The sequence below is a fragment of the Camellia sinensis genome, chromosome 9 (genome assembly GCF_055761805.1).
Source record: "Camellia sinensis isolate YWXY chromosome 9, ASM5576180v1, whole genome shotgun sequence".
NCBI classification, from domain to species: Eukaryota; Viridiplantae; Streptophyta; class Magnoliopsida; order Ericales; family Theaceae; genus Camellia; species Camellia sinensis.
In genome coordinates, this window is record NC_138969.1 from 46,967,091 (window position 1) to 47,022,275 (window position 55,185).

Consider the following 55,185-nt stretch of genomic DNA (forward strand, 5'->3'; position numbering starts at 1 on the left):
GGTCTCTCATCTTCATCTCCGACTCATATTCCAGTCTCTTATTTAATTTTTTTTCATGGGGTTCCAGATTTCTCCCTCTCTTACTTGCTTTTGCAAAGGTGGATCTTATTCTTCATTTTTTCAGATCTGGAGATTTGGAACTCCAAATATCTCTCTCTCTCTCTTGTACTTGCTTTCGCAGTGGAGAAAGGCGATGCCGGTCGCGATTGATATGGGTTTGAAAGCGCGACGGGAGAAGGGATGGGGAGCATGGTTGGGTTGAAAATGGAGAAGAGAGAAGAGAGAGCGATGATAGGAGATGATTTGGGAACTTTGAATCAGGTTTAATTTTATTTTATTTTTTTTTTTTTTGAAATTACTAACCAAAACGACGTCGTTTTGGTTAGTTAGATTCTCAGCCATTGGATCAATACACTTCAGGGATCACTTCAGGCCAATTACTTCAGAGGATCCTGATACCTGCAAGAACAGACGCAAGTACGAAAGTCGCAAGGAGAGTATTCTCACTCCTAATAAATTATTGAATCAATTATTGAATCATAAAGGACAAACCTGCCGTCCCTGACGTCAGAATCTCTCTCTCTCTCTCTCTCACTCTCACTCTCTTTCTCTCACTATCCGTCTCTACTCAATCCTCTCTCTCTCTTTGTAACTTTGTAAAACCCAATGGATGATGAGATTTAACGACTGAAGAACTACTATTTGAGGCACACTCTCTCTCTCTCTCTTTCTAAGACTGAAAAATGGATGAGATTGAGCACAGGTACGTTGAAGTGAAAGGTCTGAAGCTCCATGTAGCTGAGATCGGATCGGGCCAATCGGTTGTGGTCTTTCTCCATGGGTTTCCTGAGATATGGTACTCCTGGCGCCACCAGATGATTGCCGTCTCCAACGCCGGTTACCGTGCGATCGCGCCCGATTTCAGAGGGTACGGGCTGTCCGACCCACCACCCGAACCCGAAAATGCCGCCTTCGGTGACCTTGTCACTGACCTCCTCGCTATTCTTGATGCCCTCAGCATTCCTAAGGTAGAGTCCCGAACTCTTCTTCGTTGTCAGTTATTTTGTGTTTGTTTGGTTGCAGAGAAAATAGAGGAAAGGAAAAGAAAGTAAATTTTGGGCCAAATTATAGTCGTGGTTCCTGTACCTTTAATGTCAATTGGGTCTAGTTTCAATTTTGTTAATTTTGTCATTTGAATTTTTACATTATATCAATTGATAACTCCAGTTCCTTCGGAAATGGTAAGATCTTTGGCGCAAGAGGAGGGGGTTGATCTGTATCATCTTGACTTGGTTGTGCTTCCTCTATTTTTGTAAGAATACCGATTCGGGTTCTTCTCCTACCTATATCGAATAGAACATGTAAGACCTGCTTAATTTAGATCGGAAAATCGTGTGCTTTTATGAAATCATGTCCTATGGCTTGAATCCATAGTCTGATTCTCGGTTAAGAAATTAGATGAAAATTAAGTATAAAATCATTCATTCAAGTTAGTCGTCAACTGCTCAAGGGAAATTTTGTTTTTGCATGTACCAATTGCTCGGCTCACACCACACAATTTAGATTTTCTGAATTTTTTCCCCTCAATTTTTGGATCTTCTCTATGTTGCAAACCCTAACCCTAACCACCGCTGGCGATGGCCGCCGCCCCTCCTCATTGCAATCCCTCTCCCTCCCTGTTGCTGCCTCCCCACCCCATCGTGGTCCCCTAGATCTTGAGTTCTCTCTCTGTCTCTACGGGTATGGGGTTGCAAGGGTGGGGGCTTCAGCAGTGGTGCGTCGCAGGGTGGGGGGCTTAGTGGGAGGGGCTGCGATGGTAGTGGTAGTGGGGGCGAGGGGCAGTGGGCAGCGGGGTTGGACGGCCTGCAATGGGGGCTGTGATGGTGGGTAGGGAGGAGGAATTTGGAGCTGGTGGTGGAGGCTGGTGACAGCAACCAGAGGTGGGGAGTGGGCGGCAGAGGAGGGATGGCGGTGGCTGGTTGTGTAGGGTGTCTGAACTAGTAATTTGATTAAGGGAAACAAATGTAATAAATAAAAAATTAGGGAGATGGTGTATATTGAGTAAGATGGTGGTGTATAAATAGAATTACTTACCACTATCAGTACAATTTTTAAATGACGTTTTTAATTTGATTAAATTAACACAATGTGAAAAATCAAGAATAAAATTGATGTAATTAGAACTACAATGATCAAATTGACACATAATACAAATTACAGCACTATGAATTTTATTTGCCCTAAATTTAGCGTCAAAAAGTTACAAATTTTTGATGGCTCTGTGTCCAGTCTTCCTTAGATGTAATTGTGACATTATTTGTAGTTGAGCATTGCACAAGGGATATGGGTTTTGACTGTGTTTGCAGAGTATTTTTTGTTGCATCCATAATAGGAATGGCCGGGGCCGGGGCCAGGGATTACACTCCCTATCCCCGATCCCCGATGGCAAAAAAATCCCTGTCCCTGCACCCGATCCCCGGCCAGGACGCCATGACCCCCCCGCCCCCGCCCCCGCCCCCGCCCCCGCTCTCTAACGAGGATTGGGTTTTTCCGACCCCGAAAAATTCCTAACCTGTTTGTTTGTTTGTTTGTTTGTTTTTTTTTAGTTTTGTTCAACACAAAAATAAATAAATAAATAAAAATAAAAAATAATCTGTTTCATCATCATTAATATATATTAATCTGTTTCATCATCCAAAAAAATTAATCTGTTTCATTACACACACACACATATATATATGTGTGTATTTATCATCGTCATCGTCATCGTCATCGTCATCGTCATCGTCATCGTCATCAACAACTTTAAAAAAAAAAAGAAACTGAAATTGTTCAACACACGCACACACCAGACAGAAGCGGTGTTGCGACGGAGGAGGGAGTGATGTTGGCGGATCTGTTTAGATTTGTTCTGGATGATGATGATGATAAGAAGTGAGACACAGAGAGAGTGAAATCTGAGTGAGGGAGAGAGAGAGATGAGAGACGCAGTAGATGGAAAGGGGTAAAATATAGAGGGGTTTGGTTTTTACATATATATATAGAGGGGTAAAATAGTAATTTTACTTCGGGGACAAACGGGGCCGGGTACGGGGCTGGAACACTTATCCTCGTCGCTGGCCCGAAACTGATCGGGGATTGATTTTTTAATACCATTCCTGCCCCATTGGGAATATTTTTCGGGAAAAAACCGTTCAAATCGGGGTCAGGGGGTCGGGTCTCTGTCGGGCCGGGTTTAAATTGCCATCCCTAATCCAGAATAGTTTTGGTGAATTATATGATTAGGTGCTGTAAATTCAAGCTCTTCAATTTGCAAACAGATGAAATTTTTTGGAGATGTTTTGGATTTTCTTCTTCTTCTTCTATGACATCTAAAAATTGGGGAAAAAGAAATTGGGAAACAATTAAAAACATGTCAATAAATTTGTTTATATAGAAAACTAGTAGCAATTTTACTTAACTTTGTGTTTAATTGTAGCGACAACAAAAAAAGACAAAAAATAAAGGAAATGGTTATTAGAATTTTGTGGGTTTCTTTCACAATTGTTTGGATATACATCTTGTCATAGTAACTTGAATATTTTCTTCAATTATAATTGGTTTTCCAAGTCATTTTTATAATTGGACTCAAACATTAAGAAACTAGAGGCAATCTCAAACTCATAAGAAAATGTTTCGAGGCTGGAAATCTTTTGCATTCTTCTAAACATCATGGGAAACAGTTGGAGAGTTGGTTGATTTTTAACCAAAGGTTGATTATCAAAAGTTAATTCCACATCAAGTGTAACCTGTGTTATATGTCCGCTTCTACTTCCCTAGTGTACCCATGTCTATCAGAGTAAAGGTGTGTGTGCAATTTAGATACTTGGATCTTCTAATTTTTTATGATTTTTGAAGAAGAATACGCTCATATTTCTTGGTAAATTAACATTTCTAGCCTTCCACACAAACTAGAGATATAAATTCCATTTTTTCCTAAATCTTATTTTGAAATACATTTTTTAATAATTTACATTTAAAAACATTATACATATGCAATATATGTAAATGTTTAAGACGTGTTTGCATAGCCATATTTAACTTTTTGATGTATATCTCACAATTCTAAGCTTTAGATTTAGGAAGAATTGATGTTTGAAAACGCATTTGCACTCGATACTCATACCCGAGTCCATGTAACATAATATTTAATCCATGTTCGCTCTCTCTCTCTTTCACGCATTTTATTCACAGGTTTTTCTCATTGCTAAAGATTTTGGGGCTCTTCCTGCGTACTATTTTGCCTTTCACTACCCAGAGAGGGTCTCAGGAATCATTACTATGGGTGTGCCGTTTTTGCCCCCAGGTTCCACTACATTCCACGAACAACTTCCTGAAGGTTTCTACATGTCAAGGTGGAGGGTACGTAGTAACTTCATCAGTTTGCTTGCTTAGAATTGAAGAAACAATCCTTCTATTTTATTTTATATTTATGACTGAGAACTTGGCCTAGGCAAGGTCTTTTGGACCCAACCCAGGTGTGTAAACTCGAGGTTCAAAGGCCATGCCCTACCTAAGCCTATGAACCGGGCAAACGGGAAGGGACTTGAACCTCAGAGCTTGTGGATGGGAACCTGGGCAACGGACCATCTGAACTACCCCTCTGGCTTATTGAAGAAACAAACTTAACTGCTTGCAATTTGATGTTTGTAATCTCAATATTAGTAGGAACCTGGACGAGCTGAATTTGATTTTGGCCGTCTTGATGCCAAAACGGTTGTGCGGAACGTCTACATTCTCTTCTCCAAAAGTGAAATACCAATAGCTGGAGAAAATCAAGAAATCATGGATTTGGTGGAACCGCCTACTCCTCTTCCCCCATGGTTCACAGAGGAAGATCTTGAAGCCTATGGAGCTTTGTATACGAAATCTGGATTTCGCACTGCCCTGAAAGTTCCTTACAGGTAAATTGGTTTTGTCCTGTGTTCACATTAGTCAAAGAAAATATAGGCCCCTGCCATCTTCCTTGACTGCCCTTTCGTCTACAATGCGTGCTAAAGCTAATGGTTGTACCAACAGGCATCGACCAGACTGGGATGCCACACCTTCCACTCACAAGAGCATGAAACCAGTCTATGAAGCACGGATACTTCTAAGAGGGTTCTGTGTCTAACATTGACACCTGTCCAAAACATTCATATTTTTAAAAAAAAAAATTAGATCCGAACACTCTTTAGACACTTGGAGGAGGGCACACATGTACATCATTTGAACACACATAAAACTAATTATAAGTTTGAACAAAATACCTAGGAGATAGAACACAGAAAAAATAAAGCAATGTAGATTTCTAAAACTTAATGTTATGTTGCATTTTTTTTATTATCTTTGAAAGATATATTCGTAAATATGATATATGATAAATATATAAAATTATATATTTTGTATCCCTCACATGCTGTGTCCTACATTTTTTTTGAGAATTGTTGTGTCGTGTGTGTATGTCCATGCTCCTTAGCCTGAATGTAGACAGGCAGTTATCAAAGATCACCGCACTAATTGACAACAGGGTACACTCAAATTGAAGTTCAAAATATTCATTCTTCATCCCCTTCATAGTATCAACATACTGAAAATAAAAAATTTTCTAGGTCATACCCTGATAACTACCCAAACCAATCAACACTACACGTCACAAGGTTTACACACTATGATGTATTGACAAGCCATGAATCTATTGAGCACCAAAGACCTTCAACTTAACTATTTATACTTTAGTGTTAAAATCATGGTATATAGATAACTTATATGATCGAACAAAAGGCTGACTATTTAGAACTTTTGAACCAGTTTGGCTGACTGATTTCCAACCAGCTACCATCTAATAATATAGGTTTGCTGATATGTTCTTTTACAGGTCTTTTGGTGAAGAGTTCAAGTTACCAAATACAAAAGTTGAATGTCCGGCATTGCTGATCATGGGTGAGAAGGATTATGTTTTCAAATTTCCAGGAATTGAGGACTACATAAGGAGCGGACAGGTGAAAACGTTTGTCCCTGATTTGGAGATAATGTACTTGCCTGAAGGAACCCATTTCGTTCAAGAGCAATTACCTGATCAGGTGAACCAACTAATCCTCACATTCCTCAGTAAGCATAGTTGATTTCAAACATTCAATGGTTGGTTTGTTGTTGTCATTTGAAGTGTGTTGAAAGGTTTGGTTGGAGCTCAAGAGTACATTTGAGAAGTTTGAAGTCACAGTATTAGCATGCTAATTGTGACATGAATAATGATTAACTACTTTGGGCATTGTCATAGGAAGACTAATTTTGCAGTTTTTCTGCAAGTCTTTTAATTTATTTGCAAGATGTTTGGTTATGGAGCTGCTTATAGCTCTTTTTTGTTTTGAAAATTTGTGTAGTGTTTGTTACAGTTTTTGTTTACAGCTTATAAGATAAAAATAATTTAAATAAATTTAAAAAGAAAAGAGAACAGATTATTGAAAAGCACAGAGAGATGACTGTAACTTCTACACTTGACTACAAAACAAGTGAAGCTCATCGGTCACACAGATCAATCAGTTGCTGGAAAAGCTATTTCAGTGGAATCAAATTTGAACCATAGCAATCTGCAATCATAAACTAGCTTTTAGCAAACTCTTCAAAACTTTCATTTTTGGTGTCAAATTACTATTTACCCATAAAGTAGGAAAATTACATTGACTTCTTTCCGTAAGGTTTAGAAAATTGATAGTTTCATAATTTTAACATAATTACACAAATCATCCTCTAATAATGATGTTGAATTATGAGTGTTGCTATTAACACTCTAATCAATATTTTCGACTCCTACTTACAAAATTCAAAATCCTAAAAATGTATAAGAAACACTCAAATAATACCAACTCTTTTTTAAAAACACCACAATCACCAAAATGCACACTCCTTAGCACCCCTTAAAAATCCTTCATCTCCCAAAACCCTTAATAATTGAACTCACCAATCTTTTTCTCACGGTTGGGAGAGTTGCATTGTTGGGAGAGCTACCTCGTTGATCTCTCCACAATCGATCTTTGTTGCATCCGATCTCTCACCGTCCACTTCTCTCCATCAGCAATCTCTCCCCACCATGGTAGGAGCTGTGTTGCCAAACAAATTACCCATGTTCGGATCTGTGTTATCGAACATTATAAAAATGTAAACTTGTGTATATGAATAAGTTTGACCCATTAAAATTTAACAAACAAAGATAAGTATGCATCAACCAATTTGATTAACAAATAAAATTAAAGTTTATTGCATAACCAAAACATAAGTATGCATTAAAGTTACCTCCAAAGTGCCGAATTTATGAATTAGAAATTCCGAATCCAAAGTGTCACATATATGAATAATGTTCGGTTAGATGTTGCCAAACTAATGCCTTTAGTTTGGCCCCTTTTTTTTTCTTTTTTTTTTTTACATGTGTTCGAAAGTTCAGTATCGAAAAAAATTCAAACTGTATTTATCATTTTTTTGTTCGTGTTTTTAAAATAAAACGTATCATTACAAGGTCAACCTCCTCTTAATTGTGAACATAATCTAAGTTATAAACTTTCTCTGAATTTACATTGTAATGCTACATTTGTCTCATAGTTGGGGTTGCTGCAAAAACTCTCATTGCCATTATCGGAGAAGTATGTACTATTAAATAGTTGCTACCGAAAGACTAGTTGCGAGAGGATTTTCAAGGTTTTGAGAGTGTATAAGTTTTGAGAGTTTTGAAGTGTGTAAATGGTAGGGGAGGTATCTACTCTCATAAACTCGATATTATGATTTAGTGGGTGAGTGAGTTTAATTGTGGATGGGGTGTCCTTTTAAGTCATTTTATTTGAGATTATTATTATGATTATAATGAAAAATAAATAAATAAATGAAAAGTTCAAAGATTAATTATGGTGTTAATAGCAACACTCTAGATTATTTTTTCACTTTTTTATATTTGTGTCAAATAACTTTTTTATTGTTCACATCTTTTTTTAATTTTTTCTTCTCTCCACACCACCACCACCACCACTTCACCATCGACCACACGCCCTACCTATCTTTCCTTCAACACTACACAACACCTACACCCCCATCTTCCCTATTTAAGAAGAAATTCAAAAAAAAATAATAAATAAATAACTAAACACAAAAAATATTTTTTAAAAATTAAACCAAACATTGGTTTTGACTTATCTTCACATTGGAGCATCCACAATAAAATAACTAAAAATATAGTGTGCTGGGAAATTCTACTATACACATCATTTAAAGGAAATGTACTATATGTACTTATAATTATGTCATTTTTTTCTTTAGTTATGAATAATTTTCTTATTTTAGTTATAACTCGTGAGATCTTTAGTTATGTCTCATATGATTTTGGTATAATTTTTTTTTTTTATAGTTATAATTCAAAAAGTATGAATTTATGCCATTTTCTTTTTAGTTATAAGATCTATATGGTATACACTATTTGAAGGATATGTATGGTCTTATATAACAAATAGTCATAAAAGTAGAATCTATTTTTGTGTGTTAAGATTTGTTCGTTTATGCTATATTTGGTTGGGGAATTTGAGGAGAGATTTAGAAAGGGAAAGAGAAAAGTTAGGTGAAATGTGAATAAAATATACCTACATTTCATCTAGTTTCACACACCTTTTTCCTTTTCCTTTCTAAATTCTTTTTCAAATCTCTCAATCAAAAACACTATTAGTAAATATGTGTAGTGTTGCAATGAAAATATTAAGGTACATGTTAGATAAAAGTTATGTATTAAAATATATATAAATAAAAAATTTATAAAAAGTGCAATAAGACTCACTTCCTGTATAATCATCAGCCCTCTTCTCTTTTATCTCTCTCTTCTGCCAACTCATTAGTTGGATGGCCACGGTTATAATTAAGGGTCTGATTGTTTTTAGAGTTAAGAGCATCCGACAATCTGTCTTATTTCTATTTTAAAATATAATTAAAAAATAAATAAATTATAAATACATTTCATTAAATTTATTTAAAATATAAATCACCTTTTATGATTTGAAAAATTAAAAATAACTCTTTGTTAATTTTTTTATTTAACTAAATTAACTAAAAACATAAAATTTCTAATTGCTCTTCCATATAATAATAAAATTACCTAAATTATTAGCTAACATATATTTCTAACATCATTAAAAATTGATAATTGACTTAATGATTTATTAATAAAATGACCCATTTGTTGTAAAATTAGAAACCTCAGGTGGTAGAATAAAATTTCTAGAACCACAAGAGACAATTCGTATTTTAAGCAAAATTCAGGGAGTTTATTTGTAATATATCCTTAAAAAATGATTTCCTATTTTAGGAAGTCCCTTTTTCAACTGTTTATCCCAATAACAATATCTATTCTTTTTCTATTCTATTAAGATATTTCATATTCTTTCATGCCTTCCAATTCACACCTATGAAATAAGAATTTTATATATTTGGAGGAGCTACATGATCATAAATAAAGAGTGCCTGTAACAATTCTAAATTTAGGGGACTCAATAGAAGTATGTTGGAGAGTGTTTTTTGGACAATCAACTCCTCAATTTAGCAAAAAGGTAAGATAAGTGCTCTATTGTCGATGTTCTTAGGTTGGGTGGAAATATTAGTGTGTAGACTGTTGGTGAAAAAATTGTTAGTATGAGAATTATTAGTGAGAAAATTATAAAAAAATTGTATTTGTTTGATAACCACCAGACTAGCAAGATTTCAAGTTTGTTTTTCATTTTGTGATGGGATTAGTTATATGAAATTTCACAAATGCCTTTAGTGTTTTTGATATATTTTAATATTAAAAATATATTTTATAAATATTAAAATTATTATTTTTTTGTACTATATTATTTTAATATTAAACTTTTTCTTTATATAAAATTATTTTGATATAAAGAATGGTGGAAGTAAAAAACAATGACAAAAAAAAAAAGTTGGAGAAAATACCCTACTAACCAAGTGGAGTAAGTAAATTAGATAGAATAAAAAGAGAGCAAAATAGCTTTTTCCAAGCTAATCCCCAGGGATAAAATCTTAAAACCAAGTTTCTTCGGCTTTTGCTAATCCCCTCCATTCATAGGATTCATAGTCCATTAAGAATTTGAGACTAACAATCTATTTGGGATTAATTGCAAATAAGCACAAAATTAGTGAATCCTAGTCACTATTAATTCCAATTGCATGCTCAGCCTCATCAGACAAACAAGGCCTAACAACTGACAATGGGAGTGTTTGGAAAGTTGCGATAGAGGCTAAAATAATTAATAAAGATAAAATAAACTAAATTAGTTAATAAAACAAAATGTCATATCTAAATTATAATCATTTTATTTGTTTTCTCATAATCATCAAATCAACTACAAAAAAAAAAATAAAAAAAATCAACTCTTATCTCAAACACAACTTTTTTAGCTAGCTAAAATAGTCAAAAAATTAAAAAATTAAAAAATCAACTAAAATAACTTATTTCCAAATGAGGTTAACGTTATTGTATACTTGTAGGCCACATTTGTTTAGCGGATTAGGTTGAATGAGATTATAAATACGATAGAATCGAGTGAGAAAATTAATAATATGATAGTATTAAAGCCTCGTTTGACAAGTGACTTTTTTAGTCAAAAAGTAAAAAAATTACTAAAAAAAATAAAAAGTCAATAACTCGTACCAAAAAGTCAAAGATTCTATTTTCTCTTTACTTTTTGCACATCTTTTTGTAAAAAATTAAAAAGCCATTCCAAACAACTAGCTTTTTTTACATCATATTTTAACCATCCCAAACGAGGCCTTAAATTAAGGATGTAAAATAAAATATGTTTGTTTAAGGAGTAATGCGGTGACATAAGTTAGTTGGGATTAAATCTATAAAATTATATATAAAAGCCTTCATTATATAAAAAGAGATTTTATTAGGTTTGATAAATAAAAAGCAAAATAGACATTTTACTTGGGGATTGAATCAGCAATCTCACCCCCTTCATAGCAAAGTTAATCCTACTATCCCCGAGTAAGATTGATAGTCCCATGAAACTCGTAGCTCTGTAGCATGTGACACAACTAAACATGAATTTGACAAGACTCACCGAATCATTAATCCAATCCCACTATCTAAAAGGCGAAACAAACATGCCCTTAACTACTCCCAGGCTCCTAGTAGCAGCCATTGTGAAGAAAAAGGTCCAAACCCGTGGCTTGAATTCTAGAATTAATATGCTGTTCAAAAGAAGAATTTTAAAATTAATGAGTGGACTAGCTTGTGCATTGTTGTCAATAAACCTCATGTCCCGTCCGTGCCCTTGCTGTGAGAATCTCTCTCTCTCTCTCTCTCTCTCTCTGAAACTCAAAAATGGATGAGATTGAGCACAGGTACGTTGAAGTGAAAGGTCTGAAGCTGCATGTAGCTGAGATCGGGTCGGGCCAATCGGTTGTGGTTTTCCTCCACGGGTTTCCCGAGATATGGTACTCCTGGCGCCACCAGATGATCGCCCTCTCCAACGCTGGTTACCGTGCGATCGCACCCGATTTCAGAGGGTACGGGCTGTCCGACCCACCACCCGAACCCGAAAAGGCCTCCTTTGCTGACCTCATCACCGACCTCCTCGCTATCCTCGATGTCCTGAGCATTCCAAAGGTATATTCCTGAACTCTTCTTATTTGTCAGGTACTCTGTGTTTGTTTGGTTGCAGACAAAATAAGAGAAAAATGAAAAGAAAGTAAAATTTAGGGGCAAATTATTGTTGTCGTTAATGTAACACTTGTGTCAATTTGTCTGGTTTTAATGATGGAAATTAGGATAAAATGATTTAATATATAAATTGATAAACTTGGATAAGAAAATAGATGGAAATTAGGATAAAATGATTTGTTATATCAATTGATAAACTCGGATAAAAAAATTAGATGAAAATTAGGATAAAAGGATTTGTTATAATATCAATTGACAAACTCGGATAAGAAAATAGATGAAAATTAGGATAAGAAAATAGATGAAAATTAGGATAAAATTATTTAATAGAACAATTGATAAACTCGGATAAGAAAATAGATGGAAAGTAGGATAAGATGATTTGTTATATCAATTGATAAACTCGGATAAGAAAATAGATGAAAATTAGGATAAAAGGATTTGTTATATCAATTGATAAACTCGGATAAGAAAATAGATGAAAATTAGAATAAAATTATTTAATATATCAATTGATAAATTCGGATAAGAAAATAGATGAAAATTAGGATAAAATTATTTAATAGAACAATTGATGAACTCGGATAAAAAATAGATGGAAATTAGAATAAAATTATTTAATATATCAATTGATAAATTCGGATAAGAAAATAGATGCAAATTAGGATAAAATTATTTAATAGAACAATTGATAAACTCGGATAAAAAATAGATGGAAAGTAGGATAAAATGATTCGCTATATCAATTGATAAACTCGGATAAGAAAATATTGATAAACTCGAATAAGAAAATAGATGAAAATTAGGATAAAATGATTTAATATATCAATTGATAAATTCGGATAAGAAAATAGATGGAAATTAGGATAAAATTATTTAATATATCCATTGATAAATTCAAATAAGAAAATAGATGAAAATTAGGATAAAATTATTTAATATGTCAATTGATAAACTCGGATAAGAAAATAGATGAAAATTAGGATAAAAAGATTTGTTATATCAATTGATAAACTCAGATAAGAAAATAGATGAAAATTAGGATAAAATTATTTAATATATCAATTGATAAACTCGGATAAGTAAATAGATGAAAATTATGATAAAATGATTTGTTATATCAATTGATAAACTCGGATAAGAAAATATTGATAAACTCGGATAAGAAAATAGATGAAAATTAGGATAAAATTATTTAATATATCAATTGATAAATTCCGATAAGAAAATACTTGGAAATTAGGATAAAATTATTTAATATATCAATTGATAAATTCGGATAAGAAAATAGATGAAAATTAGGATAAAATTATTTAATATATCAATTGATAAATTCAGATAAGAAAATAGATGGAAATTAGGATAAAATTATTTAATATATCAATTGATAAATTCAGATAAGAAAATAGATGAAAATTAGGATAAAATTATTTAATATATCAATTGATAAACTCGGATAAGAAAATAGATGGAAATTAGGATAAAATTATTTAATATATCAATTGATAAATTCAGATAAGAAAATAGATGAAAATTAGGATAAAATTATTTAATATATCAATTGATAAATTCCGATAAGAAAATACTTGGAAATTAGGATAAAATTATTTAATATATCAATTGATAAATTCGGATAAGAAAATAGATGAAAATTAGGATAAAATTATTTAATATATCAATTGATAAATTCAAATAAGAAAATAGATGGAAATTAGGATAAAATTATTTAATATATCAATTGATAAATTCAGATAAGAAAATAGATGAAAATTAGGATAAAATTATTTAATATATCAATTGATAAATTCAGATAAGAAAATAGATGAAAATTAGGATAAAATTATTTAATATATCAATTGATAAACTCGGATAAGAAAATAGATGAAAATTAGGATAACATGATTTGTTATATCAACTGATAAACTTGGATAAGAAAATAGATGGAAATTAGGATAAAATAATTTAATATATCAATTGATAAACTCGGATAAGAAAATAGATGAAAATTAGGATAAAATTATTTAATATATCAATTGATAAACTCGGATAAAAAAATAGATGGAAATTAGGATAAAATGATTTATTATATCAATTGATAAACTGAGATAAGAAAATAGATGGAAATTAGGATAAAATGATTTGTTATATCAATTGATAAACTCGGATAAGAAAATAGATGAAAATTAGGATAAAATTATTTAATATATCAATTGATAAACTCAGATAAGAAAATAGATGGAAATTAGGATAAAATGATTTATTATATCAATTGATAAACTCAAATAAGAAAATAGATGGAAATTAGGATAAAATGATTTATTATATCAATTGATAAAGGATGAAAATTAGGAGAAAATGATCAATTCACTCCTGCAAACCAAACCCTTGATCTTGATTTCTCTGTATGTGTGTGTGTGTGTGTGTGTGTGTGTGAGACTGCGAGTAGAGGGTAGCGAGGGGTGGGGGATTCAGCAAAAGTGTGTCATGGGGGTAGGGTCTGCAATGGTAGTGGTATTGAGGGCGAGGGGTGGTGGGGCAGCGCGGTTTGGGGACCTGCAATGGTGGCTAGGGAAGAGGGACATGGAGGTGGCTGGTGACGGTAGCCGGCTGTGTGGAGTGGGCGGCAGAGGAGGAATGACAGTGGCTGGTTGTGTGTAGGGTGTCCGAAATAGTAATTTGATTAAGGAACATAAATGTATTATAATAATAATAATAATAATAATAATGGGATGGTGCTATGAAAATAGAATTACTCACTAATCAAAAACTTTGAAAAGAGTATATGGACTAGTTTATCTTTGATTTCAGTATAATTTCTAAAATATGTTATCAATTTGATTAAATTAACACAGAAGACAAATTACAAGAGTATGGATTTTATTTGCTCTTTAGTGTCAAGAAATTACAAATTTTGGATGGATTTGTCCGGTCTTCTTTAGATGTAATTATGACATTATTTGTAGTTGAGCATTGCGCAGGGGATATGGGTTTTGATTGTGTTTGCAGAGTACTTTTTGTTGCATCCAGAATAGTTTTGGTGAAATATATGATTAGGTGCTGTAAATTCAAGCTCTTCAATTTGTAAACAGAAGAAATTTTTGGGGATGTTTTGGATTTTCTTCTTCTCTTCTTCTATTTCATCCAAAAATTGGGGAAAAAGAAATTGGGAAACAATTAAAAACATTTTTTGTTTAATTAGAAAACTATTAGCAATTTTACTTGGCTTATTTTCATTATAGCAACTACTAAAAGGAAAAAGAAAAAAGAAAAAAGAGAAGGAAATGGTTATTAGAATTTTGTGAGTTTCTTTCACAATTTTTTGGAAATACATCTTCTCATAGTAACCTGAATATTTTCTTCAATTATAATTGGTTTTCCAAGCTATTTTTGTAATTGTTCTCAAACATTAAGAAATTAGATGTAATCTCAAACTCATAAGAAAATGTTTTTAAAGGCTGGAAATGTTTTGCATTCTACCAAACATCATGGGAAACAATTGGAGCATTGGTTGATTTTTAACCGAAAGTTGATTATCAAAAGTTAACTCCACATCAAGTGCAACCTGTGTTATATGACCGCTTCTACTTCCCCTAGTGTACCCATCTCTATTGGAGTAAAGTGTAGGATATATGTTTGACACCTGTATTCAATTTAGATATTTAGATCTTCTAATTTTGTATGATTTTTGAAGAAGAATATGCCAATAATTATTGGTAAATTAACATTTCTAGCTTCCACACAAACGAGAGATAGAAATTCTATATTTTTGCCTAAATCTCATTTTGAAATACGTTTTTTAATAATTTACATTTAAAAACATTATACATATGCAAATATGTAAGTGTTTAACACGTGTTTCCGTACCCATATTTAACCTTTTGATGCATATCTCATGATTCTAAGCTTTAGATTTAGGAAGATTTGATGTTGGGACACGCATTCGCACTCGATACTCATACCCGAGCCCATGTAACATAACATTTAATCCTTTTTTGCTTCTATTCACAGGTTTTTCTCATTGCTAAAGATTTTGGGGCTCGGCCTGCCTACTATTTTTCCCTTTTCTACCCGGAGAGGGTCTCAGGAATCATAACCATGGGTGCGCCGTTTTTTGCCCCAGGTTCTATAACATTCGGCAAACACCTTCCTGAAGGTTTCTACATCTCAAGGTGGAGGGTATGTAGTAACATAATCAGTTTGCTTGCTTAGAATTCAAGAAACAATCCTTTTATTTTATTTTTCACTTATGGCTGAGAACTCAGCCTAGGCAAGGTCTTTTGAGCCCAACCCAGGTGTGTAAACTCGAGGTGCAGAGGCCACCCCCTTCCTAAGCCTATGAACCAGGCAAACGGGAGGGGATTTGAACCTCAGAGCTTGTGGATGTGAACCTGGGCGACTGACCATCTGAGCTACCCCTCTAGGTTATTGAAGAAACAATCTTAATTGCTTGCAATTTGATGTTTGTAATCTCAATATTAATAGGAACCTGGACGAGCTGAAGCTGATTTTGGCCGTCTTAATGCCAAAACGGTTGTGCGGAACGTCTACATTCTCTTCTCCAAAAGTGAAATACCAATAGCTGGAGAAAATCAAGAAATCATGGATTTGGTGGAACCTTGTACTCCTCTTCCCCCATGGTTCTCGGAGGAAGATCTTGAAACCTATGGAGCTTTGTATACAAAATCTGGATTTCGCACTGCCCTGCAAGTTCCTTACAGGTAAAATTGGTTTTGTCTTGTGTTCACATGAGTCAAGTAAATATAGGCCCCTGCTGTCTTCTGTTACTGCCCTTTTGTCTACAATGCGAGCTAAAGCCTATGGTTGTATGAACAGGCATCAACTGGACTAGGATGCCACACCTTCCACTAACAAGAGCACGAAACCTGTAGTTTATGAAGCATGGACACTTCTAAGAGGGTTATGTGTCTGTGTTTGACACTGACACTTGTCCAAAACATTCATATTGTTTTTAAAAAAATTTTAACCCGAACACTCTTTGGACCCTTGGAGGCACACATGTTCATCATTTGAACAGACAAAAAGGTTGAACAAAATACTTTGGAGATAGAACACAGAGATAAAAGAAAACAATGTAGATATGTAAACATTAATGTTATGTTGCATTTTTTTTTTTTTTATTATCTTTGAAAGATATATTTGTAAATATGATATACTATAATAAATATAAAAAATTATATATTTTGTGTCCCCCTGTGTCCTATATTTTTTTTTTGAAAATTGTTGTGTTGTATGTCTGTATCCGTGCTCCGTAGCTTGAATGTTTACAGGCAGTTATCATGATCACCACACTAATCAACAACAGGGTACACTCTGTGAGAGTATTTATCTTTATATATATGGTAGTCTATATTTGTATATATATTCTATTTATTTTTTGGGTATTAGGGTTAGGAGTGCTATATAATCAGATATATTCTTTGTAATTAGACACAATTGAATATACATATACATTCAGGCCTCGTTTTGGGAACATACCATTTTAGTAACTTTTTGGCTTTTTAGAAAAAGATATGCAGAAAAGTAGAGAGAGTGATATGCTATTTTAGTAACTTATAATGACTTTTTGACTTTTTGACTAAAATACTTAGTTCCCAAATGAGGCCACACAAACTGGCATGGTATCAGACTGGGAGTACGCAGGGATGGGGGTACGGTGCGCGTCCCTGGTCTGGTAAGTAAGAACGTTGGGCGTAAGAGAGGGTGTGAAGCAAAGTCTCATATCGCCTGAGTACTAAAGTAATATTAAGCATATAAGGGTGAGAGTACCCTCACCTTAATAGTTAGCTTTTGGGATGAGTTCTACCTAATACTGTGTAACATGGTAGTCTATATTTGTGTATATGTTCTATTTCCTTTTTTGTATTAGGGTTAGGAGTGCTATATAATTAGATGTATTCTTTGTAATTAGACACAATTGAATATACAAATACATTCAGAAACTTACACACTCAAATTTGAGTCCAAAACATTCATTCTTCATCCTCCATAGTATCAACATACTGAAAATAAAAGATTTTGTAGATCAATCAATCAACACCACACATCGCAAGGTTTACACACTGTGATATATTGACAAGCCATGAGTCTATTGAGCACTAAAGACCTTCAACTTACACTATCTAAAAAAAAAAAAAAACCTTCAACTTAACTATTTATGCTGTGTTAAAATCATGGTATATAGGTAACTTACGTGATCGAACAAAAGGTCGGCTAATTGAAACTTTTGAACTGGTTTGACTGACTGACTTCTAACCAGCTACCATCTAATAATATAGGTTCGCTGATATGTTCTTTTACAGGTCTATTGATGAAGAGTTTAAGTTACCAAATACAAAAGTTGAATGTCCGGCATTGCTGATTGTGGGCGAGAAAGATTTTGCTTTCAAATTTCCAGGAAAGGAGGACTACATAAGGAGCGGACAGGTGAAAACGTTTGTCCCTGATTTGGAGATAACATACTTGCCAGAAGGAACCCATTTCGTTCAGGAGCAATTCCCCGATCAGGTGAACCAACTAATCCTCACCTTCCTCAGTAAGCATAGCTGATTTTCAAACATACAATGGTTGGTTTGTTTTTGACATTGGAAGTGTGTTGAAAGGATTGGTTGGAGCTCAAGAATACCTTGAGAAGTTTGAAGTCATAGTATTACTATGCCAATTGTGACATGAATAATAATTAACTTTGTAGGGCATTATCAAAGGAAGAATAATTTTGTAGTTTTTCTGTTTGTCTTGGAATTTATGTGCAAGATGTTTGGTGCATTATCAAAGGCAGACTATAGTCTTTTCTGTTTTGAAAATTTGTCCTAGAATATTTGTTGCAACTTTGTCTATTGCTTATGAGATAAAAATGATTTAAATAAATTAAAAATGAGAGAATCATTTGCTGGAAAAGCTATTTCAATTGTATCAAATTTGAACCATAGCAATCTGCCATCATAAACTAGCCTTTTCAATTAATAAGCAATTACTAACACATATAGCAAGCTCTTCTAACTTTCATCTTTTGGTAAATTAAGCTGATTTCTCATGAGATTTGAAAAAATTATAACTAATTTTAACAGAATTACAAATATTTCCCTCAAGTAGAGTTGCAAATGAACCAAGATATTCATTAACAACTCAAGTTTGGCTTGTTTAAAACTTGTTTGAGCTTGGCTTGTTTATTAAATGAACAAGCTCGAGTTTGTTTATTTCTCCCCTTTATGGGTTGTATGTAAGCAGTAGCGGAGTGATTGTTGGGTGTGGGTATAATAAGGGTTTTGTTTCTCCCCCATGTGGAGTTGTATGTGCTATGTAAATAGTATCTATTTGATGATTCAATATTTTTCAAGCTTATAATTACTCTTGCATAAATTGACAAAAACATGTTAATGTATTAAACGGGATCTATTAAATATAAAATTATATGAAATGAAAAAGTTAAAAATTTCACATTTTTTGAAAAATGTTTTGTCATAGGACTCTTCCTCTCCGTGTTTATATGTTAAGTGTGAATTTTTTAGTAAGTGTGAAATTTTTAAATGTGAATATTCATATTTCAATTAATAAAATATTATGAAATTTTGAAAAATATAAAAGTTACCGTGATAAATCCCAACTAATATTTTTCAGGGTTATTTTTTTTATAAATTCCATATGGCCAGCTTATGATTCATTTGTTCCTATTTGTATTCTTATAACTCTTTTAAGTCATTTTTAATGTCAAAAACATTCAATACCATAAATTATTGCAATATGGAAACAATTAAATATCATAAATATTTACATCAATATGAATATCTGATATTACAATATTGCAAAAATTTATATCAATATGTATATCAAATACTATATTCAACGACAGTGTCAATATTCATATTATAGCATAATACTCACTTGATAACGTCTAATTCAAAAAAATAAATCTCCTATAGAATACAATTTTAAATATATAAGACTTATCGGATTACAAGTATTTCTATACGTTTTATGACCAAACAAGTTCGCGAAAATAACCTTTCTACTAATTTTTTTTTTTCTTAATAATAAATATTGCTATGATCTTAGTATTATACTATTATATGAATATTCAAACCATTTATATTGATATGAACATTTACAATATTATAGTATCTAGTATTCATAATATTTAATTATTTCAAATTAAAATAGTTTATGGTATTTAATTATTTTTGTATTGAAATAGTTTATAATAGGGATTTTTTTAATAAATTTCATTTTAAAAATATATTCATATTCTTTTTTAATATTCCATTAAATCATATTTGATGTAATATGACCAAATCACATCCAACTTGTCGCGCTTATTTCTATTTTGAAATTAATATATAACAACAAAATAACAATAATTCCTTATTCCACGGAGAAATTCTCTCATCATTTTAGAGAAAATTTTCTCATTTCAAGGAGAAAATCTATCCCCTATTCTATGGAGAAAAACTCTCTGCCATTCTAGGGGGAAAAATCTCCCCTATTCCATAGGAAAAAAAAAAATCTAACATTCTCAAAATCTTAAATCGGCTATCTCCTGAAAATTTCTCACTAAATGTTGATGTGAATTTTCACATTACAAATACATGTTGATAAATAACATCTCATCATGGAACCATACACACACTCAATATTAAATGAGTGTGTGAACATTAACATGGGGTGCAATTACCTATTTATATTACAAAATTAATGTAAACATCCATATCTCGATGTACACACCATGTTTGTACTACTATGACTACTTATATACAACTTTTGAAAAAATAAAATACATACCAAAGTACAATGTGAATATTCATAATAAATAACAAGCATACAACTAACTTTTAAAAACTTAAAACTCATCAAAATATAATGTGAATATTCATAGTTTATAATTAACATACACTATCCTTAAAAAACTACACTCATACCAATGTGAGCATTCACACTGGAATGTGACAACATAAAATAAAATTAAATAAAGTAAAAATTGACTATTTCGATTGTTCAATGGTAACAAAAATGATTGTTCAACCACCAAGCATAATAACAAAAATAACAAACATACAATTAACTTTTGAAAAAAATAAAATTCATACCAAAATACAATGTGAATGTTCACAATTTACAATACAATTAGTCTAAAAAAAAAACTAAACGCCATTTACATTGCAACGTGAAAATACGAAACAAAATTAAAAAGTGAAGAATCGACTATTTTGATTATTCAATGGCAATAAAAATGATTGTTCAATCAAAAAGCATAGTAACAATCAATATACAACAAATCATCAAACAATATATAAAAAAATATATCAAATAATTTATATATATTGACGCACCTTTTTAGAAAAATCTGTATATAATCAATTCCGACATAATATCGGCAAATGAATTACACAATATCGGTGACTACACAAATCGATGAAGAGACTACGGTTTATGTATAACAATGGCAAAAAAACAATTGTTTATTGCCGGTTTACTATCATCTCTGTTGCGAATCCATCATCATATCTATCATTGGTCTACATGTATAACTAATCTTCTCTTTCAAATGTTCTTCCATCATTGTAAAATAATAGTAAAAGAAGATCTTTGGTTAAGTGAATCTCTCACATTGAGGCAAAGAAAATACTAAAAATAATAATTTTCTATATTTATATATAATATTTTATATATCATAAATGAAACATATCTAATAATAATTTTCTCTCTTTTAAACATATGGTATATAATATATATATTTTGTGGACTTAGCCTCCGTTTGGGAAGTGGGTTGGCTTTTTGGCTTTTTGGCTTTTTTGGTTATTTTAGCCTGGGCTAAAAAGCTTGGTTTGGGAAGGACTTTTTGGCTTTTTGGCTTTTTTTTGTGAGAGAAGAGTGTAATGATTATGGGTTGGATGTGATGTTTTGTTTGTTGTGGCTAAAATAGCCTGTTTTGTCTTTTGTGGCTATTTTAGCCCCAACCCACTTGCCAAACACCATCTTAATGGGTTATAAGAGCATCTCCAACGGTAGTAGGCATTTTACCTATCTAAATATTACTATAAAGTATATATTTTATTTTGCCTATCAACGGTTTTATGTTTTTACTCCAACCATGCTCTTTATTTTAGCTATTTATCCAAATACTATTAATTTTATAGAATGCCACGTCAACAACAAAGATGGAGGGAAATGATCCTAATGATTGAATACATTTTGCCTAGCGTTGAAGGCTAGTTACATGTAGCTAGTGAATATGAGCTGAGCCAAAATGCCTAATCATATGCCTAGTGCATTGGAATTGAAAAAAGTGAATCACACTAGGCATTTTAACTAACAAGTATTATATGCCTAGTGCATTGGAGATGCTCTAAGTCCTCTAAATGAGATTTATAAATAAATATTTCTATATTTAATTATTTTAATTATTTTTATATTAAAACAACTTATAGAAAAAAAAAGATAAGAGTAATAATTATTTTACATTAAAGATAATTTTAAAAAAATTATAAGAATATAAAAAAGACCATGAATCATAAGTTATAATTTTTCAAAAAAATGTCCATAATCATTGAACCAATTTGATAAAATAAAAAATTGAAAGAAGCCTGCTGTCCCTGGCTTGAGAATCTCTCTCTCTCTCTACTGAATTCCACTCTCTTTCTCTCACTATACGTATCTGCTCTCTCTCTCTCTCTCTCTAAAACTCAAAAATGGATGAGATTGAGCACCGGTACGTTGAAGTGAAAGGTTTGAAGCTCCATGTAGCTGAGATCGGGTCGGGGCAATCGGTTGTGGTCTTCCTCCACGGCTTTCCTGAGATATGGTACTCCTGGCGCCACCAGATGATTGCCGTCTCCAACGCCGGTTACCGTGCGATCGCGCCCGATTACAGAGGGTATGGGCTGTCCGACCCACCGGCCGAACCCGAAAATGCCGCCTTGGGTGACCTCATCACTGACGTCCTCGCGATCCTTGATGCCCTAAGCATTCCAAAGGTATCCCGGAACTCCTCTTCGTTGTCAGTTACTTTGTGTTTGTTTGGTTGCAGAGAAAATAGAAGAGGAAAGGAAAAGAAAAGTAAATTTTGGGGCAAATTATAGTCGTGGTTCCTGTATCTTAGGTTAATTTGGTCTAGTTTCAATCTTATTAATTGTCATTTAAATTTTTACATTATATTAATTGATAAACTCGGATAAGAAATTTGATGGAATTTAAAAATAAAATGATTCATTGAAATGGGGGATATACATACCATTTCAAGTTAGACATCATCAACCACTCGAGGGAATTCATTACTCTAGTAATGGGTGGGCGTTCGTCCAGTTGGGCCGACACTACATAATAAGGGAATTTGTGTTTGCGTAAGCCCGGCCTGGTCCTCACATAAGGTCTTTACATCTGTCAAGCCCAACCCAAAAAATAATTATAAATCTCACACACTGGCAATGCGGAAGCCTTGTTGAAGATAAGCAAGTGTGTGTGGCGCTAGTTAACACTCTTCACTAGCCCGCCAAGAATGCTCGAAAGGTTTGCAAAGACAAGCAAACACAATATTAGTCCAGTCGATGAGCCACAAGATTGGAGACAAGCCACAATATAGCAATCAACAAGCTAAAATGAAAGTAACAACAACTGAAAGGCTATGCACAATGTAAAAGGCGAAATGAACTTTTCATTACTCAAAAGAAAGGCATTACAAAAGTTGAACAATGCACAAAAGTGCTACAAGAGTTGTCTTACCATGTACAAGGAGGGGGTACCCAAGTGATGAACCAAACCACAAGTCCATCTATCGGGCTTTATGTTTTCATAAATTTATCGTTCACCTACTTAGGTTACATTTCGTCCAAATTATTTTCTTATAATCTAGTAAGTCCTATAGGTGATATATAGTTAACAAAATACCCCTAATAATAATAGGGTAAAACACATTAATATTCACAGTGTGAATGTTCCAATCATGCAACATTCACTCTGGCAATGTGAACATTCATACTGCCAAATTTATTTAATATGAATATTTACATCACCAAGTTGCTAAGAGTTCAAAAAATATTTGTAAACATAAAATTGTCCATAAAATACTTTAAATATGATAATTAGGATTTGTGGATCAAATGTTCAAAATAATAAGATTTATTGAGATGCAAATACTTGAAAGATGATTTTATGATAAATTCCCCTTTTATTTTAAAAAACAAATTATGAAATCAATTAAAAAAAAAAAAGAAAGAGAACTTATGGGTAGGTCCTAATCGGTGGACTTATTGTCCAATAGATCCTATAAGAATTAATGGTATTTTTCATTAAACACTATTAAAAATTTTCATTGATTGTTAATTTTTAGCAATAAATTGAAAATTGTCACAAAAAATGTCACTAATTATAAGTTTTAGCGACAGTTTAAAAAATCGTCACAAAAAGTCACTAATTTTTAACTTTCAACGATAGTTTGAAAATTGTCACAAAAAAAGTCACTAATTGTAATTTTTAGTGACAATTTATAAAAATCGTAACAAAAAAAGAAACTAATTGTCAATTTTTAGCGATATGTGTAAAAAAATCATCATAAAAAATTATTTTTAACGACGATTTTATTATGACTTATTTTTAATAGGATTTTATGGGAATTAAGTCCAACTATTAGGATCTATTGGTAGTTTATCCTAAAAAAATGATATTTATTCATAAATCTCTCTTCACATGCTTATATTCTACCTGGTCCAAATTATTTTCTTATGTTCTAATAATTCCTATAGGTGACATTGTTATCAAAATACCCTTAATAATAATATGGTGAAATCCGCATTAATGTTCACATTGACAATGTAAATATTCCATGATGTGAACATTCACACTTTCACACTGTCAAATTTATTTAATGTAAATATTCACATCATAGAACATTTAAATAGTTCAAAATAGTGCACACCAAGTTGCTAAGGGTTTAAAAAATATTTGTAATGGTAAAATTGTCTATAAATTACCTTAAATATGAGAATTGGGATATGGTGAATCAAATGTTCAAAATAATAGGATTTATTGGAATATAAGAATATCTTATGGGCTAATTGAGATACAAATATTTGAAAGAAGATTTTCTAATAAATTCCCCCAAAAAAGTTTAAAACATTCCATAATTAAATTCAATCACATTATACTAATATCATTATAAATTGAAAAATTTTGTGTCTAATGCTGAGACCTTTATTATAGATCATATATGAATAAAAAAATTTATGTATTAAATTTAGTCGTATGATTTTATCATACTTATTTTCAAAAAAAATAATGGTGATATATTTTTAAATATAATATTACACCAACAAAACTTGCATAATTTTAAGAAATCATATAAAAAGTCGAAAAAAATTTGTATCATCAGCAATAATAATATATATTATTACCACAAATGTGAGTTTCAATAAAATTAACAAAGATAAAACTCAAATCCTAACAAAAAATATATATTAGTATATTATAATTAATTAATTTAATAACTGGTAGAGCCGAGTTGAAAGTATAAATCCCAAACTAAACCCATTAATATATCAGACTGAAAATATTGACCCATTCTGGTCTTATGGGCTAAAACAACCTTTCCAAACCCTAAAAAAATAGGGTCGGTCCAACCGGGCCAACGGACCAATGCCCACCTGTACATACCAATTGCTCAAACCACACTCAATTTGAATTTTTCTAATTTTTTTCTTCTCAATCCACACTATTAATTTTGGGTATTATCAAAATACCCTCATCTTCTCTATTTTGCAAACCCTAATTAACCATAGCCTAACCACCGTTGGTGTCGGCAGCCACCCTTGTCGTCCCCCTCTCCAACCCATCCCCCACCCCTCTTCCACCTTCCCCTAACCCGCGGTTACCCCCTCCTCTTTCTTCCTCCTCCTCCACCTAACCTTCACCTTCAAACCAAACCCTTGATCTCGATTTCTCTCTCTCTCTCTCTCTCTCTGCCTACGAGTAGGGGGTTGCGAGGGGTGGGGTCTTCAACGGTGGTGGGACGTGGAGGTAGTGGTAGCGAGGGCGAGGGGTGGTGGGGCAGCAGGGTTGGGGGGCCCTACAATAGGGACTGTGGAGGCTGCAATGGTGGTTAGGGAGGAGGGACATGGAGGTGGAGGTGGCTGGTGATGGCAACTGGATGTGGGGAGTGAGCGGCAAAGGAGGGACGACAGTGGCTGGTTGTGTGTAGGGTGTCTGAAATAGTAATTTGATTAAGGGACATAAATGTGTTGTAAAAAAAAATAATGGGATGATGGTGTGGAAATAGAACTACCCGCTAATCAAAAACTTTGAAAAGAGTAAATGGATTATTTTATCTTTGATTTCAGTACAATTTCTAACATACGTTATCAATTTAATTAAATTAACATAATGTGAAAAATCAAGAGTAAAATTGATGCAATTAGAATTACAATGATCAAATTGACACATAAGACAAAGGGGTTTTTGGTAATAAGTCCCTCAATTTCAAACTTCATTCCCAAAAGGACAAGCTAAAAATATTTAATTCATTAAGGACAAAGTTCAAAATATTTAAAAAATATGACAATAATACCTTCAATTTCTCTTCTTTTCTTATATTACCACAACCACAACCATCCGTTGTCTTCCACCGCCGGCCACCATTGATCACCCTGGCCGGCGACAATTTTCCTACGACCACTGTCGGTCAGCGAAAATTTTCAAGCAAGATTCTTTGGTGACAATAAAATTTTACTATTTACTTTAAATATATAAATAGTGAATTTTTGCCATTGTTATCACTGACCACCACATTTACTATAATTATTACCATTATTCATACAGATATTAAATAAGAAATCAGTCAAAACATTGAATTAATATCGTTAACAGTAAAATTTTAGTATTTCACTATTGAACACACTAAAATAAGATTTTCGTTTGAGATCTCATAATGAATATTCAAACTGATAATGCCAAAAAAAAATTGCACTAAAATAAAAATATATAAATATAGAGAAATAGAAATAGAGAGATAGAGAGCACATATATTGCCTCAGATTTGGCTCAAATTAGAGTAAAATTTTACTGTCTGAAAAATAGAGCATCATGATCAGACAAAGAGAAGGAGAGGAAGAGAATATAGATCTGAGATGATAGATCTCAGATCTGAGGTCGTCAATCTCAGATTTGAGGTCTTAGAGGCGAAGGATGATGATGGCGATTGTCGGTGGTATATGTTGAATATAAAATTAGCGTATATAGAATCTTTTTATTTTAAGTATTATGTATATAATCTATGATTCTATGATTGTGTCAATCACTAATTTAGTATCGTTTCCTTACTTATATCGTTTCCTAAATTGTATCATGATCTATTATATATATATATATATATATGCATGGTCTCTACCTCATTCATAGAAAAGCCAAATAATTCTTTTCATTTTTTTTTTTGATATCAAAGCTAGGTTAAGTACCTAGTAATTTTGCTTCACCGGCGGGCGGCAGCCTTGCCTTAGCCGCCCGCCGAACCTCAACCCATTCCATTGTCATATTTTCTTTCAGTATTACTTCGTGGTGATCTCTTTCTCTATCCACTAGTTTATTCCTATCCCAGATATCTCAATCATATTTTTTTTTACTCGTAATCCATTTTTTTTGTGTGCTTATGCTCCACTCTGTCTTTCCCTTTGTTTCAATCTCAAATAGGTTTCTATCTTCAAACCTATTTGAGTTTGAGAGTGGATATTATACATATATCATGGTGAGCATGGTGATATACCACATGAACCACCTAAGCCGCCCCGTTTGGCGCACAACGCAAGTCTCCCCCTTGGTGCATCACCTGTGCCACACTTGCTAATTCAACATCCAGTTCTCTATATCGGTCCGGCATGACCCCTTTAAACTGTCTCGATATTGATTCCGGTTAGTCTCTACAACGGTCCGACATGACTGCTTAAACTGTCCTGACATTGATTCCGGTCAGTTCCTAGCCGAACCGTTGTAGGAATTGATCGGAATCAATGTTGGGACAGTTTAAGGGGTCATGTCGGACCGTTGCAGGAACTAACCAAAATCAATATCGGGACAGCTTAAGGGGTCATGTCAGACCGTTGTAGAGACTAACCGGAATCAATGCCGAGACAGTTTAAGGGATCATGCCGGACCGTTGCAGGAACTAACAAGTGTGGCAAACACATAACTTATGACGTGGTGCTAAACGATGATGGCAACAGATGACTGAGTGCGCTAAGGGGCGGCTTATTAGAAAGTGCGCCAAGGGACTTGGGTTGTGTGCCAAATGGGACAGCTTAGGTGGTTCACATGGTATATCACCATAATGTATGCATAATACTCCTCCTTTCCGGTTAGTTTCTTCTATGGCAGTTCAATCCCTATTTTTTCCCTTTCTATGGTGTGATTCTGATGTATTTAGCACTGTTTGGCCTTTTTTATTTAGTGGACTACTAGATTTGTTCGGTAACATTTATTTGGACTAGCCGTTAAGTTTTTTTTCAGGCTTTGGTGTGATGTATTAAGCATTTTTTGGCCTTTTTTATTTAGTGAACTACCAGATTTGTTTGGTAGTATTTATTTGGACTAGCCGTTGAATTTTTCCCGGCTTTGGTGCTAATGTATTAAGCACTTTTTGGCCATTTTTTATTTAGTGGACTACCAAATTTGTTTGGTAGCATTTATTTGGACTAGTCGTTGAGTTTTTTCCGCTTCTTCCAGACATCTATTGGCAAGCTGCGATTGTTGAATATCTTCACACCAACTTGAGGGGGAGTGTTGACTATAGAAATTATAGTACATAGAATCTTTTTATTTTTAGTATTATGTATATAATCTATGATTGTGTCAAACACTGATTTAGTATCGTTTCTTTATTTATATCGTTTCCTAAATTATATCATAAATCTATTATATATATACATGGCCTCTACCTCATTCATGGGAAAGTCAAATAATTCTTTTCATTCTTTTGTATAGTGGCATCGAATGGCGCCGGTGGTTGAGACGGTGGTGGTGGTGGTGGTGGTGACAAACAGCACCGGTGGTGGTGACAAACAACACCAGTGGTTGAGACAGTGGTGGTGGAGACGGTGGAGGTGGTGGAAACAGTAGTGGTCGTGGTAGTGGTGGTAGTGGAGATGGTGATGGTGGTGGTGGTGGAGAGAGTTCTTAGAGAGAGAGGGAGAGAGAGAGAGTTGAGACAGATTGAGGGAGAGAAAGAGTACAAAGATAGAGAGTGTGTGTGAAGGAGTAAATTTCTCACACAATATAAATCTAAAATTTTTTGTCCTTCTTACAAGATTTCTTTATTTTGGAGGAGTTTATGAGCCAAAAAAATTAGAGTTTGTCCTTTTCAAGAAAAAAGGGTCTCTAGGAAGGAGTTATGGCCAAAAATCCCTTAGACAAATTACAGGACTATGGAGTTTCTTTCACAATTTTTTGGATATACATCTTGTCATAGTGACCTGAATATTTTCTTCAATTATAATTGGCTTTCCAAGCAATTTTTATAATTGTACTCAAACATTAAGAAACTAGAGGCAATCTCAAAATCATAAGAAAATGTTTTTTAAGGCTGGAAACATTTTGCATTCTACCAAACATCATGGGAAACAATTGGAGCGCTGGTTGATTTTTAACCAAAATTTGATTATCAAAAGTTAATTCCACATCAAGTGTAACCTGCATTATATGTCCGCTTCTACTTCCCCTAGTGTACCCATGTCTATTGGGGTAAAGGTGTGGGATATATGTTACACCTGTTTTCAATTTAGATATTTGGATCTTCTAATTTTATATGACTTTTGAAGAAGAATATGCTCATATTTATTAGTAAATTAACATTTCTAACTTCCCACACAAACGAGAGGTAAGAATTCCATATTTTCCCTAAATCTTATTTTGAAATACATTTTTTAATGATTTACATTTAAAAACATTATACATATGCAATATAGTGTGTAAGACATGTTTCCATACCCATATTTAAGTTTTGATGCATATCTCACGATTCTAAGCTTTAGATTTAGGAAGATTTGATGTTTGGACACGCATTCGCACTTGATACTCATACCGAGTACATGTAACACAACATTTAATCCTTTTTTGCTTCCCCTCTCTTTCACGCATTTGATTCACAGGTTTTTCTCGTTGCTAAAGATTTTGGGGCTCGGCCTGCTTACTATTTTGCCCTTCTCTACCCAGAGAGGGTCTTAGGAATCATAACTATGGGTGTGCCATTTTTGCCCCCAGGTTCCACTACATTCGACAAACACCTGCCTGAAGGTTTCTACATCTCAAGGTGGAGGGTATGTAGTAACTTCATCAGTTTGCTTGCTTAGAATTGAAGAAACAATCCTTTTATTTTATTTTTTATTTATGACTGAGAACTCGGCCTAGGCAAGGTCTTTTGGACCCAACCCAGGTGTGTAAACTTGAGGTACAGAGGCCACCCCCAACCTAAGCCTATGAACTGGGCAAATGGGAGGGGATTTGAAACCTCAGAGCTTGTGGATGGGAACCTGGGCGATTGACCATCCAAACTCCCTCTTTGGGTTATTGAAGAAACAATCTTAACTGCTTGCAATTTGATGTTTGTAATCTCAATACCAGGAACCTGGACGAGCTGAAGCTGATTTTGGCCGTCTTGATGCCAAAACAGTTGTGCGAAATGTCTACATTCTCTTCTCCAAAAGTGAAATACCAATAGCTAGAGAAAATCAAGAAATTATGGATTTGGTGGAACCGTCTACTCCTCTTCCCCCATGGTTCACGGAGGAAGATCTTGAAGCCTATGGAGCTTTGTATACGAAATCTGGATTTCGCACTGCCCTGCAAGTTCCTTACCGGTAAAATGGTTTTGCCCTCTGTGTTCACTTTAGTCAAGTAAATATAGGCCCCTGCCGTCTTCCTTCACTGCCCTTTTGTCTACAATGCGAGCTAAAGCCTATGGCTGTATCAACAGGCATCAACTGGACTAGGATGCCACACCTTCTACTCATAAGAGCACGAAACCTAGAGTCTATGAAGCACAGACACTTCTAAAAAAGTTATGTGTTCGTGGATTGTCTGTGTCCAGCACTGACACTTATCCAAAACATTCATATTCTTGAAAAAAAAATTAGACCCGAATACTCTTTGGACACTTGGAGGAGGGCGCACATGTCCATCATTTGAACACACATAAATTAATTATAAGTTTGAACAATATACTTAGGAGATAGAACACAAAGATAAAAGAAAACATGCAGATTTGTAAAAGACGATGTTATGTTGCATTTTTTATTATTTATTATCTTTGAAAGATATATTTGTAAATATGACATATAATAAATATATAAACTTATATATTTTGTCTATCCTCCCACATGATGTGTCCTACATTTTTTTTGAAAATTGTTGTGTTTTGTGTCTGTATCCATGCTCCATATCCTGAATGTAGACTGGCAGTTATCAAGATCACCACACTAATCAACAACAGGGTAACACTCAAATCTGAGTCTGAAACATTCATTCTTCATCCTCCTTCATAGTATCTATCAACATACTGAAAACAAAAGATTTTCTAGGTCATACCTTGATAACTACCGTGACCAATCAACACTACACGTCACACGGTTTACACACTATGATATATTGACAAGCCATGAATCTATTGAGCACCAAAGACCTTCAACTCCACTATTTATACTGTGTTAAAACCATGGTATATAGATAACTTATGTGATCAAACAAAAGGTCGACTAATTAAAACTTTTGAACCAGTTTGGCTGACTGATTTCTAACCAGCTACCATCTAATAATATAGGTTTGCTGATATGTTCTTTTACAGGTCGCTTGGTGAAGAGTTCAAGTTACCAAATACAAAAGTTGAAGGTCCGGCATTGTTGATCATGGGTGAGAAGGATTATGTTTTCAAATTTCCAGGAATCGAGGACTACATAAGGAGCGGACAGGTGAAAACGTTTGTCCCTGATTTGGAGATAACGTACTTGCCTGAAGGAACCCATTTTGTTCAGGAGCAATTCCCTGATCAAGTGAACCAACTAATCCTCACCTTCCTCAGTAAGCATAGTTGATTTCAAACATTTGAGGGTTGGTTTGTTGTTGTAATTTGAAATGTGTTGAGAGGTTTCGTTTGGAGCTCAAGAATACATTTGAGACGTTTGAAGTAACAGTATTAGTATGCCAATTGTGACATGAATAATAATTAACTATGTTGGGCATTATCAAAGGAAGAATAATTTTGTACGTCTTCTGTATGTCTTGAAATTTATGTGCAAGATGTTTGGTGCAGCTTATTGAAATCTATAGCTCTTTTCTGTTTTGAAAATTTGTGCCAGTATTTTTGTTGCAATTTTTATTTACTGTTCATGAGATAAAAATAAATTAAAAAAAAAGTGAACAGATTATTGGGAAGCAGAGAGAGTGGTGATTTTAGCTTCTGCACTTTACTATAAATTAGAGCAGATCAATCATTTGCTGGAAAAGCTTTTTCAATGGAATCAAATTTGAACCGTAGAAATGTGCCATCATAAACTAGCTTTTTTTCAATTAATAAGCAATTGCTAACACATATAGCAAGCTCTTCAAACTTTCATTTTTGGGTGAGATTTGAAAAAATTATAATTTATTTTGACGTAATTATACATGTCTCCCTCCAGTAACGGAGGTGTTAACAGAATTAATGAATGGCATTAAATTACTATTTACCTTTGTATGTTCATGTCAAATTATTATTTAGCCTTGTATATTTGTGTTAAACCAAACCAAACAAAGCCTTAAGTTTTATCAAATGGGATCGGCTATATGAATCATTCTTCTCCATTTAACTTTAGCCAAGGTTATTTCGTTAATCAAATTAAGTAGATTCATATCTCTATTTACTACACTAGTTCACGTCAATCTAAATCTATCAATTTCCCTAACACTATCATCTACCGTCATCATATCATATTTGTGTCAAACTAGGTTGGGAAAATTACATTGACTTCTTTCCATAAGGTTTGAAAAAATTATCGTTAGTTCCATAATTTTAACATAATTTACAAATACCCTCCTCTAATAATATATGTCTTAAATAGAATTAATTATATATTTGTGTCAAATAACTTTTTTATCCATTAAATCTTTTTTATTTTTTCCTCTCTTATGTCTCTAATCTCTTTATTCCATCTCTCTCCAACCACGCCACACCACTATTGTTGCTTCACCATCTTCCCTCCAACACCACCCCCTTCTCTTTTTCCCTTTTCTAACACCACATCATACCCTATCTCTCTTTCCCTTTCAACACCACACAACACCATCAATCAACCCTCTTTACTACACAACACCTCCACCAAATAGACATTATGCCTCTTTAATACAACACCACACAACCCCTCCACCATAACTATTCCACCACACAACCCATCCACCATAACCCCTCAATGGGTCCACTATATAGTCCTTCCATCATTGCCTCCACTCTCTCCCTCTTGCATCTCTTCCCCTTCTATTGTCCTCCCTTTGATTCACCCTATCTCTCTTCTCTCTCTCCTTTCATTTTTGCTATATTAAATAAACAATAAAGCAATTCAATTATGTTTTAAATAAAGAAAAGGTTAAAGTGGTTATTTAAGTGAACAATTTGTATAACATCAGTAAATATTGTAGCCTTTTTATCGGATCTTTAATGACATAGATCAATTCATTATGCGAATTTATAATTTAAGTGAGGTTAGTGTAATTTACCCAATAAAATTATTATGTTTTAAATAAAGAAAGGGAAAATACTATGTAGGTAGGTTCGATGTGAACTTTAATTAAGAGAATAATTAGAGAGGCAAAACTATGTCAATAGTCCAATAATGGTGGGATGACTGGAGGATGAGCAACTAGGTGAGGGTGAAGCAAGTGGCTCAAGAAGAAAGGAATAACAATGCACAAAATGGGTAGCATCTCCCCCAAATTCCCAAAAAATCCTCTACTTGGACATTGAGAAATGGGTCATATTTATAGGCTTTTCCTTGGTACCAAACGATACCAAGTGGCCAAATAAAGTAAGGATGGACATGTGTCCCTAAGAATCACATGGAATATTCTACCTTGGGCCACCAGGTTGAAGGTGTCACGTGTTCCTCTGCATGTACTGTGTACTATTTGTTTAACACAAATGCCTCGACAAGTGCACTTGCGGTGGAAGTGTTTGCCGCTGCAACTTGCCTTCTTGGCCTGAACCTCAGCAAGTGCATTTACGGGGATAATGTTTGCCTCTGCACTTGCCTTCTCAATTCAATTTAGCCAAGACATGCATTCTCAGGACCTCATAGTCTGCTATTGGCTATGCTTATGTTCACCTCAGCAAAGCCTCCACCTTTAGCCACCTAATCACAAACTCCCAAACTTTCCAAAGTGAAGGCCACAACCAAGCCTACTATCAACCATGTTGTGCCTTAGTACCAAGCCCAAGGGGGCTTCCTTGGTCCTACCTATGTGACTAAGGTAGGTCTATGACCTAGGTAGGTGGAAAGGGAGTCCCCTACACTCGGGCTACCTTACTCCCATCTTCACGGGGTCACCATGATATATTGGTATTTCTGGACCTACTGTCAGCTCCAACCAATAGGCTTTGGGCCCATCTCTTAGCGCCCAACATTCTCTACTTGTGGAGGGGAAGCTTCTCCCAAAGGCTATTATCACCTTGACGGGTTGTTCCCTTCGCAAGTTAGTTGCGGGGGCTATAGTTGTTGCAGTGGCTATTTCTTGTGGCAAATTCAAATGGCGATGCCAACAATACTAGAGATGGCGGCGCTGGCAAAGTACCTCCGCAACTTGACCACTGTAATGCTACCTTTGCAACTTGGTTGCTCTGGTTTTCATTTTCCCTCAACAACTCTAAATAGTAGCGGTACCAGCAATACTTGAAATGGCGGTGATGGGACAAAGTGCCTCAGCAACTTGACCACTGCAAGTAATGCCTCTGCTACTTGACTTAGACATTTTCCCCTCATGGAGTCCACTCGGGCCTTTGGCGGGTTGGACCTGCCTCAACCCATTGTTAACCTATTTCCCATGGGCTATAGCCTATGCTCCTTTAGTTATTCTTGGTCGTCTAAAAATGGCGACCTCCGCACTTAGATCCATACTTGATTTGGACTTTAATTTCTAACCCTTTACATACTATAAAGATATAATTATATAAATATCACAAATTGCTCTCACTCACAGTTATTATAGTTTTAATGCATACACTTAAATAAAATGAGATTTAAGAAAATGAAGCGTTGACATTTTTTTAAAAACGAGGAACACTAAAAATAGTGTTCTCCCTTCATATGTTACATTAATTAATTGATGGAGAGTGCAAAATGCAAACCAGAGGAATAAAAGTGAAATTCATTAAACCATAGAGTGTAGATGCAATTTATTATTTATTATTCATTTAAACAACTGATACTTGCAGCAAGCATAAGAAACACTCACATTAAATTGTACTTCGTAAAAAGAGAGTTAGGGGTTTAGAGTCGTAGAGGGGAGGGATTGAGAGGAAAGGGTGGTTATGATAACTAGGGATTGGGTGGGTTGTTTGATGGGGAGAGGAGAGTTGGGAGTGACGGGAGAGGGGCAAAGTGGTGGTAGTGATAGTCATGGTGGGAAAGGAGTTGAGGGTGGCTGGGTCGGCCATGGTAGTGGTGTCGTGTAACAACCAAGATTTTTAATTATTCTGTAAAATTTATAGTAATATTATTTAATTACAGATGGGAAAATATATAATTTATTATACATTATTACGTATAATTTTGTAAAATAATATAATTATTAAAAGTTTAAGGGTCAAAATAATAATAATAATAATAATAATAATAATAATGGGTGTGATAGTAAAATAAATAATTAATTTTATGTTGGTATACGATAGAGTGTAATTTAATTAGGAATTAATTTATTTATATAATTATATTAAAATATTAAGTCCAAGGGTAATTATCTTAAATATCTATTAAAGATAAGAACGAATCTATATAATTATTAATCCAATCTGAGGGAGATTCGCACGCCACATATGTGCCTTATCTCCCTATAAAAAAGAAGGCGTGTCACCTGGAGCAGAAAGGAAAGAAGAAAGGAAAGGAAAGAAAGAAGAAAAGAAAGAGAGAAAGGAAGGGAAGAAAGAAGGAAAGGAAAGTAAAGAAAGAAAGAGAGAGAGGAAGAAAAAAGAAGGAAAAAATAATGGAAGTTGAAAGGGTTTTTAGTAGTGGAAAGAAAGAGTGAGGTATTAAAGTTAAGGTGAGTTATATTATACCTTTAGTCACTAAAATATATTTTATGTATGTTTTGACTTACCATATTTATTTTATACAAGTTATGTTTTATAAACTATTATAAATTACATAAACATTTCAGTTACGTGGTTTTATTTCTAAACCCTATTTGCTTAAAAGGAAACCCATGGATATGTTTGTTTTACTTTTAAATAATAGTTGATTATGACCTTATATACAATTATGTTTTGTAAGTACCACCACGGGAGTCTCATGTCTTGGGGAACTTAAATAACCATTGGCCTCTGTTTGACCACTTTGTGGTCCTCTGTTTGTCATGGATCCATTGACCTCTGTTCTGTGCTGAGCAAAGTGCTGTGCAGAGCTAAGTAATGTACGGAGCTAAGTGCTACACTATTGTGGGAGCCACCTCTAGAATCCGTACGAGTCACCTCTTGAATCCGTACCTCTGTTCTGATTATCACTTCTGTGACCTTTGTTCTGTTCTGTACCGTGGTTATGACTATATATTTACATAATTTCTATATTTCAATTTCTGGCACTTAAATGATTTGTTTACCAAATTACCGTGGTTATGGTTATTTATTTACATAATCTCAGTTTTACTACTTAAAGGATTATTTATTCCGACTAAGTTATCTTAAATGTTTTGGCTACATAACAATCCATGGTTATTTCGTGTCCCTTATACTCTTGGTATAATTTTTCTCACTCTGCCATGTGCTTATAGCTGTTTACCAATTTTCAAGAAATAATGCAATTTAGAAATAGCTTCTGGAAAGTCTTAGATGCGGGGCTGCGGAATAGGTACACACAACACTTTTATGATATTTTTTATATATAAATATCGGCCTTTTTGGTCAGTAAATTCTGTAATAAAAATAAAAACTCCGATGATTATTTTGGTACCCTCATTTAAATATTACTTCCACTCGCGTTTATTGATTTGTTTAAGACTTGGCCGAAGGTAACCTCAGTTACTGGCCATCACGATACTTAACCCTTGGGTACCACTACAAACAAAATGCACCTTTGGCGACCAAAATTGGCGACTAAAAAAAATTTAGTCGCCAAAAGTTGTAGAAATGGTGACTAAAAATTTTTTTAGTGGGCAAAAGTAAAATATTTAGCTACTAATTTTTTTTAGTCGGGATATATTGTTTATTGGAGACTAAAAAAAAAATTAGTCGCCAAAAATGCCAGAATTGTCAACAAAAAAAAATTTAGTCGTCGTAGGTAGAGATTTGGCTACTAAAACACTTTAGTCGCCGATTAGAAAATAAAAAATTATTTTTTACCTTTGGGGACTAAAATTTTAGTCGCCAATAGTTTATTTTCAGCGACAAAAAATAATTTTAGTGGCCGTAGGTAGAGATTTCGCTACTAAAACACTTTAGTCGCCGATTGGAAAATAAAATTATTTTTTACCTTTGGCGACTAAAATTTTATTAGTCAAAAGTTTATGTTCAGCGACAAAAAATAATTTTAATCGCCAAATAACTAAAATTATTAGAGAGAAATATTTTAAATAGTTTGAAGGGATTTGTGAAATACTTTCAGCGATTAAAAGCTTTTAGTCGCCAATGGTGTAATATATATATATATATATATTTTTTGGTTTCCAAACCACAAACCAGCGCCTCTTCTCTCTTTCTTTAGCGGTTCTCCCTCTGCCTCTCCCTCTCACCACCGACTGTCACTACCACTGTCGCTGGCCACCGTCCATCCCCACCGTCGCACGTCACCACCGCCATCGCCGAAATCACCACCAACACTGCCGCAAGTCACAGGTTTGTCACTGTCGCGTTCGGTCCTCTCCCTCGTTGTTGACCTGGGTCTCTCTCTCTGTGTCGAGCCATTCCCTCTCTCTTTGTTTCTCTCTCTCTTTCTCCCTTCCCCTATTTCCCCATTTCTCACACTTCATCTAGGGTTTATATGATTTTTTTAGTTTAATTTTGTGTTGATTTCGATAATGGGTTTGGTTGAAGTGTTTGATTTCTATGAAATTATGATATTCTTCATGTCAAAAATGGGTTTGATTTTCGAAATTATAATTATGAAGGAAAAATCTTGACAAAAAAATGATGGTTATTTAAATATTTCGCAAAGGAAATGGAGTAAGGAATGAAAGGAATTGCTATATGGACACTGCAGTCTTTAGAGATTTATGGATTGAAAAGTTTATTTTAACCACTAAAATGATGACATCTGTTTGGGTAGTTTGTCGTAAGAGACAGCAAATCAAGTTTGGGGAACCTGGAGCAGAAGATTGCCGGAATTGATTGGAACTTTAATAGCTATGGAGGTTAGGCTGTAGAATATGTATTTATAATGTCTACTATGTTAAATTATTTAATATTCCCTTAGAACTTTCTGAAAGTGCCCGACAGTTTTTCTTTGGCGAGAACTAATGAATCGTATAACTTGTAACTACTCTTTTTAAGCAATCCATTCATTCAGCAATTTATTGAGTGTATGCAAACATGATTCAACCATTGCTTCTTTGCTGGAATACTGATAACTGATGAATATTTGTAAATAATGATGCTTTCGAACAATAATCAATTGTAAGATTCCAAAGCTTTTTCTTGTCCAGTAGTTGGGTTACCCTTGTGATGGAACCACAAAATACTGCTAATCATTGTCCTGATTAAGTGTTGCTTGATACTTGATATCATCGCCTATACTTTGGTTCAGTTACTAACAAATAGCATCAGTTTCCATCTATTATTGCTGTATAGTTTTTTGCTTTGAGAAAAGTAAAATTCTGTTCTATTGATCTGTCTAAATAAAAGTAATTGCACTTTGATTGGTTTGAAATTTGTAGGCATCGATGAAGGTTGTTACAAAGACTGGAGTCTTGATATTCATGCGGCAAGGAAGGTTAGAAAGTTGTTTGTTTCAATTTTTTACATGTTTTTTTTTTGTTTGTGTGTGTGTGTGCACGCGCGTGTGTGTGTGGAGAGTACACTCCTTTTTATATTCTCTCAAACTTTTTTCTTTAACTGTTAGATTCTGGAAGTCGAAAGAGTTCCTAGGTTTCCTCACTCTATGATTCTTGAAGGTGGAGCCATTCATGTAGATGGAGAAGGTATCGTTTTTTACATTACAAGGAAATCATACATGGCCTTGTTTGGCCTCTTTTAATTGATACATTTATATTTGAAGAACATTTGGTTGTTTGTCTCTCGCTGATTCATTCATTCGTACATATATGATAACATGCACATGTATAGTTAGAGAAGAGATTGCTTAAATTTTTTATACTGGAGGCTAGTACAAAGTTGATCCCCCTTTCTTTATTCAAGATATTCAAGATGTTACAAGTGCACAAAATAGTTTTCAATAAGTTCCATTTCTTACCACATCAGCTGTAATTTGTTAAGTGTTCATAAGCCACTTTGAACAAAATGATACGTATACAGAGAAATAGAAGAAGATAATTACCTGCCTTTTGGTTGCTTAGAATTGCACCAGAATTGTGTAATATAGCTGCTCCTTTGTTTTAATAGGCCTTGGTGTTAACATTCATTTCTTATGAATGAAAAGCTAAGAATCTTTTGTAATAGCATTATTGGACAAAAAATTGACGTTGGGTAGGAAGGGAGGGAGCAGGAAGGGGTTACATTAGCCGAGTAATGTAGTGCCTTATTCCAACTGCTTATTAAAATCACTTTCATTGTCTACAAAGAAATGATATCTCTGTCACCACCGCCATAGGTGAATCTGATTTGGAAAAAACACCATGGATAGTTCTTGATACCCTTGGAATTCCCTCAATGTAAGTTGTACTGACACTTCGTGTTAGTACAGTCTAGATGTTGGGATTATAGGGCAACATTGAACTAAAAAAAAAAAGGGATTATTTGGTGATTCATAGATCAGGCTTGAACTTTTTTGGAAACCAATTTTGATTACAATTTTTCTCATTATATTTATGTGAAAAAATACATTTTATTTTTTTTAAAGAAAAAATTTTATGGAATAAATACATTTTATGGATCACTTTAGATCATTAAATTTTATGTTTTGGAATGAAGTGACATATTTCAAAGCACATGTTCCCAATCTCCAAATCGAAATCTCTAGAATAGTAATATAATATAATCCAATAACACAAGGAATATAAAATCTATTAGGTGATGCTTGATGATAGCTCACTATATTTATTATTAAAGGGGCCATAGGAGTTCCTTTCCTTCTTCTCTTCCAATAATGAACCTTCATCAATCCTCCGCTTATTGTTCTTCTTACTGTAATGATTCTTTAGGTCATATTCTATTCGTGACCATCAACTAATGCATCACTGTATAGTTTGTTTACACAAAACACATTTCACGACTAGATTTCTAGTTGTACCCTTATGGTTTCGAATATTACATATTTCAGTTTTGTTCAAAAATTGTTTCCTTCCTTCAGGGACTTGTCTTGCCACCGAGGAGTGCCTCTTGAATAAAAACAAGAACCCTCATTTGACTAAAGAGCAAGTTGAGAATGAACTTAAAGCATATCTTGGAGTCAAGAAGATTATTTGGTACCCATTCACCTTGAATATTAAGCACTCATGTATAAATATTTTGCATTGAAATTTGAGATGCCTTTCCTGTATATTTCATCCATATTTTTTGGTCTACCTGGCAATCTAGATATTTCTTTAATTTGGTTGGTCTATGTGGCTGTTTTTCTCAGCAGGATGATGATGAAGCATTCTCATGCTTAAAAATGATGTGTTGGTGTGCAATTATGCATGCGAACATGAAATTAATGTTGTATAGAGAGTTTCTGGTGAAACCGTAGTTCTAGGATTTGAACTTCAAAGAAGAGTTTAACACTGCAATTTTTGGTATCTGCTGCAATTTTTGCATTCTTTGGGTAGGTGTTGTGATGCTCAGTAACTTGAATTGCAACCTAGTCCTTTCGAGCAATGGGCTCATGGCAAGTGCTTGACTTTTTGCATATCGAGAAAGATATAAATCATAGGGCTTTATTTTATTGGAAATTTCAAGCCTAGGCTGCTGCTTATGTTATATGGTATGAAAAGTTGTGTGTTCTGCTGTTGATACCTAGAACTTAGAAGGGATACAAATTTCTGAAGTTAAATATAGACAAACCTGATATTTTCGTTTCCCTTGTATCTTGCTATATATGCTACCTGTTGTTCATATCTTGCATTTAGCAAGTTAATATCTTTGAGGTATGTATTATCAATATGTCAATACCTTAAGCATTCTTGTGGCGTTAACTTGACTTTTGTTTATCTATTAGCTGTCTTCAAATTTCCCAAGGTATAATGTACATAATTTTGCCTTTAAATATGTTTTAATATATAATTTTTTTTCCCTGTATTTTGTGCATTTCTTGTATATAAGATTTCTGCTTTGTGTTGAGAAGGAAAAATCTTGACAAAAAAATGATGGTTATTTATATATTTCGCAAAGGAAATGGAGTAAGGAATGAAAGGAATTGCTATATGGACACTGCAGTCTTCAGAAATTTTGGGCTTGTTGGAAAACTCTTCCATTCTAAAAATCCTTAGAACAAATACAACAAAATCTAGTACTGCTTTAGTGGGAGAATAACTTAACTCCTTTGTGATTTTGGTTTGAAAGTTTTGAAATTATTTAGGGGTTGTGGACAACAGTGAGAGGCGAAGGAATAGAGTTGGTAAGACGATTGCGACTACATATTTAGGATGGACGATCCTACCAATACTTTATGAATCCTGCTAATATATGTTTCCTAGTTGCAGTTCAGAAATAGATGAAACTGAAAGATTTAATTCTGGTACCATTATTTGACCCTTGGTCTATGCAGGATAGCATGCTTTGAGAGTAAAAACTTTATGCAAGGAAATAAAGTTTCCTTATCTATTGTGACTACATATTTATCTTCATTCTGTGCCTTCTGAATCCTTATCATCCTATCTATTTTCCTATGAGGATATGGGATCAATAATCTTGATTTTGACATTAATGTGTACTAATTGGGCGTTGTTTTTAATAAAAGTTTGTATATAGAAGTTGCTAGAGTTACTTTTTCCAACATGTTTGTGATTTTTCCTGCCTCATCGTTGAAGCTTTTCCTATTGATTACTCAAGAGGGAAAAATAAAAAAGACCAAAGTTTAAGCAGGATATTTTTAGTGAACTAAGGCCTTTAACATGGTGTTTTGCAGGTGATGATGATAGTAATGGTCATATTGACAACTTGTGCTATTTTGTGAAGCCTGGTGTGGTTTTGTTGTCCTGGACTAGTGATGAATCAAATCCTTAGTATGAGCGATCTGTGGAATCCTTTTCTGTTCTCTCTCATGTTATCGACACTAAACGTAGAAAACTAGAAATTATTAAACTCCATGTACCTGGGCCACTTCACATGACAGATGAAGAGGCAGCAAGACTAATTCAGGTAAACATGATTCTTAGAATTTTACTGTCACAACTCTGTATCGGTTCTAGCTACTCTTTATCCACTAACTGAAAAGTAAATTTACATTTTTTGAGATGTTATGCTCATGTTTACTGAACAATACTGACGGAGATCAAAATTTACTAGTTTTAAGAATGTCAATCTGCAGAACTTGAGGTTAATTTTCCTCCAACAAGAGGGGAATAACGTAACCTAGTCGATGTGAGACCTACGAGAAGATGATAAATTGATTACTAGTGTTAAGTGCTTTGTCTTTGATTTAATATTTTTATATTTTCTTTCTTTTAGGACTTTTAATGTCTTTAGTGATAAGACTTCAGTTTTTTAGGTATCTATGCTGGGTAGGAATTAGGATTGGTTTGTGAAAGTTTCCACACATTTTCATGATTATCTACAGACTACACAACCTATAAATAGGCTCTATTACTGTAAAACGAATTTGATATCACATGTATGAATAAAATTATATTTGATTGATGCATCTCCCTTCCTCTCTGTGTTGTTGTTGCTTTTTCATCCTAAATCTCTCTCTTCTCAGGTGGCGGTTCTCTTCTCCTCTATGTTTCTCTCGTCTTTACCTCCCTCTCTCTTCTTTAAAAGCTTCAAAGATTTAGGCCTCGTTCCAAAATCCTTATACCAATGTAAATCTGAACATCAAAGAAGGTAGACACACCAATGCAGGGAATGTGAGGACCAAATGTGGAATAATAAAGACAATTGACAACTAGAAATCGAATGCTATAATTAATGGTTCTAAAGTGAAAAGGATCGTTTGCAAACTGTTTATTTTTGACCATTTATAATAATGCCAAGGTGGTATATTTCTCTGCTACAACTATGGGAAGTTGCAATAGTCCAAAATCCCAAATGGTTTGAAGTGTCCAAATATTTATTTTTCTTATGGTTTTTCTACAGCATGGTACCATAAAAAGACAATTCTTTGTGCTTTTGGAGACGACTGCTAAACTAGGATTTTGGTGACTTGGGAAAAATATAATATTTTAGTACTCAGCAGGCATGTGACACTGTCTCTTCAGTGGGACCATAATATTTTATATAATCAAGGTTATCTTTGATGGAAGTAACAGAAGGAATGCTAAAAATTCTGTATTGAAGGGTTGGTTCTTTTGTTTATTCATTTATTTAGTAGACCTTTTAAGGGACACCTTCTATCTTATTTTCGAAAATCAAAACCACAAAACAAGGAATGCTAGGATCATATAAATGTTAGTGATAAATGAGGGAAAATATGTCACTTCATCTTCTCATTATGTGAATATTGTGTTAATGCTTACAAATTTTCTCAGTGCATGTCGAATATCTAATTCTAGTGTCTGTCTGGATTAATTGGGGGTGAATTGAGATGATTCCCTGTTTACAAGTATCCCATACTTTTTGGGTATTTTAAAAATAGACAGTTTAAATAGAAAATATATCCAAAATGATGTGTTAATGATATTTATAAAAATTATGGGGACAACTAGGAAAAATGTGTTGAAATCGATAACAAGTGTTTCATGTTCTTGTTGTTTTTTCCCCCTCGTGTCCTGGTTGATTTTCTTCTTTCTTCTCATCCAAAACATGATGCGATGGTCTAAAACAACTGGTAGGTAAATGTCATGATTATATTAATGAAAAAGTCCAATCCAAGTATTGACAAAGAAAAAGCTCCTTATAATATCTTCCTAGCATGAGTATTTTTGTTAAATGTTTTGTCAAGATCAAGTTCAATTTTTTTATCAAGCTCCCTCGATGACACATGCAAGGTTACTTAATTATGTTAAATGTTTCATAATAATATCTTCCTAGCATGACTATTTTTGTTTCTCGAAATGACTTATTTTCATATTGTAGGTATGAGACCTTGTTACTGGGAGACTTTTACAAACTCGAGCTTTTCCACTATCAATTACTGCAATAGTTGTTGATCCAACAGAGATGAAGTTATTTTCTGGTGGTATAGATTACTAGTGGATATTTCTTTTTTGTATACGGAGGACATAACTTTTGTTTGATTATCTGTTTGTATGGAATTATTATTTTAGATTGGATTATATTTCGTTTGTATAGAATTTGATGTTACAAGACCAAATTTTTGGATGGTTGAATGTGAAATAGAAATAGACATATGAATTGTTTTGTTTATATACAGGGTGCAGGTTGCACAAAATAAATATAGGTTGTGCAGAAATTAATAATAATAATAAAAAAAAATAACACTAAATAAAGTTTTTGGTGACTAATGTTTAGTAGCCAAAAAAACAAAATAAAACTTGTTGGCTACTAAAAATTTAGTAGCCAAAAACAAACCAAAGATTTTTTGGCGACTAAAAATTTAGTAGTAAAAAATATATGAGACTTTAGGCGACTAAAAAGTTTAGTAGCTAAAAAAAAAATATGAAAAGTAATTTTTTTTTGGCGACTAAATATTTAGTAGCTAATAATAAATAATAATTTGGGCGATTAAAAGTTTTAGTCGCTGAAAATGAAAATAAATTTTATTTGAAAACTTTTGGCGACTAAATATTTAGTCGCCAATACCTTGTACTTTTCCCTACTAAAACATTAGTAGCCATTTATAGGACTTTTGGCGACTAAATTTTTTTTAGTCGCCAAAACCTTCCCTGACCGTTTTCTCGCGACAAATCTAGCGACCAAAATATTTAGTCGGGAAAAGGCTTCGGCAACTAAAAACCTTACTTTTGGCGACTAAAGTTTTAGTCGCCAAAAGTGCATTTTCTTGTAGTGTACGGGGAGCGGGTCGTGACATGTCAGCCATTAGAGTTGCGGAAGGTGGAAGAAGAAAAAAAATGGACAATTTGATAAATTCAAAAAAATGAAAGCAAATTTAGTTTGTTTGTTTGTTTATTTAATAACGGAGATTTCATGTGTTTTTATTTACACAATAAAAATAACTCATTACACCTCATTTTTTAAAAAATTTTATTATAATTTCATCTTTATCTAAAATTACCAAAAAAATTATTCAAACTCTAAAAATAAAAACCCTAATTTCTCATTCCATCTATTCATTTTCCACCATTTAATCTAACCAACACCGCCGCCGCCGCCACCACCGCCACCACTCCTCTACCACTTACAATCACCATTTACTTCCCTTTACTGCCACCTCTAGTCTCCTCTCTCCTACCACCTTTTCTTTTTTTGAAAACCTTAAATTTGAACGGAAGTGATTGAGACCCCCTCTCCTCCCCACTCCCACCACCCCCACACACACGTGGGGATTGGTGATTGGAGGGGAAAAAAAAAAACAAAAAACTGGACAATCACAAGCCAATGGGGGTCCAAATCATTTTTCAAATTTGAAACTCTAGATTCCTGTTTATTCTCTCTCTCTCCCCCTCTTCCTTTTCACGCACGCGTGCATGGAGCAGTGTGGGTGGGGCTATAGGGGAGGTTTGAGAAGAAGAAGAGTGAGAGAAGAGAGGCTATCGAGGTGTTGGTCATTGGAGTAAAAGGCTACAAGGTAATGATCACAGCGTGAAAAAGGTCTGCAAGTGTGGTGGTTATAATGTAAGGTAGGACTGCAGAGGTTGTTGCAAGGTGTAGGTAGAAATGGCCAGATGTGGAGGATGTGCTGACTATAGTGATAAAAAGTGGTGGTTCGGGTGGGGTGGGCGTGGATTTTTAGTTTGAAAAGTTAGGGGTTTAAAGGGAAATCACAGATTAAAAATGTGGACATATTTGAAATTATGAAGTCTCTGAATATTTTGAAATTTTAAAATGAGTGCAAATTAGAAAATAAATGTAGTGAACTACATTTGTTAGGTAAATAAAAACGCTCATAAATTTCATGTCTTTGTAAATATTTTTTGAACCTCCCACATCCTTTGCTATTACTATTATTATTACAAAGTCACAAAAGAAAAAAAATAATTGAAGAATAATCGCTCTATAAATTATTTAATGGTGCATAGCGCAATTATTCTTTAATTAATTCCCTCTCTTTTGCAATTTTGTTTTGGATTTTTCCATTTATTTTATAATTTCCTCTTAAAATAGGAGAAGAGAGAAATTTAAAGGGTAATTACACTCTGACATGGATAGGCCCACAAGGCATACGGCCCACAGTAAACCACCCCAAACCCATCGCTTGGGACCAATGGCATAACCCGGTTGGCAAAGCCCAGGACAGCTGGAGGCCATCTAGACATGAAGGGCCAATGGCATTTGGGCACATGGCAGGTGGGACACGGGCCACATCAGCAGACAAAGATCTGCAGAGTTATTATCACAACACATCACCATTAATGCATCCCATCACAGCATTTATTACGACAGCACCCCCCGCCGGAACAAAGCCTCCATCACCCTGAACAAGGTAAGCTACGGCACAGGCTTTCGGCGAAGGAAAGCACGTCACAAGAGACAGGAAAAATGATAACTAAAGAATATAAGCAAGGATAGGAGGACAAGAATAAGGTTAAACTATCTCTCTCTCTCAATCCCTCTCTACACAGTTTTTCTCATACTCTACTCTACTAATTCTCACAACGGAGGGTTCACTGGGGGACTACCCCGTTCCCCTCTAGGCTTGCATGCAGGTCACCTGACGGAGTCATCACCCTGAGCCGGAGGACAAGAATAAGGTTAAGCTATCTCTCTCTCTCAATCCCTCTCTACACAGCAAGGATAGGAGGACAAGAATAAGGTTAAGCTATCTCTCTCTCTCAATCCCTCTCTACACAGTTTTTCTCATACTCTACTCTACTAATTCTCACACCGGAGGGTTCACTGGGGGACTACCCCGTTCCCCTCTGGGCTTGCATGCAGGTCACCTGACGGAGTCATCACCCTGAGCCGGAGTCTGAAGAGCCTGGACCGGTCCGACCCATCCACCCGGGAACCAGAACCTTATCAGTTGGCGCCGTCTGTGGGAATTTACTGGTTTATTCGCGCGCTAGTTGTGTTCACTACCGCCGGAGCCCTCCCTTCTCACCATCACCTTTCCCTTTTGCCTGTCTAGGTGTATGGTCACGACTAGGTCCATGGCTTCTCACCACAACGCCGCCGATCACCAAACAGATCCCTCCCACCCAACCAACCCACCACAGTACATCATCGAGCTCACCAACAGCATTAACCGCATGGCCGAGCAAAACCAGGCCCTGATCAATGCGTTACTCCAAAGAAACCCCCCCGTTCCACCTCCAAACATTCCACCCAACCAAGGGACAACCCCAGGCCATACTGCTCCACAGCCCCCTCCGCCTAACCCAGAAGGTTCGCAGCTCCTTCCTCCCCAACATGAAAACCTACCACCTCCACCTCCACGCCCGCCAGTCGCAGCACTGACCCCTGAGGGGGAAGCTAGCAGTGTCCAGCCTCCATTGGCCGACCATGGCGACAACACTCCCCTCTGGGACGCTGAAATCCGAGCTATGAAACTTCAACTACAAGGGGTCATGCAGAACATTCAGCACAAGCCCTCAGCCACCACCAACTCACCTTTTGTTGCCTCCATCCGCGACAAACCATTGCCTGCCAAGTTCAAGATGCCTACCATTGACTCCTTCGATGGCACGACGGACCCAGTCGACCATCTGGAAACCTACCGCACCCTCATGGTCCTCCATGCCTTCCCCGACGAGATCATGTGCCGAGCTTTTCCAGTGACACTAAAGGGATCAGCTCGGCTGTGGTTTAGCCAGCTACCGGCGGACTCCGTCTCCACCTTTCAACACCTCAGTGACTCCTTCCTGAGCCATTTTATTGGAGCCCAGCGTCAGAGGCGCCCAGCCACCCAGCTCCTTAACATTCGTCAGACCGAGGGGGAGTCGCTCCGCAGCTTTGTCACCCGCTTCAACACCGAAGCCCTTCAAGTAGCGGAGAATGACGACAAGGTCATCCTCACCGCCTTTATGGCCGGCCTGCGGTCGTCTGATTTCCTTTTCTCCCTCTCCAAAAACCCTCCAACCACCATGGCAGCTCTACTGTCCAAAGCCCAGAAATACATGAATGTTGAAGATTCCCTAGCCGCTCGGCAAGAGCCGACTCCTAAAAATCCGACTCCCAGAGAAAAGAGGAAAGACTCCGAGCCCAGAACCGCCCAGTATAATAGCCAAACACCTCACTATAATGACCGCCCCCCCCGAACTGACCGGTCGACTCCGACCCGACCGCCCGGTCGGTTCGAGCGGTACACCCCTCTCAACTCCCCCATGGAGCACGTCCTCAATCAGATCCAGCGGGACTACCCCCTCAAATGGCCCTTACCGTCCCGAAACCCTTCCACCCGGAAAGATCAGTCCAAATACTGCCGATTCCACCAAGACCATGGCCATACCACCGACTAGTGCATTAACCTCAAAGACCAGATCGAGACCTTCATCCGCCAGGGCCGCCTCAGCCGATTCACAGACCCCCGTCCCCCACAGAGACAAAGAACTGACCATCCCAGGAACAATCGCCGACGCACACCGCCCGCAATCAAGCCCCACCAAACGAAGGCCACGATCGCCCCCCACCACAGCCTCGGCCTCCGGGCAATCTCCCTCCACCAGTCGGAGAAATCAGAGTCATTTCGGGGGGCCTTGCTTGCGGGGGGCCATCCCGCTCGGCTCAGAAGGCAGAACTCAGAAAAATCAGGCAAGGCTCAGACAAAGCAGTGGCGACGGTGGACCGACCTCCCAAACAGTCAAAACAATGGATCGAACCCATCACCTTCACCGATACCGACTGTGCAGGAGTCCGTTACCCACATGATGACCCCCTTGTCATTTCCGCCATCCTCTCCAACTACAAAGTCAGACGAGTCCTCATAGACAACGGCAGCTCCTCAGACATCATCTTCCTCAATTGCTTCCGCCAACTCAAGATTGGGGAAGAGAGCTTGTCCCCTCTCCAAACCCTTCTGGTCGGCTTCACCGGCGACCGAGTGACCTCCATCGGCTCCATTGATCTGCCTATCACCATCGGCGAGCACCCGCGGCAGACCACTAAGCTGCTCACCTTCCTTGTGGTCGACTGCCCCTCCGCTTACAACATTATCCTTGGCCGCACAGCCCTAAATGCCTTCCAAGCCATCACTTCCACATATCATCTGGCCATGAAATTTTCCACCGATCTCGGCGTCGGAACTGTCAAAGGCGAACAAACCGTAGCCAGGGAGTGTTATGTCGCCTCGCTCAAAGAAGTCAAGCTAAAAGAGGCCATGATCATCGAAGGGCTTGACGTCCGAGACGAGGACGAGCTGGTCAGAGGTGAACCTGTAGAGGAACTTGTTGAAGTCAACATCGATCCCACCAACCCAATCAGAACTGCCAAGATCGGCAGTCAATTATCCGCTCAAGCCAAGGCCGACCTTACTGCTCTCTTAACCGAGTACAGAGATGTATTCGCCTGGACTCATTTTGACATGTCAGGCATCGACCCCTCCTTCATAACCCATCGCCTCAGCATCGAACCCCATTTTCGACCCCACCGCCAGAAGCAACGCATTTTCCATCCGGAGCGCAACACCCTTATAGCCGCCGAAGTTAACAAACTCCTCGAAGCCCAATTCATCAAAAATGTGGACTATCCTAGGTGGTTGTCCAATGTGGTCCTCGTCCGAAAACACAATGGCAAATGGCGGCTCTGTGTCGACTACTCTGACTTGAACCGAGCTTGTCCCAAAGACAGCTACCCCCTTCCTCGCATAGATCTGCTGGTCGACGCCACCGCCGGTCATCAAATGCTCAACTTCATGGATGCCTTCTCTGGGTACAACCAAATCCTAATGCACACATCTGACCAGGAGGACACATCATTTATTACCGACCGAGGTACCTACCACTACCGTGTAATGCCGTTCGGATTGAAGAATGCTGGGGCCACTTATCAGCGGCTGGTTAACACCGTTTTCCATCACCAAATAGGCCGGAATATGGAAGTCTACGTCGACGACATGCTAGTCAAAAGCAAATACTCCTCCGATCACGTTACTGATTTACGAGAAACCTTCGCCACCTTGCGCAAGTACTAGATGAAGCTCAACCCAGAGAAGTGCGCCTTCGGCGTAGGATCTGGCAAATTTTTGGGCTTTATGGTCAGCCAACGCGGCATCGAAGCTAACCCTGAGAAAATCAAAGCCTTGGTTGAGATGCAGTCGCCTCGGACGGTCAAAGAAGTTCAGAGGCTCACCGGCCGAGTGGCGGCCCTTAACCGCTTCATCTCCCGCGCGACAGATAAGTGCTTGCCCTTCTTCAAAGTTCTTCGGCAGACGTTTGAATGGACAGCTGAATCCGAAGAGGCCTTCCAACAGTTAAAACAATGCATGGCCAACCCCCCCTTCTCTCCCAAGCAATCACGGGCGAGCCCCTCTTTCTCTACCTAGCAGTATCAGGAACCGCAGTTAGTGCAGCTCTCCTCCGAGAAGATGGCTCAGTCCAACGACCGGTCTATTACATTAGCCGAGCTCTCAGGGGCGCGGAGCAGAACTACCCCTTGCTGGAAAAACTATCCCTGGCCTTGGTCATTGCCTCTAGACGACTCCGCCCATACTTCCAAGCCCACTCCATAGTGGTCCTCACCGACCAGCCCCTGAAGAAGGTCATGCAGCAACCAGAACTCTCAGGTAGACTGATGCAGTGGTCAGTAGAACTCAGCCAGTTTGACATCTCTTACCGCCCTCGGACAGCAATCAAAGGGCAAGCTATAGCCGATTTCATCATGGAGTTCACTAAGCCGACCCCGACCACCACACCCCCGCCCTTACCAACTCCAATAGAGCCAGAAGATCCTCATTCTTGGACTCTCAATGTTGATGGGTCGTCCCGAAGAGAAGGAAGCGGTGCCGGCCTCATCCTCACCTCTCCTGAGGGCGGCCACTTCAAATGTGCCCTCCGTTTCCTGTTTGAAGCAAGCAACAATGAAGCCGAGTACGAGGCATTAATAGCAGGACTCCACCTCGCCAAAGACATAGGGGTCAGCCACCTCCGAGTTTTCAGCGACTCCCAACTCGTCGTCGGTCAAATGACGGGGGACTTTGACGCCAAGGACGATACGATGCGAGCTTACAGAGACCTGGCACTCCCCCTTGCTCGCCTCTTCAATACCTTCCACATCAGGCATATTCCTCGGGCAGAAAACTCCAAAGCAGACGAGATGGCTCAGTTGGCTTCCGCTGACCATCCTACTCTCAGCCATGATGTCCGCGTAGAATATCTACACCACCCGACCGTTTCACCCAATCTACAAGCTATACAATACATTCACAATGAACCTATCCCATGGGCATCCGACATCCTCCTATTCTTGACCACAGGAGCACTCCCAGATGATCAGCAGCAGGCTTCCAAAGTCTGATCCCGAGCATCCAATTACGTCATTGTCGACGATATATTGTACAAACGCGACTTCTCCCGGCCATATCTACGGTGCCTCAGTCCAGCGCAAGCAACTTACGTAATGCAGGAGATCCATGAGGGGATTTGTGGCAATCACTCAGGAGGCAGGTCCCTTGCCCAGAAGGTACTCCGTACTGGGTATTTTTGGCCAACACTCAATCAGGATGCGACTGACTTCGTGCTCAAATGCGACAAATGTCAACGCTTCGCCAACATCCCTCATGCTCCTCCTACAGAGTTAATCACACTCTACAGTCCTTATCCGTTTGCCAAATGGGGGATTGACCTGGTCGGTCCGCTTCCCACCAGTCGAGGTCAGACCAAATTCGCGATCGTTGCTATTGATTACTTCACCAAGTGGGTCGAGGCTGAACCCCTTGCCACAATCACCGAGCGGAACACTACCAGGTTTATCTGGCAATCGATCATTTGCCGATTTGGCATCCCTCAAGCCATCATCTCTGACAATGGCAAACAATTCAATAACGCGAAGTACAGAAAATTTTGTGCAGATCTCCAGATCCAACAGTGCTTCTCCTCCCCCGATCACCCCCAAGCAAACGGCCAAGTTGAGGTCACCAACCGTTCCCTTCTAAAAATCATCAAAACCAAGCTCGAAGCTGCTAAAGGCCTTTGGGCTGAGGAACTGCCAAATGTACTCTGGGCTTACCGAACCACTGCTCGCACTCCCACCGGCGAAACCCCTTTTCGCTTAATATATGGCGCTGAGGCGGTTATCCCGGTAGAGGTCGGCCTGCCCACTCCTAGGGTTTTACATCCGGATCTGGCCTCAGCCGAAGAGCTCCATCGAACAGACCTCGATCTAGTCGAAGAGCTCAGAGAAGCCGCTACTGTCAGATTGGCTTCTTACCAGCAGAAAATGAGAACACACTACAACCGCCGAGTCCGACCTCGAGAGTTCTCTGTGGGGGATCTTGTCTTACGAGAAGTGACTCTCGCCACAAAAAATCCAGCCGAGGGCAAACTGGCAGCCAAATGGGAGGGTCCCTACGTTGTCAAAGCCCGACCACGACCAGGCACTTACCGACTCCAAGACATGGAAGACCGAGACCTGCCCCATCCCTGGAATGCAGAACATTTGAAGCGTTACTATCAATAAGTTCATACTTTTGTATTACCAATATTGTTGTATTCCCTTTTTTTAATATATATAACGCAAATTCCGATTGCAGATCTACGCTTTCATAATTCAAATGTTTGTATGACGATCCCATAACATTGTCACCGACAGCAATTCAAAGCTTCAAAGCCTCAGCCAGACTGAGCACTTCAAAGCCTCGGCCAGACCGAGCACTTCAAAGCCTCAGCCAGACCGAGCACTTCAAAGCCTCAGCCAGACTGAGCACTTCAAAGCCTCAGCCAGACCGAGCACTTCAAAGCCTCAGCCAGACCGAGCACTTCAAAGCCTCAGCCAGACCGAGCACTTCAAAGCCTCAGCCGGACCGAGCACTTCAAAGCCTCAGCCAGACGGAGCACTTCAAGGCCTCGGCCAGACCGAGCACTTCAAAGCCTCAGCCAGACTGAGCACTCAAAGCCTCGGCCAGACCGAGCACTTCAAAGCCTCAGCCAGACTGAGCACTTCAAAGCCTCGGCCAGACCGAGCACTTCAAAGCCTCAGCCAGACTGAGCACTCAAAGCCTCGGCCAGACCGAGCACTTCAAAGCCTCAGCCAGACTGAGCACTTCAAAGCCTCGGCCAGACCGAGCACTCAAAGCCTCGGCCAGACCGAGCACTTCAAAGCCTCAGCCAGACCGAGCACTTCAAAGCCTCAGCCAGACTGAGCACTCAAAGCCTCGGCCAGACCGAGCACTTCAAAGCCTCAGCCAGATTGAGCACTTCAAAGCCTCGGCCAGATCGAGCACTCAAAGCCTCGGCCAGACCGAGCACTTCAAAGCCTCAGCCAGACTGAGCACTCAAAGCCTCAGCCAGACTGAGCACTTCAAAGCCTCAGCCAGACTGAGCACTCAGAGCCTCGGCTAGACCGAGCACTCCAAAGCCAAACAAGACTACATTTTCCACACTTGGTCACATTTTGAAACTTCCTCATAACACTTACTCTCACTTTCATGTTTACACTTACTCTCACTCTTACATTTTGAAACCTCCTCATAACACTTAGTTACATTTTTCACACTTACTTTCAAATTTACACTTAACTGTCTAGTTACAATTTGCAACCTACCCTTTATCCTCATTTGTGGACTCTTACTGCACAAAATTTTTATTGCACAATTTTTATCCCAACTGTTATAACAAGACTTCATTCATTTTGGCCAGTACAGGCCCACACAGTCAGCTGCCAACATACACAAAATAACATTTGTACACAAATTCATCATAACCAAACTCTTCATTCATTTATTCATTCACTCATAGATTTACAATGTATACAAAAAGTTCAAAAGAAAAAAAAAGAAAAAAAAACCACAGAGCACGCCCAGCTCTTCTTCTCCTTGGCTACTCTTCCTCGCTGGATGCTAGATCCTCTTCTTCAACGCCTTCGTCCAGGGGGGTCTGGGCCACATCATCCTCGCCTATTGTCACACTACTCAGGTCCAAGTTTGGGAACAGCTCCTCAGCTCTACGCTTGAACATTTTCCAACCGCTGTCCCAAAACTCGGCCATTTCGTGCTTATAGAAGTCGGACTGCTGGAAGCTTTCAATCACCTCTGATTCCGTCCTACCTCCAGCAGTCTTCCTTGATGGGCCCACCCCCCCAGGCTCTTGACCAGCCAGACTCCTGGCGACGGCAGCATCCACCACCATCTGGAATTCAGGGGACCCTTTATATTGCTCCACTGCTGCGACGCATAGATCAGGGTAGGCCGCCTTTTCAGACGCCGCCTTCGCCCTCTCCTCGTCCAGCTCCCTTTGCAGGGCCACCCTTTCAGCAGCCGCCGTCGCCCTCTCCTCTTCCATCCCCTTCCTCAGACTCTCCAGCTCCGCCGCCACCTTCGCCTTCTCCATCTCCCATTCCTTCAAAAGCCTCCCCTTGTCCTCCTCTGCTCTGGCGCGCTCCTCCCCCAGCTCCTTCAACAGATCTCCAATTCTGGAGTCCGCTTCATCCTTCTGCCTGACCAGCTCTTCATTGCTGGTCATAGCCTCTTCGTGCCGCTCGACTGCCACGGCGCAGGCCCTCTCAGACTCTTCCAACTTTTTCTGTTCACCAGCCAGTTGGAACTCCAGCGACACAACCTTACGGCGTGTGTCCTCCAGTTCCAACTTGACTGCTGGCAGATCGGCATAAGCAGTCTCCCAGTCGGCACTGTCCTTCCTTAATTTGGCCAACTGGGCCCTGGCCTCCTCAGCCTTCAACTTGGCGGCCCCAGCTTTCCTGAGAAGAGCCCCCGCCAAGGTGGTTACCTCCATTTGGGCGGAGCATAACCCCCTCAGCAGGTCGGCCTCACTATACC

The 55,185-nt window shown here is 36.8% G+C and overlaps 3 protein-coding genes across 4 annotated transcripts; all 3 read left to right on the plus strand.

Annotated features, from left to right (window-relative positions):
• The first annotated feature begins 522 nt into the window (after nucleotides 1-522).
• Nucleotides 523-6,392, plus strand: LOC114277294 (epoxide hydrolase 3). The gene is made up of 4 exons (XM_028219204.2): nucleotides 523-1,028; nucleotides 4,234-4,401; nucleotides 4,708-4,943; nucleotides 5,897-6,392. The coding sequence occupies exons 1-4, from the start codon at nucleotides 744-746 to the stop codon at nucleotides 6,141-6,143; spliced, it is 936 nt and encodes a 311-aa protein (XP_028075005.2). The 5' UTR covers nucleotides 523-743; the 3' UTR covers nucleotides 6,144-6,392.
• Nucleotides 6,393-10,922: 4,530 nt separating this feature from the next.
• On the plus strand, nucleotides 10,923-18,534 carry LOC114277326 (epoxide hydrolase 2). Its single transcript, XM_028219222.2, has 4 exons — nucleotides 10,923-11,659; nucleotides 15,722-15,889; nucleotides 16,196-16,431; nucleotides 18,034-18,534. The coding sequence occupies exons 1-4, from the start codon at nucleotides 11,375-11,377 to the stop codon at nucleotides 18,278-18,280; spliced, it is 936 nt and encodes a 311-aa protein (XP_028075023.1). The 5' UTR covers nucleotides 10,923-11,374; the 3' UTR covers nucleotides 18,281-18,534.
• Nucleotides 18,535-22,081: 3,547 nt separating this feature from the next.
• On the plus strand, nucleotides 22,082-31,957 carry LOC114277306 (epoxide hydrolase 3). 2 transcript variants are annotated; one of them, XM_082888562.1, is made up of 4 exons: nucleotides 22,082-22,698; nucleotides 29,848-30,015; nucleotides 30,320-30,555; nucleotides 31,539-31,957. In XM_082888562.1, exons 1-4 carry the CDS (start codon nucleotides 22,414-22,416, stop codon nucleotides 31,783-31,785), a joined length of 936 nt encoding a protein of 311 aa, XP_082744688.1. In that variant the 5' UTR covers nucleotides 22,082-22,413; the 3' UTR covers nucleotides 31,786-31,957. The 2 variants fall into 2 exon arrangements, with proteins under 2 accessions (XP_082744688.1, XP_082744689.1); XM_082888563.1 differs by lacking the exon at nucleotides 29,848-30,015 and having other exon boundaries at nucleotides 22,266-22,698.
• Nucleotides 31,958-55,185: the final 23,228 nt, after the last annotated feature.

Bases quoted from the DNA above. Each gene is read 5' to 3' on its own strand.
- LOC114277294 (XM_028219204.2), top strand. From the start codon at position 744: ATGGATGAGATTGAGCACAGGTACGTTGAAGTGAAAGGTCTGAAGCTC. The intron at 1,029-4,233 runs GTAGAGTCCCGA...TTTTATTCACAG, and splicing joins ATGCCCTCAGCATTCCTAAG to GTTTTTCTCATTGCTAAAGA. The intron at 4,402-4,707 runs GTACGTAGTAAC...CAATATTAGTAG, and splicing joins TCTACATGTCAAGGTGGAGG to GAACCTGGACGAGCTGAATT.
- LOC114277326 (XM_028219222.2), top strand. From the start codon at position 11,375: ATGGATGAGATTGAGCACAGGTACGTTGAAGTGAAAGGTCTGAAGCTG. The intron at 11,660-15,721 runs GTATATTCCTGA...TTCTATTCACAG, and splicing joins ATGTCCTGAGCATTCCAAAG to GTTTTTCTCATTGCTAAAGA. The intron at 15,890-16,195 runs GTATGTAGTAAC...CAATATTAATAG, and splicing joins TCTACATCTCAAGGTGGAGG to GAACCTGGACGAGCTGAAGC.
- LOC114277306 (XM_082888562.1), top strand. From the start codon at position 22,414: ATGGATGAGATTGAGCACCGGTACGTTGAAGTGAAAGGTTTGAAGCTC. The intron at 22,699-29,847 runs GTATCCCGGAAC...TTTGATTCACAG, and splicing joins ATGCCCTAAGCATTCCAAAG to GTTTTTCTCGTTGCTAAAGA. The intron at 30,016-30,319 runs GTATGTAGTAAC...TCTCAATACCAG, and splicing joins TCTACATCTCAAGGTGGAGG to GAACCTGGACGAGCTGAAGC.